Below are 72,089 nucleotides of genomic sequence, written 5' to 3' on the forward strand. Positions count from 1 at the left end.
CCTCTTTTTCTCAAAAGTTGGTCTCTCTCTGGAAATATGATGAAATGGGTTTTTATAGGATTCCATGGGATTTCCAAAACTGTAAACCATTTGTGATTTGTGATTTGAGTGCCAAGGCGCTGCGCTTCTGTGACTGGCCAAATTTCTGAATTAGACACCAAAATAGCCAAAAAACAAAAAATGCTCAGAATTTCTCAAAAACTGGTCAAGAGCTGAAAAATGAGGTATGCTAAGCCCTCATGGATGATTCAACGAGCATCTCTAAGTTAACCTTCTCATTTTGGTCCTTTAGGGTTTCTTTGAGCTTGTTTTACAACTGTTTGACCTTGATGTTACAAATCATATTTTTGGTCTGGTAGTGTTGTGCCATGTGCCTTAGTAGCTGGTTATCTTTATTGGCCTTGTCCAGAAGCTTCTCCAAGTGGTCATTGACCTTATCTAACCAATACTCCCTGGTTTCATTAACCTCTAAGGAAATTCTGTCCTCCAACTCTAGCTCTTCATCCAGCAAGATGTGTCTTTTCTCCTCTTTCAATGCTTTCTTGAGCCTTTTGGTTCTTGGCCTCTTTTTCTTGCCTTTCCCTTTAGTTTCTTTAGGTTCTTTGATCTCCAATATTGCTTTTCCCTTTCGTGCTTGTTGCAACATTTTAGTTTTCTCTTTTTCCATGATAAGTTTTTTAGCCTTTAGCTGACTGTTTTCTTGTTCTAGGAATGAGATGACAAACCTTGCCCTTGCCATGTTGTCCATGAGTTCTCTGATCTGAGAGTGTTTTTCTTTGATAATCTGTTGCATGCTTGAGGGCTCATTTTTTGTTTCCAAGTCTACCAACTCAAACTCATGCTCAATCAAATCTTTATCCTATACTGGTCACCAATATTTTGCCGATGTAGAAGGCTTGGCCCCTTTCTCGCCATGAGAAACAAACACAAGCCTTTTTCCTCTTTGTTACATCCTAGTCACCTCAGGTTTAGGTGCTTTAGGAACCTCCACTAATCTGCTTGAGGATCCAACCTCCATTTGTTGTGTTGGCATGTTTGGATACTGAACTAAAACATTAGTCTCATGCCATTTCAAAGTTGTCTCCAAGAAAGAATCCCATGTCATGTTTTTCTCTGCAAGTTGATGGAGAACTACAGTTTTGATCAAACTATGATGAAAGATACTAGGACAATGTTCTTTGTTTTTCACTTGTACCTTCTCGGACATCTTGACAGGGCTTTTACGTAGATAGTTGCACATGTTGAGAGGTTTCTGAGCTGTAAAGCGCATTAGAAGCCGGATGTGATAGGCATATAATATAGAAAACTTTCCCTCACATGTGAAAACTTTCATGACAACTTTCATCAATGGAGCATACTTCTCCAATAGGTACCTAAAAGGTATGATATGTGTATGGGTTTCCCTGTATGGTGTTTTCAAGAAAGACCTGTAATGTTCAAGATCTAAGCTCATGCCCTTAAACAAGTATTCTCCATGATTTGGTATCCCTATAGCGAGTGAAATAACATCCACTGAAAATGTGAACTCAACTCCAGCAATGATAGCACTTTCCCCTTTCAAATGAGTGGCGATCCAATCTGTTAATTGCTCATGAAAACCAACTTCACACACCCTTTTGCAAAACTCTAGACAACTCACATCTTCAAAACACTACTTGATGAAGGGTGATGTATTGATTTAATTGCAGTTGGTACGTTCATATCTGAGAATTTTTCCTCCTTTATGGTGTTTTTTCCTCTCTGGTGAAGAATCTCCTTCCATGATGACAGAAACCATAGAAGCTGGAAAATGAGAAAAAACAATGAGGGATGAGTGAAAAAATGAAATTATAGATAGGTGGGGTGGAAAAAATGGTAAGAGAAATTCTAGGAGATGGATAGGGACTATGAGAAACTCATGAAACTCAAATGAGGTGAAATGAAGGAAAGTAGTGCTTGTGAGAAATGGAAAATAGAGTTTCTATGAAACTATCCAAATTGCTTAGGAATGAGCTAGGGTTTAGTTTTTTGGTGAAGTAATTTGATTATTTGTAGTTGTTTCAGTGGTTAAAAATGTATTTTAAACATGTGTAGAGGTGTAGGATGAAATATTTACATGTTTAGCATATGAAAACTAGACTAGCCATCATCAACCCTAGCACATTTCATGATAATTTCACTAAAAACCCTAGATGTAGAAATATTGTGCTTGAATCCATCTTGATAAATGAAAAAGGTAAGTGAAGTGATGTAATTACTTGTAGACAAGTCTAGATTAGTAAGAAGTTAAATTGAAAGCTTCAAATTTGAGTTTGGGAGATTTCTGGAAGGTTTCGGGCTGCTCTGGCACAAGCGCAGTGTAGTGCCTTCAATTTTGCCTAACAACTCGTGTTTTTCTTGCCAATGGAGGAAAAAGATAGATGAAAAAAGGGAAATAAAAGGAAAATCAAGTGAGTTTGGGGATTTTTGGGTTTATATAGGCAAGTATGTTTCCCTTTTGAAAAGAAATGGGACCCACATACCTTTTAAAAAATGATTTTTTCACCTTTACGACTGAGTCACTTTAGAGAGCTCAAAGCTGAGCTAAATTTTTACCTTTTGAACATTGAAACTTATTCTCTTGGAACCTTTGAGACTAAAATCATGAAGAACTTGTGAAAATTCGTCAAGCTAATGTCAAAGAGTTTGCTTGTGATGATTCATTTAATGTTGGATTTACATATGATGATGATGGACCTTGAAACCCTAATGACTTAATGAAGACATGACACTGAGTGGAATGGTGATGATGATGACTGATATAATGAAAATATTATTTTTATTATGACACCTTCATCTAGGTGAAGTAGGCGACTAGCATGTGTGATTTTCCCAAAAGAATAAAAACATTCCTACACAAACTAGCCAGTGACCAAATTTTACTCTGTAAACTTAGTGACATGATAAAATTTGACCTTGAGACTTCTGACAGACTTTGTAAAAGCATATTTGATCACTGTTGGAAGGAAGACAAGACTAACACTAACACCTCAGAAGCCTTTTTATGAATGAGGCCTCTAGTTTCATCATTTTCCATTATTTCCCTTCATTTTCCTCCTCACGTGCAACATGTGTCCTTTCACCTCCCTTTTCTGCTAATTTCCATTATTTTCATAAATAAATGTGCCAAAAATTCCTTTTTGACTTTTAATTCCTTAGCCATTGCCTTTGTTAATTTTCTTAGCCATAAACAACCAAATGAACACCCCCTAGGATGTCTTGCCCAAAATTTAGCTTGGACTAAGTGTCCCATTCATCTGTGGTTATTGTTTTTAACTTTATTACATGAAATTTTCACCAAGGCTGTTACAGAATCGTCCCCCTTGGGGAACACCATCCTCGGTGTTCAATCACACATATACCTCAGCAACCTGCTGAAAGAATACATACTTCTCATGGAGCTTTATAATACAACTCAATGCAGTATTTACAATGAAATATATGCCCAAGAGAAAAAACATCATGACAACATGACAACATACTGCATAATGGATCTTTATAACACAACTCATTACGGTATTTACAATGATCATCCTGCTAAGTTCCAACTCATATAACATCACAACATCATGATAACATAACCACATGATAGTATAATAACATGGCACCCATACAGCATAGTGGAGCTTTATAACATAGCTCATTATGGTATTTACATCCATACACGTGCGTAGATATAGCAACATCATCAAAATATAGATACCAAATCATATACCAAACCATTTATCAAAACATATATTAAACACCATGTCTAGCATATATCAAAATATCATATATCATATATCAAACCACAATAAAGCATACACCAAACCACCATAAAGCAAATACCAAACCACCATAAGCAAATACCAAACCACCATAAGAAAATACCAAACCACCATGTCATGTCGATTTTTCTCAACTCGCAAACAATGTAGGGTACATAGCCCGCATCTGATCTGCCATCTCCCATGTTGCTTCATCGGGCCCAAAGTGCTTCCATTGCACTTTAACTTTCTCTATTGCTCGATTTTGGAGCATGAGCACCTTTTTCTACGATATACACTAAGGCTCCAGCTGGAATTCTCCATCTGGTTCCACATGCAATACAAACCATTCAATCACATGGTCAACATCCTTTACCTCTTAAGCAAAGATACATAGAAAACATCATGGACTTTCACTGTCGAAGGCAGTGCAAGTCGATAGGCTACTGGTCCTATCTGCTCAATAATATTGAAGGGTCCACAAACCGTGGTGCCATCTTGGCACATGAGCCAATCTGCAAGGAGCTCTTCTTTGGTTTTATGCACAAGTACACGTGTTCCCCAACATGGAACTCCTTCAACAACCTATTCATGTATGCACAACTCTTCTGCCTATCCTGTGGTGCCTTGAGATTCTTCTTGATCATATGCCTCTCATGTTCCATGTCTACCAACATATTTGGTCCAATCAATACCCTACTAACTAGATCACTTCAACTGATAGGAGTGTTACATCTTCGCCCATATAATGCCTCAAAAGGACTCATCCTCAATAACTCCTAATAACCATTGTTGTATGAAAAACTGACCAAAGGGAGATACTCCTCCCACTTGCCTTGTTGATGCATCACATATATCCTCAACATGTCCTCTAATATCCTGTTGACCCTCTCTGTCTATCCATCCTTCTGTGGATGATAAGTTGTGTTGAAGGCCAACTTTGTGCCCAAACCTACAAATAACTCCTTCCAAAACTTGGAAGTGAACTTCCCATTCTTGTCTGACACAATCTTCTTTGGAACGCCATGTAGCCTAACCTCGTCTCGGATGAATACTTGTGCCACATCACTAGCTGAGAATGTATACTTTACCAGAACAAAGTGTGCAACCTTTGTTAACTTGTCCACAATGACCATGATGGAATCATGTTGCTTCACTATCTTTAGCAACCTTGTGATGAAATCCATGGAAGTGACATCCCATTTCCATTTTGGAATCACAATCGACTGTAGCAGTCCACATGGATGTTTACACTCTGCCTTCACTCGCTGGCAATCAAAACATCTAACCACAAACCCTGCTTCATCCCTCTTCAGATTCGGCTAATAGTAAGATCTCTTTATTATTGTCATTGTCTTCTAATAACCTGGATGACCTGAATATGGTTTCACATGAAACTCCCTCAAGATCACCATGGTCAATGCTAGGGGCGAATTTTAGCCCAAGGGCGAAATTTAAGGGGTTTTTCATTTTAGAGGGGGAAATTTTTTTATAAAACACCCATTTCAATATTTAACCCAACTTTTATTTAAAAAATAATTATTCTTTTCATTTTAGCCCAAAATAGAGGGGCAATAAACTATTAAAAGACTCATTTGACCAAATTCACTTGGTTTGGGAGGTTATATTCCATTACATCGCCTGATTTTCTGCTTTGCAATGTTAAATTCGTTTGCAATCGCCCATTTTCTGGTTTGAGAGGTGGTTTGAGAGGTTGTATTTGGTCCCAATAAATAAAAATATAAATAAAGTGGAGGTATGGTAAATAAATAAAACCTCTTTTTATATTTAGTCCATAACCCTCTTTCTATTTAAGAAGGCTCAAAAAAGAGGCTTTATTTAAGTGAATCCTATAGGCCAAATACCACATTTATAAAAGAGGTATGGTAAATTAATGAAAATATAAATAAACGAGAGGTATGGTAAATAAATAAAACATTTTTTTATATTTACTCCATAAGTCACCTTATATTTAAGAACACGCAAGGGTGTAAATAAATAAAAATAAAACCTATTTTTATACTTACTCCAAATAAATAAAACCTATTTTTATACTTACTCCAAATGTATGGTAAATAAACAAAAACCTCTTTTTATATTTAGTCCATAACCCTCTTTTTATTTAAGGCTCAAAAAAGAGGTTTTATTTAAGTGAATCATAGGTAAATTAATAAAAATATAAATAAACAAGATGTATGGTAAATAAATAAAAGAAGTATGGTAAATTAATAAAAATATAAATAAACGAGAGGTATGGTAAATAGATAAAATATTTTTTTTATTTACTCCATAAGTCACCTTATATTTACGAACACTCAAAAAATGTGTTATATTTAGGTGAAGCCTATGGGCCAAATACCATGGGACAAATTATTATTAATACCATGCAAAAAAAATTATTAACCCTAATATTAGTATTAATAAAAATAAAGATGGCACATCGTATTCACGTGGAATGTAGCCTATTTAACGGGGGAAATTAAACCAGCATAGATCCATCTTTACTCTGGATCTACTAAACCACGAGAGGGATCAAATATAGTGATATGCAAACTAGCATAGAGTGGAAAAATATTTGATCCCTCTTGGTGCTTGGTAGATCAAGAGTAAAAATGGATTTTGTAATTTAATGTCACTTAAACATTTTAACTTGGTTAAAATAAAAAAATAAAATAAAAATCAATTATTAATTTTATTAAATTTTATAAATTACTAATAGTAGGTTTTAAGCTCATGATAACCCATGGTAATACCATGGTATTCATGTGAGCATAGACTATTTAAAGGGGAAATTCTATCATCTTAGATCCATCTTAATTCCGAGTATACCAAGTGCTGAGCGGGATAAATAGATTTCATCCCTCTAAGAGTGGTAGATGTGGAGTTAAGATGGATATATGTTGGTTTTTATGATAATGAAGATATTAAATGGATTTAGGAAATTATATTGTAAAAAGCATCTTAAGGTGAATGGTTAAAGCTACATTTAGTCACTTCACAAAATTTAGCAAAAAATACCAATATCTCCATTAATATTGGTCTTTCTGATTTAACAACAACAAAAAATTCTTTCCGCATCACGCTCGCAGAAGAGAGATAGTCACTACCCAGATTTCCCACCATTTTTCAAATGTTCTCAATATGATATCTTCATGAAAAAGTTAAGGTATTGATGTTGGATTAGTTGTTTGAAAAATATGATGGGTTGTACAACCTTTCATCTTCTGTGTTATTCTTAGTTTGTTGTAATGATCTGTAGGAGTTGGGCCACTGCACCATATTTTCCTAAAAGGCGGAGATTGTGCACCAAAAAGGAAATTAATCCACATGTTAAAACATTGTTAAAAAATGGAAGACGTATGACGGTAGTGAATTATGCTAATAAGCAATTTAGATTGGGAGAGATGTAATTAAATTTTATTATTTAATTGAAGATTTCCAATTAAAATAATAGCAAATCTACATTTATATATTTATATATTGATTGGAAGGCTTCTGACAACGGTCACTTCTTTCCATTAGATCCCCTTCAGGGCTTTGGGATACCTACTACTTTATTATATTATATAGTTGGGGCTTGCTACTTGTTGGCGTGTTGGGGTAAAAAAACTTGATGTGCTTTTTTTTTAATCTCGCAGTTGGAGTCTATGGAATAAGAAAGAAATTTTATAGCTTGACAAAAGTGGTAGAAAAAATATTAATCTCTCCTACCTTGACAGAACTGGTGGTCAAGATCAACACCTACAAGAACTTTGTTGTGGAATATTATCAAAACTAATAGAAGGATATGAAAGAGTGTACAGTAAGAACCTTGACAAACACGGCCACTGAAACTTGCAACATTTTTTGTAGGAAGAGAAAATTATGTTTCTTTTTTCCAAACATGTATGTTAGTATATTACGGATATGTTTTCCTATTATCATATATGGTTTCATACTTTAACAAAACATTCACCAAGACTTCACAATGTTTTATTATTCAATGAAAGATTTGCCAAGATCTTACAAGATTTTATAATTCAGCGAAATATTCGCCATGACTTTACAAGATAATATAATCTGGTGAGATATTCACCAAAAAAATTATATATACATGTTATATTATTGATAAAATCTCCTCCCATTGTTCCTATGTGTCATGAGGATTCGCCCATTTATTATACATATAAATTTAGGGTGGTTCTTAAAATTTTCCCTGAAGATCACCTTCTTGAGCTCACTGTTATCCGGTACATATATCCTCTCTTGGAACCTGACCAATCCATCTGCTGCAAAACAATACTCCATGCCATGTGAAAAATATCCATATACCTCACACCCTATTGTAGACCAAATTTTAAAAATATTTTCAATGTTCCTATGAATGTATATATTATAGAAATAATGAGAATAAAAACACTCTTTTGTAGGTTAATAGACGGAGATATGCAAAAATACATAGACACGAAAGTCTCAAGGCAAGAGCTGAAATTCCAGCCTTCTTCAAAAAGGAAAACCACTGAGGGCTTGATGGATGAACAATGGAGTTTTTTGTTGATTTCCGTGATATGTTGGACAGAGATATGTTAACAATAGTTGAAGAATCTAGAAAAAATCATGGTAGATTCTAAGAGCTTTAAATTCCATGTTTATTACTCTTGTCCCAAAAAGACAAGATCCCACAATATTTGAAGAATTTAGGCTTATTTTGTTATCTAATCTTGTTTATAAACTCGTTTCAAAAATAATTGCTAACAAGAATAAAGACATTATGTCTAGTGTTATTACATATGAATAATTTGGTTTTGTATTCTAAGAGAAAATTGATCATGTTGTTGGAATAACACATGAAGGAATGTATAAAGTAAAGGTTTAAACATCAGTGATCTTGAAGATTGATATAATTGAAGCTTATAATGTATTGAATTAGTTACATCTTAAGTTGTTTTTTTTCTCGATAAAACTGAGCTAATTATATTACAAAAAAGTCAAAATTACAACAAAATTTACATCTGGGCCGAAGCCCTGTTTCTTCAAAGAAGATGTCAGTCATTGCTAACCTTGCAGAGAGATTCGACACGGAGTATACAGTAATCGACACGATGGATTCAGGACTTGACACGGTGAATACCGCAATCGACACGATGGATACATTACTGGACAAGGTGAACATAATTCGACACGATGTGAATAGAAAACGACACGGTGAACATGTAGACTGACGCGTGGACTGAGACTATGGTGATTTGGACCGACACTGCGAACATAAACCTTATGACAGATATACAAAATCATGCAAATGAGAAGGTCAGAAAGATTCATTCCTTGCTGCCCAGACTTGGTGTCTTCTGAGTTAATCTTCATCCGTGGTGTGAGGCTCATCTTTTGCAGGACCCTTGAGCTTTTCCGATTCTTCCTTACCCTGACACGAGCTCCTCTGAACAGGCTCACTGGGGCCGGCCTCATCCTTCTGAACCGGACGCCTGAAGTCGACAGTGGGAGTCTCCATATCCACCCGCGGAACAGTCACAGTTTCCAAGCGCCCCCGAACACTGCTGCAGTGCTCCACGGTAACCGAAACTATCAGAGTGTTGTTAGCAAAAGCACAAGGGATTCTGTAGCGAATGGCTGGGTGTTCCGTGTGACCACACTCCGGGATGCCCCAGCTTCCTCTAACATTGCGGCCCGGAGGCCTGTTTTGCTCAGAGGTAAATTCAACTGAGGACGATGGTGAGATTTCAGGCCTCTGAGAGGCAGAACGACCCCGTGACCCTCCTCTGCGACTGCTCATTCTGAGCCTCTCCCTTGGCATTTGACAATGGCTTCCCACACCAGCGATTCCCTCAGAAACCTTACTCCAAGCAATCACCCACTCAAACGGCTTGAGATGCGGCAGAGTGGTTAGGGTGGCAACCTTAATAGCTTCCATGCTCCTCGGATGTTGCAGCGCATTGAATGGCGCCTGCAAACGTCTGTACATTCCCACAGCGTTCCCCTGCAATCGACTAGACAGACTAACGACATTCCCCTCCGCATAAACCATTTCCAACTTGCTCATTGCTTCGCCTTCCGGCGAATTTATGGAGCCTTCTCCTTGGAGTGGCGTGGCTTGTCCGGGCTGACAGAGGCCCATGTGACAAGCCACATGCCTCTTAACTCCCTTAACACGCGGCATTGAAACTATTAGCACCCGCATCCGGGATACATCTTAAGTTGTTATTACTCTAGATAAGTATGAATTTGAAAATCGTGGGATGTCTGCCATTTGCCTCTTTTGATATCCTCATAAATGGATCTCCTTTGAGGCTTTTCAATGCCTCAAGGTGACTTAGACAATGATGGCATTCATCCCCTTTTTATTTTTATTAGAAACTAATGTCTTAAGCTTGTTAATAAAATATGCAATGAGAAGTACAGAAATGAAAGGGATTAAAATCTTATATTAAATGTTTCTTTCACATTCTCATTTCACATATGAAATTATGATATTCAGTCGAGGCTTAAACAAGGAATGAAAAAAACAAAGGAGGTCTTAGATATACACGATAAAACCACAAGTATGGAAGTTAACATGTCAAAGTCATCACAATGTTTAATGAACTAGAAGAGGAGGTGAAAATGCAAATATTAAACTCAATTCCTCTTCTTTTTTTTAAATCAATGAAGGTGTAAAGTATATAGATTTTAAATTAAAACCAGATGACATAAGTATGTCGATTGGTTATGGTTGTATAACAAAATGGAAGTTAGAGTCCTAGTATGGTGTAACAGATGGTTCCCCAAAGGTTGTAGATTAGATTTTTGTTAAGGTTGTTTTAGAGACTATTCCTATGTATTTGATGTCCATAACCCATATTTTAAAAAGAAATTTAGACAAAGTTAGAAAAAATTGTTTCAACTTCTTATGGATAGGGAAATAATACAAGGAAGGAATGCCTTTGGTTAATGGACAAGAGTGGAAAATCTAAAGGAAGCAAGTGATGAGGGTTTGAATAATATTATGTTATTAGTTTGTCACTAATGGCAAAAGCTATTTGGAGGTTAACTATAATGAAGGGCTTTTTGGAAAACTAATGAAGATTGTGTTTTTAAGAGGTAGGTCCATGGAAGAATTGTTTAGAGTAAAAAGGAAAAGTTTTCTATGAATTTTAAACACATTGAGAGCCTTGGTTAAGGTATTCCCATTAATTGGTAATTAGGTAGCCTAGAAAGTAGGAAAGGGGAACAAAGTGAGGAGTAGGAAGCCCCTAGATTAGATCCGAATTATATTTTAGACTATCAAAATCTTTTATAAATTATATGCATTAAATGAGGATTTACTCATTGAAAGAGTTAACAAATCCCAATGGAGTAAATGTATGATCCCAAGACTTAAAATCAACAAATGTTTTGAATCTCCATGGAGATAAAGCAAAGGAATGGACTTATTGTGTAAATTTGCTTAAGAAAAATGCCATCAAGCTTTTTGATTAAGAGAATTTAATTAAATGGTCTAGAAATAAAAGCTTGGGGAGTACATTGCTAAACATGGTTATTCAACAAGGATGGGGGATTTTTAGATGGGAGAAGAGATTGATAATGTAAGATTCTTTATTTAACTTTCTAGCTCCTCACTTTTTAACTTTTTAATTTGTTTAAGAAACATTTAATTAAAGTTTTTTAGATGAAAATTCTTCATTTTTTTTCATAAGCTCATTTTGATTTTGGGCAACGAGGATTTTTAAGGCAACATTCATCCATTTTATGGTCGTGAGGGTTTATGAGACAACATGAATCCATTATGTGGCAACATATTATCTTCTTTGCGGCCATTATGTGGAAACAGATTATCTTCTTTGCGGCTAAGAGAGTTCCTCTAGGATTACAAAAATATATATTTGTGGTAGCAGAGCTAAAAGAAAGGAAATGACTCAGTGGTTTGTGGTAGCGACGAACAAAAGTTGGACTAAGGACGTAGAAGAGCAGCATTAGGTAAAGTTTTGGGCAGAGGTTGGTCTATGTGGATAACGTTTAAGGTTTCACAAGTACGACTGACTGTGGTTGAGGCAACAAAGTCAATTAAAGGTATAGAAGTGATGAATTAATCACACAACATGGCCTAACAACAAACTTGAGTGGTATTGATGACCTAAATTTTGTGTGATCAGTTGTTGAGTAAGAAAATAATAGATAGTTTATTGTAATCATAGAAACTAAATGGTGTTAACGATCTCATAACTTTGTGTTGCCTTCTTAATATCCATCTCTCTTCAATATTATGAGCCCAAAAGTGTTGTAGATACTCAAGCAAAGTCCCTCCAAAATTGTTGATTGATTGATTGATTTTAATGACATACATGAGGTTGAAAAACCTAAGGGACCAATATAATAACAACCCTAGCTCATCTCCATACTCCTTTCAATGTCAAATCTTATGCTATGGATATTGACTAGAAGGCTAGCAATGTAACATACCCCCTTAACATCCCAAGCCCCTACTTAAGAATAAAGAGGGAAGTTACTATACTGACCCAACCCCTAAGATCCCAGTTAAGGAGATGGGGTTTGATTTTTTGATATTTTTCAACCTTTTTAAAACTTCAAATGGATTACATCGTTGTGTCCGTCTCAGACGATTTTGATGATATAAATTATGTCCCAATCCGACCTCTGGATCGAAATTATGGCCATATAAAGTTAGCTAATCAATTAGTGCCATTTCATCATCCTACCACATGATTCCCTCATGGAATCCACATGGCTATCTGAGTTAGCCTTCGAATTCCACTTCACAGTGTGGTATTAGTTTGTTGACACGTTCATGTCCCGAGGTTATAACATGTTACCACCAATAAGTTTTCGGCTTGTTCGTGGTTTGCATGGCCCACATTATCGTATATGCTAGGCATGAGGGCTAGCAGGTGCGGGCCCCTTGTAGGCTACGTCACCTCAGACATTATGACCTCAGGAGAAACCCATGACCACGTTATCCATTTCCTCCAAGGAGTTTCTTCCAAGGAGTTTCCTTCGAGGACCCATTTCTCGTCGAGAATCCCTTCCCCTCCTAAGTTTTTTTCCCCTAAGGGCTAATTCTTGTTTGAAATCCCTTTATCGTCATCATATTATTTCTTCCAAGGGATTTCTTCTACAAATTTTCCTTCGAGAAGAGTTCTCTCCGAGAATCCATAATATCTCAAGTAATTTCCTCCAAGGGGTTTCCTATAGGGTCCATTTTTTTCTAGAAGAGTTCTCGCCGAGAACCATTTCCTCTGTGTGTTGATAATTCAATCACAATGATAGACTCCGTAGCATGATAAATGATGAAAACTACTTTTTTTTTCTTAGAACGAACTCTCAGTCAAAACAATCTCAGAGGTTTATGAGGAACAAAGCTGCAAGAAATTTGAAGAGAAGTATTCTGAGGGACTATCATCTAAGACCATTTAATGGTAGGGTAAAATCATTTGAGATTCATCCAACAACCATGATTCCTCCTGGGCTTAGGTTTTCTATTCTTGCACTTTTGAAAATTTTCAAGACTTTTATATGTGTTTATTTATAAAGGCTCATGCTCAACCCCCAGGTCAATAGTAGATACGAAGGTATGGGCAGGTGTTATCTAGGCAATCCCTTCTATGGATAGAAGCGGTCCCTCTAGCCCAATGTGTGGGTCTAGTAACAATCATGACAAAACAAGAAAAGTACCCTAACCTAGATCAAAATGACAAATGAGAAAGGGATATGGTCTACCTCTCTCCTATGCACTCGATCTTTGATTATGATCCCAATCCCTTAGCTCCCATGCTTTCTCCTCACTATTCCTTGTGTTTGAATACCTACAAGAGAGATCAAAAGACAACAACAATAGACATCATAGCATATGTAGTCCAATGTAAGTTATACAACAGATCAAGGAGTATTGTACTAAGCAAAGTATAATAGACAAGCTTATGGGAAGTAAAACATGATTTTTATTAATTATTAAATCAAGAGGGAAGCATACAACTCGTGCCTTGATTTTGAAGGACTCCTTCAGGATGGTTCCAAGTCCAAGCCAACCTTAACAATATCTCCTTTCCTCTCTCACTAAAATGGCAGCATCTAAGTACAATCGAGCAGAAGAATGGCAACCAGCAATGACCAACCCATTGAGGAAAGTGAAGAACGGATTTATAGTGAGGGAGAGGGAGTTATAGATCCACCAAACGGAGAAGAAGGTCCTTATACCAAAGGTAAGATCCCTAAAGGTAGGATCAAAGGCTTTAAATGGAGTACTCAACCATATCATCCAACTACTACCAGCTCGACGTTCTTGAGGCTTCTAGTAAGAGAAGCTTATGCTCCATTTTTGGAGAAATTTCCTGAAGAGGATCAGCGTGGATTTTCCTATCAAAATTCGTGCTGCCAGCACTAGTCACTAGTTAGACAAAAGGTTACCAGCATGGATTTTCCTACTAAAATTAGCGTTGGTCTCGCAAATTAGGGTTTTTCACATTTTTTTCAGAATTACTTCAAGACATTAGTTTTCCATCTTTTCAGGGATGTGTTGAGCATATAATTCATGGTGAATGAGTTTACACAACTTTTGTCGCTTTACAACATTTGTGATGGCAGTGGCACAAAGGACGACACTTTGGGTACATAGTTAGGAAATTGACAAAATATTGTGTAACAATAGCCTAGTCTGCTATCCCTCCTAAGCTTATTACAATCAATGGCCTATAAAATATGATATTGAATCTATATATACATATAATGGGGTAGGACCTATCCCTACATAGCAAAATGAGGCTAACCCTCCCGAGCTTTCAAATTTTGTAACATAAGGCCTAATGGCCAATTTACAGATCTATAGGTTTGGAAAACAATTTTCTTAATCATAGATTTATATGTCTCCTTCATGCCTAGGTCATCCAAACCATTTGCATGCGCAGAGAGAACATAAAAGCCTCCCAATCATGGGAAGGTTTACCCAAAGATTCATCCTCTCACTTTCACACAAGAAAGAAGGCATCCATTGGAGAAAATCAATCCATTTATCAACACAACAGATACAAATTGCTTTCCATAGAAAATACAATGAAATTCTCAGGTATTTAACTTATATTTGCATGAGAGAGGCTCATGTACAGAGCCATAAAATAGTTAAGAATTTCAGTCAACAAGATTCATGCACCAATATCATGCTACCATGCAACATTTTTCACAAAGAATTTTTTTAAATTCACAGCTCTCAACTCAGAGCATTTCATTATAATTCAGAAAGGAAAGGTGATTGAAGGTGAGACTTAGATTTTACACCCAACCATAGACCTACTGTAGCCAGAATTACTTACATTAATCACCCCCGAGCTAGATCCACTATCTATGGGAAATTATTTCTTAGTGGCCTTTGTAGAAAGCATTCTTCAAGACATAGAGGATAGGAAATACATATGATAGTGGGTGGTTTTCCAGCTAGTCAAGCATAGCAGAATTCATGCTAAGTTTGGTTTATCAGCCAGGTCAAGTAATCTAAGAGTGGTTTATCAACCCCTTGCAAGCACCTAGGGTGGTTTATCAGTTGTCTCAAGAACTCAATGAGTGGTTTATCAACCCACAACAAGCACCCTTCTGCATGTGGTTTATCAACCCTAACAAGCACCTTGAGTGGTTTATCAATTGTGTAAAACACTCCATGAGTGGTTTATCAACCCACAACAAGCACTCATTCCCCTTTTCCTCTTGCTCTGCTGGTCACAATTCTTTCTTTCAAAGGAATCCCATTCCCTCAACTCATAGCTCTTTCTAGATTTACTCATGAGCTCCACTAAGAAGAGGTCTAACCCTCATACTATTGTGAAATTACCTTTTTATTATTTCCCTAAGGGTCTCTGCATGTTCCTCTTGGACTCTTCCTCTTCTTTTCTTTTTCATTATTTACACCATAAAATTAATTCAAAGTTCCAAATAATCCCACTTGGGTTCATCTTTCCTCTTCCCTATTAGATCATGGATCTGTGGTCCCACACTTCAGGCCATTACATTATTACATTAAAAAAATTAGGGGAACAAGTACCAGGGGTATCACAAACCCCACCTCCTTAAAGAAAACATCTTCCTTGATGTTCTTATTAGCATAAACAAAACAAAACTAAGTTTGATACATAGCTCTTACATCTCTTTATTCAACAAATAAAAAATGGGTATTGTGCCTTTATTTGCCTAGCCATATCCCAAGTGGTTTCATTAGGTTCAAAGTGCTTCCATTGCACCTTGACCTACTCTATTTTTCTATTCTGAAGTGTGAGTTGCCTCTAGGCCAAGTTGCATAGTGGTTCTAGTTGGAAATCTCCCTCTAGTTCAACCTGTATCACAGACTATTCAATCACATGATTAGTGTCATGAACATATTTCTTAAGAAAGGAAATATAGAAAACATTTTGAGCGTTTATTATGGGTGGTAAGGCCAATCTATAGGCAAATGGCCCCACTCTTTCCAAAATTTGAAATGGTTTGTTATATTTGGGTGTCTGCTAATTTTTCTATAGATTCAACAACTCATGTAATGTTCTAAAACATAAGACAAGAATATACTCTACTCTTCAATGGAAGCCAAACTAGATTGATGAAAACAATAATCAGAAAGAGAAATAATAGCAATGGCACATAACACAATATTTCTCTCGAGAAAGCCACTGCTCAAAACCCTGACTATCTATATTGCATTAATCATAAATCTGAGTGAAAATACAATGTTTGTTCTCACTAGAACAATCCTTGCACAAGTATAATCAACTCTCTGCTCACAAGCTAGCTCAAGCCAAAACTTAGCCTATGTTTCTTCTCTTCAAGCCCCTATTTACTTGTGCCCTTAGTCAAAGAATATTGATGAATACAATATGCTCTATTGAACCTTGAGCTCAGCTTGCATAAGCATTTTCTATCCTTTGCCTGGTTGACTTACTTTGGCCAATACTTAGCCAAATCTCCAAGCCTCCAATATTTTGAATCCTTGCGCAATTCCTAAGAGAATTAGCCTATATTTAAAGGGAAGTCCTCACTCTATAATTGTGCAATCCAAACATAGGCCCTCAACTTATTGCATGCACTATCTGTAAAATTTGGAAAATTATACAATTGATAGTACATTGTCCCTGCACTCTAGTCTCAACTGTGTCTTCATCTTAAATGACATGCATGAGTTATTATTGAGTGAATCTTCAGTTACCTGGTGTGGCACTGAGGATGCACTGGTGCACCAACTCACTACTAGACCTCTACTAGTTCCTCCAATAGTTAGAACTAGTTTAATTGTCTATAACTCAGTCAAACTGAGTTATCTAATTACAACTCAAATAAAATCAATCTAGAGCCCTAAAAATTAGGGATCACATTTACATGAGTTCAGATAGACTTCCAACTCGAAATTCCTAAGTTAACTAAGTCAACTTAACTTAGTTAACTATTACAAGTTGCTATGAGAAAAGAATTACAATATAATTCAAGGCAAATTAAATTAGAATTTATGGATGTTATTTTTAACATTTCTTGTTGCTATTTTCAACACTCCCTCTCAACAAGAAAGGAATTCAACTCTATCCCGATCCTGAACCTTTGGAATGTTCTGCATGCAACACTTCTCTCTAGTGTTATTGCTACATCAACTCCTAAAACCAAAAAAACATCCAACTTGAATCAGTATGATGCATCTATCACCAAAGTCTCTCACTGCTATTGCCTTTGTCGACTGAAAACATTGAGCTTCTGTTGACTCTACCTTTCTTCACTACTGTCAACTCGTCTCTACACTCTTCAGTATCTGACTGCTCTAGTCTTTGTCACTTTGATCTCTAACTGCATCAACCGTTGTTGATTCCTCCTGGTACTATGTACTTTGGGCTCCTGTATCAAGGTATGATCCATGAGATAAAACCTCTCAATGGGCACTGCCCAATTTCAGCCCTCTTGGGACTATCACTTCACGTCGCCCCACCTCTCACTTGGAGGTATGGTTGCATGTGTTCCCTCTGCCCACATGGCTCCAAATTTCCCCTTACTAGAGCTCTCTGCATGAGTGGATGCTCCACTCGATCTCCTCTCTGCTTCTCCAATTGTGGCTACTCCACAATTGTTTGAGGTTACTTCTTCTCTGCTTGAGCAGATTTCTCCACTTGGTCTCCTCATTGCTTCTCCAATTGTGGCTTATCCACAATTTTCTTAGACTGCTTCTGAGGCTTCTTCAGGGGCTACATATTGAGAGGTAATTTAATCTCCCTCTCAACCACCAAGTCTCTAACCTTTGCTTTTCTCCTCAAGTATTTGCATGCATATTGAACATCAAGAGCATATAGGTTCTTGACTAGTTCATCAATCTGTTTCACATGTCCCATGGAGATGTAACTAAGGAAATCCTTTCCCTGACTAAAAATCACATCATGGCCACGATCTTCCAATACCAATACTGAAACAATATTCTTCTTTAGTCCTAGAGCATACATCACATATGTGATTCTGAGAGGGGAGCCAGGCACCCTCTGAAAGGTAAGTGTATTGATCCTGGTAGCTCTATACCTCCCGTCATCTCCAAACTCTATGCTTTGCTTGAGGTCTTTCTCCTCATAATCACTAAAGAGATCTATGTTCATCATCATATGGAACGAGGCACCATTGTTAAGATACCACATGCCTCCCATGACAGTGATGGCCATGCATGCAATGAGAGTGAAATAAAATTCAAATTGTGAAGCTAGAGCTGTACCTACTGTAGCTACTACAGGTTCCTTTTTTTCTTGCTTTCTTATGTGCACAATTCGTGGCATAGTTCATGTGCTCATGACAATGAAAACACTTGAATTTTGACAAGTCCATCTTCTTACCACCTATCTAGCCTTGGGACTTCTTTCCCTTGGCCTTATTTTCCTTACTCGCTAAGGCATAGACCTCTTCCACTTCTTTGGAAGAGGTCCCATCTCTAGTTTTCCATAGAAACTCCTCTTGTACCAAATCTAACCACAGTCGTTCCCAATCTGGCAGCTTCTCCCTCCCATTTATAGAGTCCTAATAACTATGCCAACTCTTGGGACGCCCTAGAAGATCTATGCTCACCATATCATCCTCGGCAACGATTATTCCAACACTTCCAAGCTCATCATGACAGTGAGTGAACTTGGTCAAGTATTTTAGAATGGTATCACCTTTCTCCATCTTGATTTTTTGAAGTTTGTCTTTCAGTGCCAACTTCCTATGGTCAATGTTGTTCTGAAACAACTTTGTCAATGCTTTCCACATAGTATACAGAGTTTCCTTGCCATGGAGACTCGAGACAATGTGGTCTTGAACTCCCTTAAGGACAATTCGCTTCTCCCTTGCCACACACTTCTTCCATTCATCCAGATCTTTGGCATCAGATGTTGGAGGCTTAGGAATGTATTGATCAATGAATTGCTTGAGGCCATTATCTTCGAGCACTACCTCCATCATGTCCTTCCAGGCTATGTAATTCGAGCTGCCATCAAAGGCATACTCAAGTCTCAAACCATAGAAATTCATTTGTCGATCTTGAAGTATGTATTACAAATTTGAATTTCACCTATAACCCAAAACTCAAAAATTTGAAATATCCTCTAGTATATTATCTTCAGCTTCGATACCATGTAGATTTTTACTATGAATCTAGCTCTAATACCATGTATATTTTTCTGTAGATTCAATAGCTTATGTAATGTACTAAAACATGAGACAAGAATCTACTCTACTCTTCAACGGAAGCCAAACTAGATCGATGAAAAAAATAATTAGAAAGAGAAATAATATCAATGGCACATAACACAATATTTCTCTGGGGAAAGCCACCCCCGACTATCTATATTGCATTAATCAAAAATTTGAGTGAAACTACATTGTTTGTTCTCACTAGAAAAATCCTCGCACAATTATAATCAATTCTCTGTTCACAAGCTATCTCAAGCCAAACATTAGCCTATTATGTTGCTCTCCAAGCCCCTATTTCCTTACCCCTTAGTCAAAGAATCTCAATGAATACAATATGCTCTGCTCAACCTTGAGCTCAACTTGCACAAGTATTTTCTATCCTCTGCCTGACTGACTTTGTTTGGCCAATACTTAGCCAAATCTCCAAGCCTCCAAGATTTTGATTCCTTGCACAATTCCTGAGAGAATTAGCCTATATTTTAAGGGAAATCCTCACTCTATAACTGTGCAATCCAAACATAGGCCCTCAACTGATTGCATGTACTATCTATAAAATTCAGAAAACTATACAACTAATAGTACACTTTCCCTGTACTCTAGTCTCAAATGGGTCTTCCTCTGAACTTACAGGCATGAGTTATTCTTGATTGAATCTTCAGTTAGCTGGTGTGGCACTGAGGATGCACGGTTGCACCAACTCACTACTAGACCTCTACTAGTTCCTCCAACAGTTAAAACTAGTTTAACTATCTATAACTCAATCAAACTGAGTTATCTAATTATAACTCAAATATAATCAATATGGACCCCTAAAACTTATGGATCACACTTACATGACTTTAGATAGACTTCCAACTCAAAATCCCTAAATTAACTAAGTCAACTTAACTTAGTTAACTATTAAAATTTTCTATGAGAAAGGAATTACAATTTAATTCAAGGAAAAATTAAATTGGAATCTCCAGATGTTATGTTTAACATTTCTTGTTGCTATTTTCAACACTCCCTCTCAACAAGAAAGGGATTCAACTCTATCCCAATCCTGAACCTTTGGAATGTTCTGCTTGCAACAATTCTCTCTAGTGTTATTGCTACAACAACTCCTGAAACCAAAAAAAACATCCAACTTGAATCAATATTATGCATTTGTCACCAAAGCCTCTGACTTCTACTACCTCCGTCCACCAAAAAATATGCACTTCTGCTGACTCTGCTTTTCTGCACTATTGTCAACTCTTCTTTGCGCTCTTCAATATCTAATTGCTCTAGCCTTTGTCACTTTGATCTCTGACTGCATCAACTGCTAGTGATTCCTCTTGCTACTATGTACTTTGGGCTCCCGTAGAAAGGAATGATATATAAGATAAAACATCTCAATGGACCCTATTTCAGCCCTCTTAGGACAATCACTTCACATCGCCCCACCTCTCACCTAGAGGTATGGTTGCATGTGTTCCCTTTGCCCACCTAGCTCGTAATTTCCCCCTACTGGAGGTCTATGCATGAGTGGATACCTCCAATCGGTCTCCTCTCTACTTCTCCAATTGTGGTTGCTCCATAATTGTTTGAGGTTGCTTGTGAGGCTTCTTCTTCTTTGATTGAGTGGATTTCTCCACTTGGTATCCTCTTTGCTTCTCCAATTGTGGCTGCTCCATAATCGTTTGAGACTACTTCTGAGGCTTCTTCTAGGATTGCATGTTGAGAGTTAATTCACTCTCCCTCTCAACCACCAAGTCTCTAACCTTTGCCTTGCTCCTCAAGGCTTTGCATGCATCTTGAACCTCAATAACATATAGGTTCTTGACTCATGCATCGATCTGTTTCACCTGTCTCGTGGCGATGTGTATAAGGAAAACATTTCCCTTACTAAAAATCACATCATAGCCATGGTCTTCCAATATTGCAATTGAAGCAAGATTATTCTTTAGTCCTAGAACATACATCACATCTATGATTCTGAGAGGGGAACCAGACTCCCTCTGAAAGATAAGTGTACTGATCCCGGTAGCTCTATACCTCTCATCATCTCCAAACTCGATGCTCTGCTTGAGGTCTTTCTCCTCAAAATCACTAAAGAGATTTATGTTCCTCATCATATGGAATGAGGCACCAATGTCAATATACCACACGCCTCCCATGACAGTGTTGGCCATGCATGCAATGAGAGTGAAATAAAGTTCGAATTGTGAAGCTATAGCTTCACCTGCTGCGGGCTCCTTCTTGCTTGCTTTCTTCTGTGGATAATTCGTGGCATAGTGCCCGTGCTCGTGACAGTGAAAACACTTGACATTTGACAAGTCCATCTTCTTGTTTCCCATCTCGCCTTGGGACTTCTTTCCCTTGGCCTTCTTTTCCTTACTCGCTAAGGCAAAGTCCTCTTCCACTTCTTTAGAAGAGGTCCCATCTCTGGTTTTTCATTGAAACTCCTCTTGCACCAAATTTGACCACAGTCCTTCCTAATTTTGTAGCTTCTCCCTCCCATTGACAGAGTCCTGATAACTATGCCAACTCTTCGAAAGTCATAGAAGAGATAGGCTCACAATATCATCCTCGACAACAGTTATTCCAACACTTCCAAGCTCATCATGATAGTGAGTGAACTTGGTCAAGTATTTTGGAATGGTCTCGCCTTTCTCCATCTTGATTTTTCGAAGTTTGTCTTTCAGTGCCAACTTCCTATGGTCACTGTTGTTCTGAAATAGCTCTGTCAATGCTTTCCCCGTAGCATACAAAATTTCTTTTCCATGGAGACTCGAGACAATGTGGTATCAAACTCCCTCAAGGATAATTCGCCTCGCCCTTGCCACACACTTCTTCCATTCATCTAGGTCTTTGGCATTTGATGTTGGAGGCTTAGGAATGTATTGATCAATAAATTCCTTGAGGCCATTATCTTTCAGCACTACCTCCATCCTGTCCTTCCAATCTATGTAATCTGAGCTACCATCCAAGGCATACTCAAGTCTCAAACCTTAGAAAGTCATTTTCTGATCCTAAAGTATGTATTGCAAATTCAAATTTCATTTGTAACCCAAAAATCAAAACTTGGAAATATCCTCTAGTATATTATCTTCAACTTCGATACCATGTAGATTTTTACTGTGAATCTAGCTCTAATACCATGTAGATTTTTCTGTAGATTCAACAGCTCATGTAATGTACTAAAACATAATACAAGAATCTACTCTACTCTTCAGTGGAATCCAAACTAAATTGATGAAAACAATAATCAGAAAGATAAATAATATCAATGGCACATAACACAATATTTCTCTAGGGAAAGCCACCCCCGACTATCTATATTGCATTAATCAGAAATCTGAGTGAAAATACAATGTTTGTTCTCACTAGAACAATCCCCGCACAAGTATAATCAACTCTCTTTTCACAAGCTAGCTCAAGCCAAACCTTAGCCTATTATGCTGCTTTCCAAGCCCCTATTTCCTTGCACCCTTAGTCAAAGAATCTCGATGAATACAATACGTTATGCTCAACCTTGAGCTCAACCTACACAAGTATTTTATATCCTCTACCTGACTGAATTCATTTGGCCAATACTTAGACAAATCTCCAAGCCTCCAAGATTTGTATTCCTTGTGAAATTCGTGAGAGAATTAGTCTATATTTAAAGGGAAATCCTCACTCTAGAACTCCGCAATCCAAATATAGGCCCTCAACTGATTGCATGCACTATCTGTAAAATTCGAAAAAATTATACAACTAATAGTACAGTGTCCATGCACTCTAGTCTCAGCTGTGTCTTCCTCTGAACTGACATGCATGAGGTATTCTTGAGTGAATCTTCAGTTAGCTGGTGTGGCACTGAGGATGCACAGGTGCACCAACTCACTACTAGACCTCTACTAGTTCCTCCTATAGTTAGAACTATTTTAATTGTCTATAACTCAATCAAACTAAGTTATCTAATTACAACTCAAATAAAATCAATCTGGACCCCTAAAACTTAGGGATCACACTTACATTACTTCATATAGACTTCCAACTCGAAATTCCTAAGTTAACTAAGTCAAACTAACTTAGTTAACTATTACAAGTTGCTATGAAAAAAGAATTACAAATTAATTCGAGGAAAAATGAAATTAGAATTTCTAGATGTTATTTTTAACATTTCTTGTTTCTATTTTCAATAGTGCCAACTTGGCACATGAGCCCATTTTTAATGAGCTTCTCTTTCGCTTAATATGGAGATAAACATGTTCCGCCACTTGAAATTCTTTGTGTAGTCTTTGTTGTTCTGCATAACTTATTTTCCTATCTTGGGCAACCTTTAAATTTTGCCTGATCTTAAGCATTTCCTGCTCCATTTATTTTAGAAAATATGGCCCAACATGTACTCTATTCACTAGATTATCTTAGTTGATAGGGGTGTTGCACTTCCTTCTATAAATTGCCTCAAAATGGATCATTCCCAATGACTCTTGGTAGCCATTGTTGTATGAAAATTCTACCAGTGGAAGGTAATATTCCCACTTTCTTGGTTGATGTATCAATTACATCCTTATCATGTTCTCTAATATTTTTTTACCCTTTCTGTTTGACCATCGATGTGAGGATGGTAAGCAATGTTGAAAGTTAACTGAGTTCCTAAACCATCAAATAATGTCTTCTAAAATTTGGAAGTAAACTTGGCATCTATGTTTGATATTGTATTTTTGGGTACTCCATGTAACCTTATTATCTCCTTTATGAAGATCTAAGCTATATCTATTACTTTATGAGTATATTTGATAGTTAAAAAGTAAAACACCTTTCTCAACTTATCCACTATCAACATGATAACATCATGTTGTCTAGTTTTCATGAGTAATCCTATATTGAATTCCATTGATATAACCTCCCATTTCCATTGTAGAATTGGAATTGGTTGTAGCAGTTTGGTTGGGTGCTTACACTCTACCTTTACTTGTTGGCATTCCAAAAATTCGGCAAGGTATTATGCAATATCCTTCTTCATTCCTGACCAAAAGTATGTCTTTTGTATGGCTTTCATCATCTTTTGATATCCAGGGTGACCTGAGTAAGGTCTTTTATGTAATTCATCCATGATGAGCTTCCTTAATTCCTTGGCATTACGCACATTCTTTTTGCTCTTGAATATTAAGATCCCTTCATCATTAAGTTGGTATCTTGTGATCACTCATTTGTATGATTATTCCTACCAACACTTCGATACACAGAGGAAATGATCCATCCTTTTTCTTAACAAATAGTTAAGGGGATCCCCACTGTGATACGTTGGGTCGAATATACCATTTTTCCATCAATTCTTTCAGATGTAATTTTAGTTCAATGAGCTTAGTGTAGAAATTTAACATGTAGATTCAAAACCGCTCATGAAATTTACTAGATCACAAGACTTGAAGCTACTCTACTCATCTGCAGAAAGCAAATCATGATCGAGAACATAAATCATTAGCATGCATTAAAATTCAACACACACACAAATATTTAACTAGGGTGAAGAAACTTCTCAAAATCCCTTACTATATGTATTGTATTAATCAAATAATAGAGAAGAAATGCAATGCTTTCTCAAGCTTGAGAAACCCCTGCACTAGTATAATCTATCTCATTGCCTCACAGACTGACTCAAGCCAATACATAGCCAGTTTCTCAGCTTGCCAAACTCCAATTTCCTTTCTTGTTTGATGAGTAATTATCTCCCTATTAATTAGGGAAATTACTCATTGAGAATTGTGTAGTTCCTTTAGGCCCTTCTTTGACTGCATGCACCACCTATACAACTTGGAAAATTCTACAACTAATAGTACACTACCCTTGAACTCCAATCTCAACTGGGTAACTCGAATTATCTGCATGATTAAGTTAATTTAGTTTGATTGATTAGTTAACTGGATGATCACTCGGTGTGAAAAGAGTTACACACCCTTGACTGAACCTCCACTAGTTTTACTAACAGTGAGAACTAGTTACACTGACAATAACTAAAATTAATTGAAATGGATTAGTACAAATTAGAAATCAATCATGTAGAATTGAACTCAAGTGTCTTAAACTTGAATTAACTGAGTGACAAGAGTTATGTCACCTAAGTTAACTACCTCTAAGTATTCTGTTGAAATTGAAATTCGAATTTCTCCTAATTTAATCAAGGCAAAATTAAATTAGGATTTTCTTGCTGCATTTTCAACACTCCCTCTTAGCAATAAAGGGAATATCAGACACCCCAATCCTACTTTTATGGAACTCTAATTTTCCTCTTTACAGATCCTTTATTAAAATATCTACATCTTATTCCTCTGTCAGAATGTACTACAACAACATAATTTTCCTCTGCACACAATCTTGTAGATGGTGATACTGGATGTCAATATGTTTGGATCAATCATAAAATATTGGGTTCTCTTTTATGAAACCAACTCACAAAATAGAAGAAGATATAGATCAACGACTTCAAAATAAGCCTCTTCGAGGGGGAAACCTCCTTTACATTACACAAATGAACAATTCTTGGATGATACAAATGTCAAGACCTCCTTTCTATATATAGGAGTCTAACGGGTCCCAATATAATCAAAGCCTACATAACAATAATATTGTAGGGGCACAACAATAACAATAGTGGGCTTATATGGGGTGCAACCATAACAACATGGGGACTACATGGGCACAACAATATAATAAGAGGGTTGCACTAATAACAATAAGGGGTTACAGTAGCAGTATAGGGACCTAACATGCTCCTCTCCTCCAAAAAAGAGTTGTCTTCAGCGCTTGAGTAGTTATGGATGCTTCCGTATAAAATTATCATCCTCCCATGTGCAGTCTTCATCGGGTAATTTCTTCCACTTGATGAGATACTCTGAAACTGATCGATTTTGTCACTGTTGGGTTCTTGATTTCGTGACTGGTTCAGGTTCCAATATGATTTTTCCTTCCTTGTCAAGTTCTGATAATATTGTTTGAACTGGGAGCTTGTCACCTATAACCTTTTTTAAGCATGAAACATGGAGAACTGGGTGCACTTGGGAAGATGTGGGAAGCTCTAATTTGTATGCCATAGTATCAATCTTTTGCAACACCTTGTAAGGAGCATAGTATTTTGGTGATAATTTATTACCCTTCTTAGCTTGCTTAAGGGACATTTGTTTGTATGGTTGTAGCCGTAAAATACCCAGTCACCTACATCAAAATTTATTTTTCTCCGATGTTGACTTGCCTGTTGTTTCATTCGATTTTGCGCCAAAGTGAGGTTAACCTTTAAGAGTTGGAGAACTTGTTGTTGATGCTCAATTTGATATTCCACTGCTTGAACCTTAGAATGATTATCCAATACTTTTTGGATATCTAAAAAAATAGATGATTTCACTGTTTAAACCTGTAGTGAACATATTACGCCCCATTGTTCTTTCTTTAGAAGCCTTGTCATGCCATTAGAGCTTATTATCTTTCCTGGTTTCCCTGTGATACCCCTTAATTCAACTTCCTTTCCTTCCCAAAAAAAATTCAAGAAAAGTTCTTGAAAATTGAAATCTATCGTCCCCAAAGATTGTAACCATTGGAAAACTAGTACAACATTAGCACCACCCATTGGAATGGAAAGCATTGGACTATTCAAGGCATATTCTCCCATGGATAGCTTGATGTTATGGTACTTTCCAAAGAAATTTATGGTTCCTCCATTTCCAACCATTACTTGACACTCTAGTGTTGGATATAGGAAGCAATTCAATTCCTCAGCTATCTTACAATGAATAAAATTATGGGTACTACCCGAATCAATCAACACTATTATCTTTTTCTTCTTGATATGTCTTACCTTGAGAGTTTGAAGAGTGGTAATTCCTATCAATGAATTACAAGATATGGTCAGATTCATTTCTTCTTTCTATGGGGTTGGTTCCTAGTCGATATCCTCTTCTTTTGATGTTTCTTGTTCCTTTTCTTCCTCCTCTTCCCCATCGATGTAAATTAATTTTTTCTTAGCACACTTATGACCTTTAGTGTATTTTCTATCACAACTGTTACAAAACCCTTTTGCTATTTTTTCTTCCAATTGTTGTGGTGGCAACCTTGTAGATTGTGGAAGGCTAGGAGCAACAACACTTACATCTTTATAGTTATGAGTGGTAGGCTTCCTTTTTGCCATAATTTTGCTTTCAAATTTTCTTGCCAACATGTATGCCTTCTCCAATGAATCAGGTTCCCAAAGGCAAACCTCATGTTGGATGTTATCCTTTAAAGTCCCTATGAAGACATCAATCCTCTGCTTCCCTGGAATATCATTTACCCTTATATTCAATTTTTGGAATTCCTTAATGAGCTCCACCATTGAACCCTTTTGTTTGAGATTTATCAATTGGCTGAAGGAGGTGTTTCTCTTTGTATCCTCATAATGTGCTATCATTTCCTCCATAAAAATTGACCAAGTGACAATTTGTTTACGGGAGCAAATCCATCGATACCATACAAACTTATTGGGTTCCAAATATAAAGTTGCAATGTGTACCTTTTGTGTGTTTTTCACATTATGGAGATATAAATAGTGTTTCATCTGTAGTATCCATGTTATGGGATCCTTGCCATCAAAATTCATCATATCGATCTTTGGAATGTGATGGGTCTTCATTTCAACGTTAGAGTCTATGAAATCTTGATTAACATTTCTTTTGTTCTCATTATGAGTTTCCTCTACTACCTTTTCGCCATTAGGAAGTCTTTCTTGTAGCAACTTTTTCAAACCTTCCTTCAAACCTTCCACGTCTTTATTCAAATCTTCAATGTTGTCATTCTTCAAATCATGATTAACATTTCTTTTGTTCTCATCATGACTTTCCTCTACTACCTTTTTGCCATTAGGAAGTCTTTCTTGTAGCAACTTTGTCAAACCTTCCTTCCAACCTTCCGTGTCTTTCTTCAAATCTTCAATGTTGTCTTTCATACCATTGATTCCATTCTTCAAACCATCCATCTTAGCTTTTGTTACTTATTGTGAGAGTGAAATTTTTTGCACTTGATCTCATAATTTTGATATATCATGATGCATTTCTTCCTCTTCTTCATGTGTCATAGTAGAGCTTTCGGGTTGCTTAGTAGGTGTTGCCATTTTCTTTCTTTGGCGCATCAACTAATGATAGTTTTATTCACTATGCCCCTTTAATCACTTCAGACTAACTTTTCAAACAAAACTTATGCAAATTTTTAAAAAGACTACAATTTTTTTTTTGCTTTGTAGGATCTCAATATTGAATCTATTGTATCTTTGTAATTTCCAAGGTCTAAAATTTCGTCCTATGGAATCCCTTTGAGTCCTATTTCCAACACAACAAGTTTGATCAATATTGGATTTTCCAAGAAAGAGTTATGCCCAATCTCCCACAATGACCTGATTATAGATTGGTTTGGTAGAGAAAACTTGTACAAAGTGCCACGTGTCACTGTTTCGACCTTAGACCCTAAAAACGATACCTAAAAACCTACAGTCTGTCCTCTTTCTGTCAATTCTTACAAAATTTGAATATGATGCTCAGAGAGAAATTTATGACAATTTTCCCAAGGCCACCTATTTGAGATGGAATTCGAGATTCTAAAAAAACTCTAACATCCTCGGTTCATATCTCTGAAAATATAGCGATAAACAATCTAAAATTTGGCCATGACGTTCATCACGCTTTCGTCTCAAATGGGTATTTTTTTTTTATCTTCTGAAGCTTCGTAGAAAAAAATTTATAGTGAAAATTCCACAATGCCCTGTTTGAGGCAACGAAACCATAGAATCCAAAGCTCTGATATCAAATGTTATCAAACCAGCTCACAAAATAGAAGAAGAGATAGATCAACAACTTCAAAATAAGCCTCTCTGAGGGGGAAACCTCCTTTACATTACACAAATCAACAATTCTTGGATGATACAAATGACAAGACCTCCTTTCTATATATAGAAGTCTAAGAGGTCCCAATATAATCTGAGCCTACATAACAATAATATTGTAGTGACACAACAATAACAATAGTGGACTTCTATGGGGCACAATAATAACAACATGGGGACTACATGGGAACAACAATATAATAAGGGGGTTGCACTAATAACAATAAGGGGGTACACTAGCAATATAAGGACCTAACATTCTTAGAGAGTTTGATATAAATATGATTGTCACAGTAAATCACTGTAGGATCCATATTCTAACCAAATAACCCAGCAACAATCTTTCTCATTCAAATAGCCTCACATGTTATGATCCAAATGGAAATTGGCATCCATCTGTGGTGTTCATCCACCCATGGAATTTACCCATGGTATTGTAAATGGAATCCAACCATGGTATTTATTCATGGTATTGTAAGTGATATCCACCCATGGTATTCAATCAGCCATGGAATTCATCTGTGGTATTATAACTAAAAAAAGACAATAAGTAAAAAGTCTCATTTTGTAAAAGGACATATCGTCCACCGCAATGTAGCTTTTACAGTTATTCTCTATTTTAATCAAAAAAAATCTTTGTGGTTTTGTTTACTATGTCCTCTCTTATTTTCTTTTGGCATTTCAATTTTTCAGATCTTGGGGGCCTCCCCCCCAAGATCCATTTCAATTTTTTAAATCTTGGGGGCCTCCCCCAAGATCTGAATCAGTGGTATCATATTTACGTTATGACTCCATGGGAATGAGGGTTTGACTCATATTTCAATTTCAAAGTTTTGCAACAATATTCAACAAACTTCATGCATATGTTACGACCTCCATAGAGCACTTCCTTGGGCAAAGCGGGAAGAATTTTTTTTTCATTTTTTTGCAAGAATTTTTTGGGCGACAAGTTTGAAAATCAAATTTGAAACTTTTGGTGCAAAATTTACAAAAAAAAATAATATACCTGGATTCCTTACGAAAAAAAAAAAAAAATAAAAAAAAATATATATATATATATATATATATATATATATATATATATATAAAAGCATCTGAATCGGAGTCTAGATGAGGGATATATCGCTGATGTAAAATCAGTTGTGCTGCAAAAACAAATATGATGGAAATTCATCGACGACGGCTCTCCTATCCTTTTTTTTACTTTTTGTTCAGAATTTTAGAAAAAATATTACATATTTGATTTCCTCTTGAAAAATAAGCCAATTTCAAAAAAAAAATATTGGTCGAATCAAAGTTCGGATGAGGGAGATATCGGTGATTTAAAATCAGTTATTTTTTCATAACTTTTGTGACGGTGGGACAGTTGTAGTATGAATTTGAGTTTAATTACATGGGAAGATGCAAAATGGTCATTTTATTTCCAAAAATAGGTTATAATAAAGATTTTGAGTTATATTGACCAAGTTATTTCCATTTTAAATTAGTTTTTATATATGGAGCAACATTCGGAGCAGGTTCCCTTTGAAGACATGCCCTCCCACCCCACTTTAGTATGCACCTGCTTCACATTCGTCAGTTTTAGAATAGCAGCATCCAGTTTGGGTTCTTTAGAGACGTTCCCTCCCACCCCAGGTTATGTAGGCACCTACTACTTCATCAACAATCAACATCATAGTTATGGGTCAACCGCACAAAATCTTTGTTATCGAAGTCTATTTGCTATGTCTCACACTATTAGTATCACAGTTAGTCACAAGCATTACAAGGTATTTCTATAATTGGATCTTCATTTTTCATGGTTATGTGTCATCCACAAGATCACACTTCATCAAAGTCTATTTGCTAGGCCACACACTTTCAGTATCATAGTTGGTCACAAGAATTACATAGAATCTCTATCATCGGATCTTCGTTCATCACGGTTATGGGTTAACCACACAAAACCCTTCTCTTAAATGACTCTTCATATTCAACAAAGGCTTCTTAGGAGGGAACTTCACGCAATGCGGACCATTTCTTCTTAAGGAGGGAGGAATGATCTGAATGGAAATTGGCATCTACCCATGGTATTCATCGACCCATGGTATTTATCCACTCATGGAATATACCCATGGTCTTGTAAGCGGCATCCACCCATGGGATTCATCCACCCAAGGTATTTATCCACTCATGGAATTTACCCATGGTATTGTAAATGGAATCTACCCATGTATTGTAAGTGAAATCCACACATGGTATCTACCCACCCATGGAATTTCACTATGGTATTATAACTAAAAAAAGACTATAAGTAACAAGTCACATTTTGTAAAAGGACATATTGTTGACCACAATGTAGCTTTTACAGTTATTATTTAATTTAATAAAAAGTTTCTTTGTGGTTTTGTTTATTGTGTGCTCTCCTATTTTCTTCTAGCATTTCAATTTTTCGGATCTTGGGGGCGTATTAATTTTTTAGATGTACAACTCCATGGGAATGAGGGTTTGACGTAAATTTCAATTTCAAATTTTTGCAACAATATTCAACAAACTTGATGGACGTGCTAGACCTCCACAGAGCAGTTTCTTGGGCAAAGAGGGAATAATTTTTTTTATTATTATTTTATTTTATTTTTATTTTTATTTTTTTTCCAATTTTTTGCAGAAATTTTTTGGGTAGTGAATTTGCAGATCAAATCTGAAAATTTGGGTGCAAAATTTACAAAAACAAAAAACATATTTGAATTATTTTCAAGAAAATACACAAATTCAAAACAAATATATCGTCTGAATCGAAGTCCGAATGAGGGAGATATCACTAATTTAAAATGAGTTATGTTGGAGAAATTTTTCAAACGCTAATTCGTGGACAAAAGATCTCCTATCATTTTTTGAAACTTTTGTTCATAATTTTAGATAAATGATTGCACATCTGCACTCCTCTTGAAAAATAAGCCAATTTCAAAAAAAAATTGATTGAATCAGAGTTCGGATGAGGCAGATATCGCTGATTTAAAATCATTTATTTTTTCAGAACGTTTGTGATGGTGGGACAGTTGCAACGTGAATCTGAGTTTCCAGAATGTCCAGATAGGGATTTCAATCACATGGGAAGATGCAAAATTGTCATTCTATTTCCAAAAATAGGATATAATAAATATTTTGAGTTATATAGATCGAGCTATGTCCATTTTAAATTAGTTTTTATTTCTGGAGAAGCATTCAGAGCAGGTTCCCTTTGGAAATGTGCCCTCCCACCCTACTTTATTGGGCACGTGATTCACATTCATTAGTTTCATAATAGCAGTATCCGGCTTGGGTTCTTTGGAGATGTTCCCTCCCCCCTAGGCTATGTAGGCACCTGCTACTTCATTAATAGTCAGTATCACAATTATGGGTCAACCACGCAAAATCCTTATCATCAAAATCCATTTGTTAGGCCACATGCTATTAGTATCATAGTTGGTCACAAGCATTACAGGTTATATCTATCATCAGATCTTTGTTTTTTATGGTTATGGGTCATCCACAAACCCACACTTCATCGAAGTCTGTTTTCTAGGCCGCACAATGTCAGTATCACAGTTGGTCACAAGCATTACAAGGTATCTCTATCCTCAGATCTTCGTTCATCATGGTTATGGGTTAACCACACAAAACTCTTCTCTTCAGTGACTCTTCATATTCAACAAAGGCTTCTTAGGAGGGAACTTTACGCAATGGGGACCATTGCTTCTTAAGGAGGGAGGAATGATCCGAATGGAAATTGGCATTCACCCATGGTATTCATCGACCCATGGTATTTATCCACTAATGGAATACACCCATGGTATTATCAGTGGCATTCACCCATGGTATTCATCCACCTAAGGTATTTATCCACTCATGGAATTTACCCATGGTATTGTAAGTGGTATCAACCCATGGTATTTACCCATGCTATTGTAAGTGAAATCCACCCATGGTATTTACCCACCCATGGAATTTACCTGTGGTATTAACACTAAAAAAAGACTATAAGTAACAAGTAGCATTTTGTAAAAGGACATATTGTCCACCACAATGTATTTTTTGCAGTTATTCTCTATTTTAATAAAAAAAAAAACCTTTGTCTTTTTGTTTACTGTGTGCTCTCCTATTTTCTTTTGACATTTCAATTTTCAGATCTTGAGGGACTCCCCCCTAAGATCCATTTCAATATTTTAGATCTTGGCGGCCTCCCACCAAGATCTGGATCAATGGTATCAGATTTAGGTTACAAATCCATGGGAATGAGGGTTTGACACATATTTCAGTTTCAAATCTTTGCAACAAACTTCATGCACGTGCTACGACCTCCACAGGGCACTTTCCTGGGAAAAGCGGGAAGATTTTTTTTTCATTTTTTTGCATGAATATTTTGGCCAACAAGTTTGCATATCATATTTGAAACTTTTGGTGCAAAATTTACAAAAAGAAATAACATATCTAGATTCCTTGTGAAAAAAATACACATATTAAAAAAAAAAATCATTTGAATCAAAGTCTGGATGATGTAGATATCGTTGATTTAAAATCAGATATGTTGCAGAAATTTTTCTGACAACAATTTGTGGATGGTGGCTCTCCTATCATTTTTTGCAGTTTTTATTCCAAATTTCAAGAAAAATTATTGCAGATCTGATCTCCTCTTGAAAAGTCAATTTCAAAAAAAAAATGGTCGAATTAGAGTTCAAATGAGGGAGATAACACTAATTTAAAATCAACTATTTTTTCAAAACTTTTGTGATGGCGGGACAATTGCAGTGCAAATATGAGTTTTCAGAGTGTCCGGATAAGGATTTGAATCAAATTGAGAGATGCAAAATGGTTATTCTATTTCCAAAAACAAGTTATAATAAATATTCTGAGTTATGTTGACCAAGTTATCTTCATTTTAAATTAGTTTTTATATCTGGAGCTACATTCAGATCAGGTTCCCTTTGGAGACGTGCCCTCCCACCCCGTTTTAGTAGGCGCCTACTTAACATTCATCAATTTTAGTATAGCAGCATACAGCTTGGGTTATTTGGAGATGTTCTCTCCCACCCAGGCTATGTAGGCACCCGCTACTTCATCAACAGTCAGCATCAAAGTTATGGGTCAACTTCACAAAATCCTTATCATCAAAGTCCATTTGCTAGGCCGCACATTATTAGTATCACAGTTGATCACAAACATTACGGGGTATATATATCCTCAGATCTTCATTTTTCATGGTTATGGGTAATCCACAAACCCACACTTCAACAAAGTCCATTTGCTAGGTCACAGACTATGAGTATCACATTTTGTCACAAGCATTACAGGGTATCTCTATCCTCGGATCTCCATTCATCACAGTTATGGGTTAACCACACAAAACCCTTCTCTTCAATGAATTTTCAGATTCAACAAAGGCTTCTTAGGAGGGAACTTCATGCAATAGGGACCATTGCTTCTTAAGAAGGGAGGAATGATCTAAATGGACATTGGCATCCACCCATGATATTCATCGACCCATGATATTTATCCACTCATGGAATATACCCATGGTATTGTAAGAGGCATCGACCCATGGTATTCATCCACCCAAGGTATTTATCCACCCATGGAATTGTAAGTGGCATCCAACCATGGTATTCATTCACCCATGGTATTGTAAGTGAGATCCACCCATGGAATTTACCCATGGCATTATAACTAAAAAAGACTATAAGTAACAAGTCACATTCTGTAAAAGGACATATTGTCCACCATAATGTAGTTTTTACAGTTATTCTCTATTTTAATAATAATAATAATAAATTATGGTTTTGTTTACTGTGTTCTCTCCTATTTTCTTTTGGCATTTCAATTTTTAGGATCTTTCCCCCCCACCCAAAGATCCATTTCAATTTTTTAGATCTTGGGGGCCTCCCCGCAAGATCTGGATCATGCTGCTTGAATTGCAGCCATGTATTTTGCTTCCACTGAGTTGAGTGCCACAGATCTTTGCTTCTTGTTGTACCAAGAAACTACTGTTGAACCAACACTGAAAATTCCTCCTGAATTTCTCTTCCTATCTGATGGACTCTGCGCCCAATCTGAATCTGTGAAGCCTTGTAGCTTCACTCCCTCTGTTTGTTTGTACAAAATACCAAACTGTGTAGTGCCTCTGAGGTATCTCAACACATGATTTGTTGCCTTCCTATACAGTTTGGCTACCTTAACCATGGCTTGACTAAGTTGGTTAATTGCGTAACACATGTTCGGTCATGTGTTCACCAAATACATGAGTGAACCCACAAGCTGCCTATTATGCTCATATACCAATAGGTGTCATATTTCATGATTGACTTGATTAGCTCTGCAATATGTACATACCTTTTCTTGCTACAAAGGTTTTCCATATTCTTAAAGAATCAAAAAAATTTAAAAATGAAAAGAGGGTATAGCCTAAAAGAAAACCAAAGGATAAAAAGAAAGAGATGGTCAGAAAAAAGAAAAGAAATGAACCCCAAATAAGAAGGACCAAGAAAGTGTGCAAGTCCAAATGCCACTACCACTTCACTTTTTGTAAATAAAGTATCATGTGCAGTTTGTTCAAAATTTATGTTGTAGATGATGAATGGCAAAAACAGCTCAATCTTGGCTAGTTCATGTCTAAATTTACCTGTTTTAGTGATAGAGAATAAAATCTGTCCAAACTGTTTAAACTTGGTAGATAAGTAGATAAGTAGAGAAGCAAAGGAGCTCAACAATTTAATCTAAGCCCTTGGAAGAAATAAGTGCATATCTAGATAGGCTTATCATGTAAACAAAAGAAAATTGATCAGGGTTTGCTTGCCCAAGTGCACCCAAAGAAGGAGAAGAAAAAATGTTAGGTACAGTAGGCTGGGTAGGCAGTTTTGGTGTTGCTGAAAGAAACTTATGATAGGTTTTGTTTCTCAAAATTATTCATCTTATTACTATCACAAGTATCATGGCAGGTGTCTGCATCCAGGTCAAGCAAAGCATGAATAACTCCCCTCCATCCTTTCCCTAAATCACTTACTAATCTCCCCCTAGAGATATTGAGATCTGCTCAATATCCCCTACTCATTCTGTCACATTATTGCCTTAGTAAACTCCCATTTTGCTTATGAAAATGGTTATCTTCTGTGTATTGACCCCTTCTCTTCCCTTTGGGCCTAAGTTTTTTGTGTAAAAATTCTAAAAAACATTTAAACTTAGTGCTTTCTTTCATTTGTCATATTAACACTAATTTGTATAATATAATTCCCCTGAAAAGATACCCTATCTCGTACTATATATAATATAATCCCCCCACTACTGTATTACTCCCACCCTGGCTAAACTATAGCCATATATCATTGTTTTAATGGAATTATAGGTTTATTTGAAACCTTATAAGAACCATTCCCCGCGCACAAGAAGGATTAATTAACACCTGGTTAATTAATAACTAAACCCACCCCGCAACCAATGAACGTCGCCCCGATATGATTTATTAGTATTTATTGCGTCGGGCCCCCGCGCCGTAACCCTCTGTCACTTCCGCTGAGCGTCAACCGTCAGATCAATGGCCCCAGATCCGACGGTCAAGATCTATATCGCAACCCCCTCTGTTGCTGCACTTTAACATCTGGGGAACTGGTGGTATCGCGCTGGTACCGTGGACGCGTGTCGATCGCCCGTGCTGCTCGCGGCCCCCCCATCAGAAACCACTTGAGCCGATGAGCGGTGCGGGCCAAAACTACTTACCACCCTCCGCTTCATGACAAAATGTCACATCGTTGTGACGTCAGCTGCACAATAAATGCCAAAAAGTCTCGCCAAAGCCAAAATTTTGTTAAAACCACAATAAAATGTCATTTTCGTCCATTTTTTGTGCATTGTTTTCATGCAAGATACGTCCGGTTGATTGAAAATCGCATCCAGTCTGCCACCCGCCCAAAAACTCCAGCATCTTGCTCTGTAGCTCATCCAGCAACTTGTGAATTACACGGTTTGCCTTTAAAAATAGGTATTTACCCCAATTCACTTCCCGAATCGGTAATTTCATTTTTTCTCTATGAATTCTACCCAAAAGAGCCAAATTCAAGTAAAGTCAGTCCGTAGCTGTCATACCAGGACACCCAAAACAATTGTTTTGCCCATTTTTCCACAGAAGCCCGAAATTCCGGTTTGAAAACACAAGAACCAAACATGGAAGCTCCCGCAGCCCTGAACGTCATGCCCCTCAATGCACCCCATAAGGACCTAAATTATTTGTCTTTAGCTGATAGAGATTTCCAAATAAAAGACCCATCTGGTGACGGGAATCATCTTCAGACCTTCTGCCAGATAAGGGATAGCTATTTAAGCAACTCTGACATTTTTGGACTGTGGGAATCAAACCTTCCCATGTATTTCCTACCCTCAGTCCATGTCTTCCCAGACATCATTCACCAGTGCTATGCCAATTATGACCCTGTTCATAGAGCTGTTATGTCTCCTTCCAACACTGTCCTTTTTTACATAACTGCTGAATCCATCAATGAGATGATACATTTCCATTCCACTGAACCCCTCGCTCGTCTTTCCATGGGATTTTTGCTTGAAAAGGCCTCTCAATTGCCCAGCTCAGAAATAACTCGTATTGGCCAGATGTTCATGAAACCAAACAGTCAACCCCAAGGCCCACCTCCCTATTTTCATGTCTGGTTCACTGACACTAGAAAACTCATTCTTGACATGATATCCTTGATCTTGGGATTTAGGTCCAGTGAATATGTGGATGATATCGCCCTGGTTTTGTTATCTATCTTTACTCCAGGACAGCCCCCTGCTGTCAAGTATGACTATGCGACTTCCATTGCTGACAAAATCCATACTCAATTCATGAATTTGGAAAGGGAAGGAGTGTTTAAATATACATCTTTCATATACCATATGCTGTTATATTATCACCCAAACAGTTTCCCATTTCTCGTCAGGAAGTTAGACTCAAAAAGGAATCAGAGGTCTGTGATTTTTTGGAGTTCAGTCTTCCATAACTATGACTCCCCTTATACCTATAGTGAATTCATTGATTTGTTTGTACATCCAGCCTCCACTCTGTTGATAGGAGCTCCTACTCCTAGAATTTCTGGTGATATGAGGAAAATTTTACAGTTGTCCAAACAGTACAAGATAGGTGACTGGTACCTCTACCAGAATCACACTGAAATCAGAATATATGGATGTGAATTATGCCCATTCAAGTTGCCTGGGTATGTGCCTATGAGGCTATTTGCATTAGAATATTTCAGGCAGCTCATCTATTCAGACTTAACCCACTTTTGTAATGTAAAGAAGAAGGCGCAGCTGAGGATCAAAAACCAGTTGGGCCCTTATGTCATCCATTCTAGGGATGCATGGAAAGATGCTAAGAACATATTAGAAAACCACCTTAAATTCAAGAAGAGTTTTGAGTGGGTACCATATGACCCAAACAGTTTTATAAGTGACAGAAGAGTAAGAAACAGGCTGTCAGTTTATGTTCATCATAGCATCCCAGAAATAGAACAGTATGCAAATCAGGATGAATGGATAGAAGGGACCTTAATTGAAGAAATTAGTGAGCAAGAAAAGATGGAAAAAGCTATGAAAAATCTTGAAAAAACCCTTGACCTAGACTCTTTTGGACAGGGATCTTTCAAGTGGCCTCAACAACCAGGAGTTGGGACATCCTCTGTTGGAACTTCTCAGCAGCTTGTACCAAGAACCAGTGCATCAGTCATAGGGACCTCAAAGGGTAAAGAGGTGGAAACAACAGAACAGCCAATCATGACTGATCAGCCAGGGGGGTCCAAAGAACAGGAACAAGTACAAATTCCTCCTGCCCAATCTAAAGCACCAGAAATTCCAGCACTACAAACTCCTCTAAATGAGGAAAGAAGCAAGAAGAGAGACAGGGAAGACCCCACACCTATCAATGGACCTACAAAACAATCGGGTGCAAAGAGGCAAAGATTGAATCCTCTATTAGAGGATGAAATTATTGAGGAAACCACTGACAGTCTAAGAGGTGAGAGGGTAACCAGCCGTTAGACTTCCCCAGTCATAGAGACATCAACTAGCTCACACAAACAGGAGCTAGAAATGCAGCAGAGTGTGGAAGTTTCATCCACTAGGCCACAAAGCAAACAGGCCTCGGACATCAAAAGGACATTCACTGAGATAAAGGCCAAGAACGATCCACTAAGGCTTCAAATTTACAACCAGTATCTTAAGATGGCCCCCACAAAACAGCAAAGATTAATGTCAGCATATGACATAAAAGAAGGAAAGATGATAATGAGTTACTTTAAGCCCAAGGTGCAACAACCACAATCAGCAGCTGACTACATCAGGACAAATCTGGAGGTCTTAGCCAAGGATATTCATCCCTTGGACCAGATTGAGCTTCATAAACAGACTGGAGAAATGGTATACTCCACATTGGCTGATAAAGCTATGTTATCTCATAAATTGCAAGACTCCTTGAATAATACCTCTGCTTAGTTACATCTAGAGAAAGCTTCATCTCTAGCAAAGGAAAACAGGATCAAATCCTTGGAGGAAATTATCATTGAACTGGGACATGATCCCAAAGATGCCAAAGGCATAAAGGCACTGATGAAGAAAAAGGAAGAGGACATTGCTGCCCTAAGAAAACAGTTGAAACTGCCTCCTTACATGCACCCACAGACTACAGAAGTTGTCCAGCAGAAATCCGAGGAGGATATGATGTACCTGCTTATGAAACTCAATGAAATATTAATCGATACTGAGCAGGCACTAGAAAATGTGCTAAAGGAAAAGCAGGGAGAGTCGACCTCCCAGCCACCTAAAGAAATCCCTGCAGTCACTACTGCCCCCTCCACACTTATAACAACATTGCCTCCCATTGTCCTGGCATCAACAGCAGAGGTCATCACAGGTACATCAGCAACAGCAGTAGCACCAGGCAGCAGTACCAATATGAGTACAGAGGAACTGATAAGAGCTATGGAAGAATTAAAACTACAGGTGTCAGAATTGAAACTGGTGAAGGAGCAATTGGCAAAGGTGGAAAAGAATTATGATAAATCCAAGATAAATGTGGCAGGGAAAACAAGGGAGGTCAAAGCATTAGAGAACAAAGTGAGAGCATTAGAAAAGGATCTCTCTCTGGATAAACCTCTAGCAGAAATCAGAGGAATTTTGTGGACCAACATCAATCAATCCCTTAGTAATGTGTGGAGGTCTATCCAAGTCATTTATGAGCAGATTGACTTGATAAGAGCGGCCCAAGTGGATATTCAAAAGACAAGAGCTTTATTGGGACATATGCCTGAACAAGCTAACCAATTGATACATTTTTTGAACAACAAGACCAACGAAGAACTGGAAGCACTAGAAATCAGAGACAAAACAGGCACCATTCTAGAAATCAAGAGAGTTCTAACCATGAGAACTCTAATGCAAAATTTGGAAGGTAGATGCCAGGACATGCAGGTAGAGATTAATTCTTTCACATAAAAGTTTACAGTCTTGCATAAAAAAGGCTTGCCAAGTCCTTTGGGAAGTAATGATCGTCTGATGAAACACAAAGACTATATACATAAATTGAATAAATATACTTCTAATCAAATCACCTCATCAACGAGTTCTTTAGGAGTAAAAGCACTTCCATCTGGCCAAGCCCTCTACGACAGCCTAGAAAATTTATTCTACATTGAGCACGAGGTGAAGCATCTGTTCACCATCCCACCTAACTTATTCAGATACACAGAGACTGACGAAACTTTAAGGAAGCTTCAGAGACATAAATTACCAGGACCGAAGTGGTGGCAAAGTATGTTAGAAATTCTATAAACTTATCTTTGGTGCCTTGGTGAATTGAAAAATTTAGGCCATTTATCATAATGCGGAAGACAGAAATAAATGAGAGTAATACCGGTCAAGGTATATCAGATCAGGGCTAAGGAATATCCAGGCAACGACGGAGCAGCTAGCGTGGAATATCAATGGAGGACAGCTGCAAATCGACTTACAGAACCTACCTCTGGTACATTCAATAAAGAGGGAGCGGCCAACACAACGTCAATTTATTGCTTCCCTGTTTCCGAGACTGTTTGTCTCTATCTTTTGTAAAAGAAGCATTAATCACCACTAGATATTATTTCTACCAGATATTTTGTAAGATATTTTGACATTTTTGTATAAATACCCCCCCAAACAAAGTATTTGGGGTTGGTGGATGTTCATAGTTTTGATTGTAATACTGAAATTTTTTTGAATAAAAGGCCATTGGAACCAGTTGTTGTCGAGCTCACTGGATGAGGAATTGACGCTAAGTACCTGTTACATAATTCTTGAATCATTTTATGGATCAATAAGTCCATTCTAACTTGCGTTTTACTGTTTCTACATTTATTATTTCACCTATGTTTCATGATCTCAATAGTAGAGAAAGGGAATAATTCAGAATTTGCTTAACTGCACTCTATCTTCAATCTTTATTATTGTCTATGTTTTCTTCATAATTAGTATAAACAGTGAATTCTTAATTGCTCATGTTTCCCCTGATTCTTTCATCTTGACTATTGCTAAGGAATTCTTAATTGCAACTTGGCAGTATTCAGCCATTTTCCCTCTGTCAACCTAATGAAGGATTCTTAATTTCCCTTCACCCATTGACTCCATTCCATCTGATTCCAGCCTATGAATTGTTCCATGTTTGATTACCTTGCTCTGTGACACCATCCGCTGTTTAGAAACCGAATCCAGGAAGTTGTCCTTCTTTGACTCCATCATGCCCAATGGACTAAAACTTTTCAGGTCTACCTCACTATTCTATTGAATCCTTCCAACCAAACTCAAAACAAAACCCCTGTACTTCATAACTAGCCTAACACACTTCAAAACAATGCTAAATCATAAAGAGAGAGCCCTCTCTGGATGCAGATGGGCTAGAATCTGCATCTAAAAGATTGGTCTATGGTTACCTCGGTCGTATTCCCTTTCTTACAACTTTCGGTAACAACCTGAGTGATAACACTGCCTGTAAATGGTAGCCTCCACTTCCTCACCTGAAGTGGCGTCCTCTTTCCTCGAGTTTCCTGCTAGAGGAGTGTCCATGGGTTTGTTGCTCTCCACACAGAACTTCTTCAATATCTCATAGGCATACTTTCTATGAGAGACAAACATTTCCCCATCTCCTTTCCATACTTCCAAACCGAGGAAATAATGCATGAGTCTCATTTCCTTCATCTCGAACTCTTTTTCAAGGTCCTCCTTGCGAGATCTGATCAGCATCTCATCACCAATAAGGATCAAGTCATCGACATATAAAACAATAATCAATAGTTTACCTTCTAACATAATGTGATAAAGGTTTGCATCTTCTTCACTTTTGGTGAAGCCCAAACCAGTGAGATAGATACCGATCATAGTATACCAAGCACAAGGTTCCTACTTGAGTCCATACAATGCTCCCTTGAGTCTACACACATGCGGCTCTCTGTCAAAGGTCTCAAACCCCTTTGGATGCTCAATATACATATCCTCCTCAATAACTCCATTGAGGAATGTTGTCTTAACATCCACCTAGTGGATCTTCCACCCCATCTGCGTTGACAGTGCTACAATTGAATTAATGGATGAGTACCTTGCTACTGGAGCAAAGGTATCCTCATAGTCAATTCCCTCTACCTAAGACAAACTTTTGGCCACAAATATTTCCTTGTGTTTTTCTATGTTCTTGTATGTTGCATGTTTTACCTTGTAAAGCCATGTTGAGCCAACCACTGATTTGTAAAGTGGCCTTGGGACCACTTCCCAAACACTGTTTTTGACAATGGAATCATATTCATCTACCATAGCATCAACCCATATCGGTTGTTGCACTGCTTCCTCGAATTAGGGTGATTATGTCTCAACTAGATCACTCATCATAGCCATGTACCCAGTGTACCGATCTGGTGACCTCCTCATCCTATGTTGTGATGTGGGTGCTCCCACATTCTATCTAGCATCCTGCAATAATATGTCAGCTTCCCTGGTCTGCTCCTTCCTTCTCTGGATGTCTCTACTTGAGAGGATGTATCCACTCTCTCCTCCTCTACTTGTGGATGCTCCACATCTTCTTAAGGTTCTTCCTTTGGAGCAAAGCTCTTGATCAAGTTGCAAATGACACTCCCTCTCAATATAACACCTCATTGCCTTATCCTCATCAAACTTCACATCCCGTCTGCATGTTTTCGTCCCAAGGGATGGAAAGTACACCCGATAGTTGTGAGGTGTATCCTTGTACCCCACAAACATGCCCAACTCTACTATTGACTCTAACTTTTTCCTTGCTTCCTTGGAAACATGATAGTAAATTGATGATCCAAAGATCCTGAAGTGTGACACATCTGATTTCTTCCCTGAAAAAACTTCCACTAGGGTACTCATGCCAAGAATCCAATGAGGACTCTTGTTTTGCAAATAGACCGTTGTGTTGCATGCTTCAACCCACAAGTGTAGAGATAGGATTTGGTCATGCAACTCCCACAATACTTATGTTCTTCCTCTCAGCCATCCCATTCTGTTATGGGTTATGAGGTGTCGTTAACTCCCATTGAATGTCTTCCTTTTGTAGAAATTTCACCTATAGAACAAACCGATATATGCAATGTCCTAAAGCATAATACTTGTTCTACTTCTACAAAACATTAAGCGGAAGCATAATCGAATTCATGAGCAACATCAAGTAGAAACATGCATAACTGATCAAGGGAAATAATCACACATAACACAAGATATATCCAGGGGAAAGCACCAACATAAAACCCCAACCATGTATTATCAATCAAGTGGAAATCCTCTTCACAATACAAAAAGAATTAGCTCTCAAGCTATTCAGTTCTCAATGAACTATGAAGATATGAAGATATGTCTCATGAACCAACCAACCCCTGTTTATATAGGCTTTACCTATGGTCCTTGCATATTTTGCTTAGGAAATAATAGAAAAAGCATATGCTATTAATTCCAAACATACCAAATTAACCAATGATCCAACTATGCAATCCTTGAGGACACTAGTTCCTCAACCATGCAAAAACTACTTACTAGAAATAGTCAAGCATCTGATAGTACACTGTCCCACATCTGATCTCAACTAGGTCTCTGATAGAACTGACATGCAACAATTATCCATGAGAGAATCCTCAGTTATCTAAAATAATAGTTGTCACATGCATGCAAGCATTAACAAACTATATTTTATTATTTTAACAACTTGTTAAAATAATCTAACTGGACTTGACTAGTTAGAACTAAGTCAATTGATTCTCTCATTGTAGAACTCATACTTATTCCCTCAATCAGTGGAGGAAATTAAGGATAAATTCCTCAATCAGTGGGACAACTCATGTGCATGCTCACAAAGACTTCAAATTCGAATTTCCTTAACTAATTAACTCAACTGAATTTTGTTAGGACCAAAATTAATTTTACTTCCTATAGATAGACTAGGGGCTGCTATAAATAGGAAGGGACCCAGAAATGCTATTTTTAGCAGTTTCACCTCTCACCCAATGTGGCCAATGAACTCACTGGCCAAACTGCTATTTTTAGACATGCTATTTTTAGCAGGTCTATTTTTAGCACATTCTAAATTTAACATTTCTTGTTGAACATTTTTCAACACTCCCTCTCAACAAGAAAGGCTTTCTCTCTAACCCGATCCTGTAACTTTAGAATGTTCTGCATGCAACACATCTACCGGGTCCACTTGCTCCAACAACACTTGGAACAAAAACACTCCCAACTGACCACTCTGTTGGGCTAGGAACATACTCTAATGCTGAAGCTCTACCTGCTACTGACAAGTGCTCCCTTTCTGACATCTGCGCTACTGCAACATCTCCATGCATCTCGCACCATTGCACACCTCTCTGTGCCACCTAGCACTGTGCAAAACACTTGTGCCTCTCGCATTGCTGCAGCCTGCTAGCTATGCGCTATCCTGGGATTCCCTACATTGTCGCTCTCTCTGCTGCTCTCTCTGTCACTCCATCTGCATATGTCTCTACCCAATCAATCAGTTCCTGCTACTCCACATTAGGGCTCCCATAGCAAGGTCTCATCCAAGAGGTTGGGCACCTCAAGGATCCTGCCCCTCCTCCTTGGGATGATCACTCTATATCGCCCCACCTCCTACCTGGAGGTATGGCTGCATGTGATCCCCTAGCCCACCTGGCTCAAAATTTCCCCCTACTAGAGGTCTCTGCATGAGTAGATTTCTCTACCCGATCTCCTATTAGCTTCCCCTGTTGTGGTTGCTCCACAACCTCCTAAAGTTGCTGCACCAATCGTGGCTCCTCCACAATTGTCTGAGACTTCTTCTAGCTCTGCATGTTGAGAGGTAATATACCCTCCCTCTCAACCACCAAGTCTCCATCAGTTGCCTTGCTGCTCAAGGCTTTGCATGCATCTTGAACCTCAAGAGCATACAGGTTCTTGACCCGTGAACCAATCTGCTTCACCTGTATAGTGATGATGTGTCTAAGGAAAACCTTTCCCTTACTGAAGACTACATCATAGCCTCTGTCTTCCAGCATCGCGATCGACACCAAGTTTCTCTTCAATCCTGGTACATACTTGACATCGGTCAAGGTAAGGCGAGATCTGTGCTCCCTCTGAAAAATAATTGTGCCTACACCTGAGACACTATACTTCTCATCATTACCCATCGCTATGAGTATCTAGAGATCTTTCTCCTCCAAAGTACTGAACAAACTCTTGTCGCCAGTCATGTGGAAAGAAGCTCCACTATCAAGAAACCAACCACTTCCCACCATGGATGAAACCATGCATGCGAAGTGTGTGAAATCCAACTCAAATTGTGAAGCAAGTGCCTCACCTTCAGATCCTTCCCCAGATCCCTTCTTGGATTTCCTCCGTGGACAATTTGCAGCATAATGGCCCACCTCATGACAACAAAAGCATCGCACTTTCTATTTTTCAACCTTCTTCCCATTATCGGAAGGACTGGATTCAGAAAGAGAAAACTTCTCCTTCCACTTCTTTGCCTTACTCGCTAAGGCATAGTTCTCCTCATCATGCATGGATGAAGAACTATCTCTGGTGCTCTGTCTGATCTCCTCCTGCATCAAATCCGACCATAGTCGTTCCCAATCTGGCAGTTTCTCCCTTCCATTCATCGAGTCCTGGTAGCTATGCCAACTCTTAGGAAGGCCAAGGATTGTTAGACTCTCCATATCGTCATCCGATGTCACGACCCCTACACTTGCAAGCTCATCCCTGCATGTGATGAGCTTGGTCAGATACATAGAGATCGTCTCATCCCTTTCACACTTGATCTTTTGAAGTTTTTCCTTCAGTGCCAGCTTCCTTTGATCACTGTTATTCTGATATAAATCTTTCAATGTTTTCCACATTGCATGCAGAGTCTCCTTCCCATGGAGGCTCGAGACAATGTGATCTCGCATTCCCTCCAAGAGAATTCTCCTAGCTCTAGCCACACACTTCCTCCATTCCACTTGCTCAGTCTTGTCAGTAGGCTTAGGGATTTCTTGATCAATGAAATCCTTAAGGCCATTATCTTCCAAAACTGCCTCCATGCGATCCTTTCAAGCTATATAGTTTGATCTGCCATCAAGAGCATACTTAAGCCTCAAACCATTGAACGCCATCAATGAAATAGATGTGATAAGAACTTGAGATCTATATCAAGAATAAGAAACTTCTAATTCCTCCTGCTAGTATATTGTTCTTGCTTGATCACCTGTGCTCTGATACCTTGTAGAAATTTTACCTGTAGAACAAACCGATATATGCAATGTCCTAAAGCATAATACTTGTTCTACTTCTACAAAACATTAAATGAAAGCATAATCAAATTAATGAGCAACATCAAGTAGAAACATGCATGACTGATCAAGAGAAATAATCACACATAACATAAGATATATCCAGGGGAAAGCACCAGCATAAAACCCCAACCATTTATTATCAATCAAGTGGAAATCCTCTTCACAATACAAAAAGAATTGGCTCTCAAGCTATTCAATTCTCAATGAACTACAAAGATATGAAGATATGTCTCATGAACCAACCAAACCTTGTTAATATAGGCTTTACCTATGGTCCTTGCGTAGTTTGCTTAGGAAATAATAGCAAAAGCATATGCTATTAATTCCAAACATACCAAATTAACCAATGGTCCAACTACGCAATCCTTGAGGAAACTAGTTCCTCAACCATGCAAAAAACTACTTACTAGAAATAGTCAATCATCTGATAGTACATTGTCCCACATCTGATCTCAACTGGGTCTCTGAAAAAACTGACATGCAACAATTATCCATGAGTGAATCCTCAGTTATCTAAAATAATAGTTGTCACATGCATGCAAGCATTAACAAACTATATTTTATTATTTTAACAACTTGTTAAAATAATCTAACTGGACTTGACTAGTTAGAATTAAGTCAACTAATTCTCTCATTATAGAACTCATACTTATTCCCTCAATCAGTGGAGGAAATTAAGGATAAATTCCTCAATCAGTGCGACAACTCATGTGCATGCTCACAAAGACTTCAAATTCGAATTTCCTTAACTAATTAACTCAACTGAATTAATTAATTAATATTTCCAACTGTTGTTAAGACCAAAATTAATTTTACTTCCTATAGATAGACTAGGGACTGCTATAAATAGGAAGAGGCCCAGAAATGCTATTTTTAGAACTTTCTATTTTTAGCAATTTCACCTCTCACCCAATGTGGCCAATGACCTCACTGGCCAAACTGCTATTTTTAGACATGCTATTTTTAGCAGGTCTATTTTTAGCACATTCTAAATTTAACATTTCTTGTTGCACATTTTTCAACACCTTTGCACAGAAATTTTTAAACTCATTCGACATGTACTCACCACCGTTATCACACTTGAGAGCCTTCACTTTCCTGCCAGTCTCTTTCTCAAGTGATTTAAACTCAACAAATTTGGAGAATGTCTGCTCTTTCTTCTACATGAAGTAGATCCAACACTTCCGTGATCATCTACAAATATAACATAATACATGTGCTTGGCAGTGGAGGTTTTCAAGAAAGGTCCACATACATCAAAGTGGATCCTTTCAAGCATTGTATGCGCCTTGTTGTCCCGATCATTGAATGTGGATTTTGTGTACTTCCCTAGCATACACCCTTTGCATGTATTTCACTGCTCTGGTGCTCCATTGGGGAGGCTTCTAGAAATATATTGCATGATCTTCAAAACACCATGATGCAAATGGCCAAGTCTTCTATTCCATAATTCGTCGACATCTTGGCTCTACACCTTCTCTTCTTTTGTACTTAATTTTTCACATTCTTCCACATCTAATTTGTAGAGGTTCTTCACTCAAACCTCGATCTACTTCACTTGTCCCATGGCGATGTGTCTCAAGAAAGCCTTTCTTTTGTTGAATATCACATCGTAGACACGGTCTTCCAACACCACGACAGAAACTAGATTCTTCTTCAGACCTGGTACATACATCACATCCTTAAGCTTGAGAGGGGATCTAGACTCCCTCTGAAAAGTAGCAATACCAATGTCAGTCACGTTATACCTTCCATCGTCTCCCATATAAATGTGCATATCAAGATCCTTCTCCTCCAAGTCACTGAAAATTCTTTATTTCCTGTCATGTGGAATGAGGCACCATTGTCGATATACCACACACTACCCATCACTGTGCTTGCCATGCATGCAATGAGGGTAAAATCAAGTTTGAATTGTGAAGCTAAGGCTTGACCATTGCTCCTCCTGTGGTCTTCTTGCTTGCCTTCTTGTGTGGACATTTCGGGGCATAGTGTCCCAGTTCATGGCAGTGAAAGCACATGATTTTGGACAAGTCATTCTTCTTGCCCCCTTGACTCGAATCTATTTTGGATTGGGATTTCTTCCCTTTCCCTTTATTTGCTTTTCCATCCAAGGCACATTTCTCTTCATTATCACCCTTGGATGAGGTCCCATCTCTCGTGCTCTGCCTTATCTTCTCTTGCACCAAATCGGACCAGAATCGTTCCCAATTTGGTAGCTTCTCCCTCCCATTTACTAAATCTTGGTAGTTGTTCCAACTCTTGGTAAGTCCTAGAAGTGTTAGGCTTACCAGATCATCTTATGCTACAGTAACACCAACTTGACCAAGTTCATCACGACATTGTGTGAACCTGCTTAGGTATTGTGGTATTGTGTCACCCTTCTGCATCTTGATATTATGAAGCTTGTCCTTTAGTGCCATCTTACTATGGTCACTATTGATCTGGAGCAAATATGTCAAGGCCTGCCACTTAACATATGGAGTCTCTTCCTCATGGCGATTTGAGACAATATAATCTGGAAATCCCTATAATATGGTCCTCCTTGCCTTTGCTACACACTTCTTCCATTCTGCCAGATCTTGAGCATCATATGTTGGAGGCTTCAGGATATCATTATCTACCAATTCCTTCAACCCATTATCTTCCAACACTTCCTCCATCCTAACCTTCCAAGCAAAATAATTTGAGCTATCTTCAAGGGCATACTCGAGTCTCAGTCCATAAAAAGCCATCCTGATAGCTCTTAAGAATTGATCCTACAAATTCAATCCACCTATAAAGACAACTTCAAATTCTCTTCTCTACTGTGTTTCTTGCTCTCATACCATGTAGAAATTTAATGTGTAGATTCAAAATTGCTTATGAAATTTACTAGATCATAATACTTGAAGCTACTCTACTCATCTGTAGAAATCAAATCACGATTGAGAACAAAAATCATTAACATGCATCAAGTTTCAACACACATACAGAGAGATTTATATAGGAGAAAGAAACTACTCAAAACCTCTTACTATTTTTGTTGCATTAATCAAAGAATAGATAAGAAATACAATGCTTGCTCAAACCTAAGCAACCCATGCACTAGTATAATCTATCTCACTACCTCACATACTAACTCAAGCCAATACTTAGTCAATTTCTCAGGCTGCTAAGCTCTTATTTCCTTGCTTGTTTTATGAGGAATTAGCCCCCTATTAATTAGGGAATTTACTCATTGAGAATTGGGCAATTTCCTTAGGCCCTTCTTTGATTGCATGCACAACCTGTACAACTTGGAAAATTCTACAACTGATAGTACACTGCCCTTGAACTCCAATCTCAACTGGGTAACTCAAATTCTTTGCATGGATGAGTTAATTAGGCTAATTGATCACTTAACTAGATGATCACTCAGTGTGAAAAAAGTTACACACCCTTGACCGAACCTCCACTAGTTCTACTAACATTGATAACTAGTTACACTGACAATAATTCAAATTAACTGAAATAGATTGCTACAAATTAGCAATCAATTATGTGGAACTGAACTCAAGTGTCTCCAACTCGAATTAACTGAGTTAACTAAGTGACAAGAGCTATGTCACGTCAATTAACTACCTCAAAGTATTCGCAAGAAATTGAAATTTGAATTTCTCCTAATTTAATCAAGGCAAAATTACATTAGGATTTTCTTGTTTCATTTTCAACACTTAAGCGTGCTCATGCGACATAGAGCTTTCGTTGTGGCTTTGTTCCCGAAATCAATTTGATTGTGAAGTCAATGTCTAAGCTAGGCAAAAGTCCTGGAAATTATTCTGGAAATACATGATTTAAGTGGAAATTGGTGGCCACCCAACTCTTCCAATTGGACCCCAACAATGTTCCATTTCAGTTTCCCTAATTCTAGCACAACTTTCTTTTTTCGGCAATTTTTCAGGTCCTAAACTTTCAGAGTTGTTTTGAGGTCCTAAAAGACATTTTATGGGAAAAACAGAGAAACCAGAAAAGTGAAAAAAATCATTTACCAAAACCTTATTTTACCTATTCGTGGAGATCTTTGAAACGAGGTATTATGATAGCCAAACAAAGATCATATGCCAAAGTTACGAACCTGGGAAGTTAGTAGTCCAACTTACCCCAACGGTGCCCAAAACCATTGGTGCTTCATCTCCTAGGGCTAGGGTTTCACACATATTATTTATGATAAAAAGGCATACAAACCTCATTCTAACACAGTTTAGAAGGCATGTAGTCGTCACATCTCTTCTCAGAGATAAGCTAGCATCATTCAAGCTAGTTTGTTCCATTTTTCATGTAAACAATTTTTAATACTTGTTATTAATTTATTAAAGTTTTGTTATTTCATTGTAACTTTGTGTTTTGTTTAAATTTGTAGTTCATTTTGTTCCTTCATAAATTCATATCAATACATCATTGTATTGGCTCAAATTCGGAAAATATGCAAAGGGATTTGAGTTGGTCCATTTTTTATGTGACTTGAATGGTGTAAAGAGCACAACCCTTCCTACTACAATGCTTCACTTGTAATTTTGAGATCGTTTTGAGCGTTATCAACATTTTAATAGCCTACAGTGTGATTCAGTCACCTTCATGGCTGAGACATTCTAGCAATTTGTCATAACAATCTACCTTTATCTTGTGGGTTGCCAGCAAATCCATACCTATCATGACATTATACGATCCCAAACGCAGCAAATTCAATTTACTTGTTGTAGTGATGATCCCGAGTTGTATAGGGCAGGACTCAACCATAAATGTTATTCTTCCCTTTTTTCTAGTGGCCAACTGAACAAGCCATGACTCCCCATGGATTTTATTTGGAAATTCACATTTTCCCACAATCTTAGGACTAATATAACTAAAATTGGATCTTGGGTCACTTAAAACAAAGAATTGAGAGTTTTTTACCATGTTGCTTGCTATTCTACCAAAATATTATCCAATGTTGTATATATATTGGGGATGTTCTGGGCCAAATCATTCACGGTTGATGCCTCAAGTATGTTGTGTAGCTTTGCACCAGACTTGTGCAACTTGGGGAAATTTCTATTTAGGTGGCTTTCTTTGCGCTCCCAGTACTGATAGCCTCCTTTCATCTTTTCATTCACTAATTTCTGGGGCTCATTTCTACTAATACTGGAGTTTTGTTGATCCTCACTTTTGGTGAAGTTATTAAACCTTCCACCCTTTCCTCCTTTTCCTTTCTTCCTCTAGTCAACCTAGACTTCAATGTTATGCTTAGATAATAGTGCTTAGTCTTCTGGATGACCTCCTCCAGAGCCTTAGGATTATCGAATTCTATTTTGTCTTGGTGTGTTTTTGGTAATTTGCCAACATACCTCTGGATCTTGGTCTTATCATCCTTGATGTATAGTACATACCTTAGTAGCTCCAAGAATTTGTTGGTATATTCTTTAGGTGCCATCTACCCTAGCGTCCTCCTCTTTCATCTTCCCAACTGATTCTTCTTCAAGTCCTTGTTGGGTTATCTGCATACCATGTCATTCAACTCTGTTGTCCATCCTTTCTTTTTCCTTATGGTACCTGGATACTTATCAATCTTCTTTTACATAGATACCAAAGTTAGCAATCAATAAAAAAACAAGTATTTTGTTGAGAAAAGTAACTAGTTTTGGTCTTCATAATTATTGTACTCATTTCAATACGTATCCTATGTAACAAATAATAAAAGAAAAGAAAACTTACTATTATTAAAACATGGGTTTAATGCTCATTATTGATATTCTTCTAGGTAAAAGCATGTTCTTTGTGCTTCTAGGGTTTGTTAGGTCTTAGGATTTATTGTCTTGAGTCAAAGGAGTCAACATCATATTTATAAGACCCTTGCGGGAAAAAATATATTTTTAAAAGGAATTATTTTTTAGTTTAGAAAGTCCTGGAAGCTCCAAATTACAAGTTGGCCCTTGGAACATCAAGTCGGCCTAAAGGAGGGAATTTTACCCCTTGAGAATGTTATATAAAGGAGAAGTTCAACCTCATTTAGGACGCAGTCACTTCACATGTTCATTCTATCAAAAAAGAGTTTGATTTTCAGCTAGGAAGAAAGAAGAAGAAGAGAGAAGGTCTAGGAGAGGGAAGAAGGATGAAAAATATATGTTTTAGGCTCTATCTCTCTCGCACGTGCGAAGTTCTAAGGTTTATGGTGCTACAAAAGGAGGTCGAAGTTGTAGTTACAAGTTGAAGTAGGATGAATTGCATAATCTTGTAGCTGGAAGGGAGAAAACACTATGATCTTGGGATATTTTTCTTGCTCTAGAAAGGTCTCTGGGGAAGGTTGGATTAAGGTTTCTAAAGAAATTGCAAGACTGAAATTGTTGGTTCAAAGTTGCAGGATGAGTTGCAGTAGTGAAGCTGGCAGGTCGTAGTTGCAGTATTGAAGTTGGCTAATGTAAAATCAAGGAAGGACATGAAGAAGGGTTGACTTGGTACTTAAAGAAGGACTAATCTAGGGCTTGGGTCTTTGTATCTCGTTTGAAGCTGATTCTAAGAAGAGAAGAGTTTCTAGGTTTTCCCCTTGGATGGGTTTTTCCTTGGCTGGGAGCCTAATATATATGTCCTCTATTATTGTAGTTTATGTTCTTGATGTTTTTTTGATAAAAGATCTAACTAAAGAACATAATTAAGATTCACAAGAAAATATCAAGGTTAAAGGAAAATAAGTTTAGTAGTTGCCACTATCCATTTTCCAACATGGTATCAGAGCTAAGGTGAACAAGGAAGGAAATGGGAAGGACACTAGAAGGAGTTACTTGTCAAGGGAAAGGGAAAAAGGAAACTCTCAAGAAAATACTAAAGAAGAAGACTTTGAGAAGGATTGAAGACTCACCTAGAAGTAGGGTGTCTACATTGAAGGAGATCATGTCTACATTAAGCCCTCATCTAAGGAAAAATCTAAAGGGAATAATTCAAGAAGATTGTTTATCTCTCTCTCTCTAGAAGAAGATCTATTTGGAAGCAATCAAGGATCTTGGAATTTGTTGTTGGAAGAATCCTAGGAAACATATTTCAAAGACATTGTTGAAGACACTTCAATAATCTTGAAGGCATCAAAGAAGGTAGAAGACATCATCAAGGAGAATATATATCTCAAGTAAGTAACATATTATTAAATCATGCTTGAACTTCAATTCATATGGGTTCTTTCTACAAGGAAAGTAATAAGTTTGTTGGGGCATAAAACTGTCTAGCATGGAAGAAAAGAATTGACTTGATACTCATAGAACAAGAAGTAACGGAATATGTTACTAGGGAAATTATTGAACCTGAGAAAGATAAGACACAAGAACTAGAAATGTACAAGAAAAGGGAATTAACGGCTCAAAGGATCATAGATGAATCAATTAATGATTCTCTTGTTCCATTTGTTACAAATTTGAAGACTTCCAGAGCCATGTATGACAAGCTAGAGAATTTGTACTCGGTAAGTACAACAAGACAAAAGATGTCGTTGAGAAAAAAAAAAAAAACTATATAGAATGAAGAACTCAAAGGATGAGGATGTGGCATCCTTCACATGAGAGTCTCTCAACTAAGAGACCATCTGTAAGGAGTTGGGGAACCTTTTAATGACTTTGAATTAACCATTTGTGTACTAAATGCATTGCCATTAGATTCGAGCAAGTTTGCAACAAGCATCCTCCCCAAGAAGGATTCGACTCCCTTTGATGATTTATGGGCACATTTCATATTGGAGGAATCAAGGATCAAGGTTAAGGATGATATTGGATTTTATGAGCAATCTCGAGCCTTTCTAACCTAAGTTAAGAAGCTGGAGAAGGGAAAGTTTGGTAAGTCCAAGAAAAAAGGCATGTCCAAGGTTCAATGTTTCAAGTGCAATTAATTTGGACACTACATGAGAGATTGTCCAAGCCTACAGAACAACAAGATAAAGGAAAGGAGTGAATCTCATGTAGCCAAGGTAGTGGGAGAACCTGACAATAAGGCAAAGAAGGAACAAGTGAACGATATTTACTAATAAAGAAGGTTCACTGATGGTCAAGTTCTCTCTGAAGTTTAATATTTATTTTAGAATAGTATGTTTTACATAGCAATATAAACAGAAGCATATGATAGTAGCATGTCTAGAATTTTACATGATTAAGTTGTTGTGTAGAGATCATCAAGATAGATGGATCGATAGACCATTTTTTATATTGATCATCCAGGCATTATCTAACAATATGTTAAAGGAAGTCATCTTGCTTAAATTGATCATCATGATCCTGGAAGAACCATAATTATGAGTCCTGGTACAAATAGTACATCATGGACCCACATCACTCGTCATAACTCCATCCTGAATGGCACAAATCCTGATCCTTAGATCTCCTTCTAACACTTGTCGCCTAACACCATGAGCAACTTCGAGTCCCACTCAGCTAGAGTCTCGAATACCTCTTGTGACCCTATGATATGTTTCGATGCACCACTTTCCACGTACCATCCATTCGCATCGATGGTACGCTACGAGAAATGAAAGATCATAGCAAAGTCCTCCTCCTCCAACCTCTTGGTGAGAGAATCTATCTTAGCAGAAGTGGCAACATTGGAAACCTTCTTCCCTTTCTTCTTCTCATCAACTCATGTCTTCTTTTTCATTGGACATGTCGACAAAAAATGACCCATCTTGCCACAGTTGAAAGACTTGATCTTACTAAAGTCCTTCTTTTTCTTACCCTTCATTCGTGCTGCAAGTGCCATGTAATCATTTGAAGCCCTCTTATTCAAATGAATATCCTCGCCTTGCAACTCTTCCTAAATGAAGTCATTTCATAGCCTATTCTAGTCTAGAAACTTATCTCTGGCAATGATCCTCTTGATGAAGGGCTTCCATTCCTTGGTGAGCCCTTTCAAAGCAATCCTCACCATATTAGAATCTGAAATAGTCATGCCAATAGAAGCAAGCTCATATTTGACTTGAGATAACCTCGTCAAATGTTAATTCACTCCTTCACCCTGCAACATCTTGGTGGAATTCAAATTATCCTCCAACACTAGTGCCCTATTTTCGTTCTTATTCTTAAACAAATTATGAAGAGCCATCCACATCTCAAGTGCAGTGTCCTTCCTATACAAATGAGGGATTAGGGGATCCTTCAAACCATCTAGGATGATCAATCTTGCCTTTGTATCCAATTCCTCGTACACTTCAAGCTCCTTAGGGTCGGTTGGCTTCTTGATCTCTTTCTCGGTGAACTCCTAGATCTGTTGACCTGCAATACCAACTTGATCCTTTCCTTCCAAGGATTATAGTTGGACAGCCCTTTCAGCCTGTCCTCATACCAGAGACCAACCTACAACTTCAACATTGTAGTGAACACTTCACCCACAATGTGACCAACTCCCACTTAAGTTCTACTTTGTTGTGCACTTCTTTGATTCACTGTCTCTCAAAGTAGCTCAGATTTGCTCTAATCCCATGTTGAATTTCCACGACCCGGGTGTCTAGGATAGAATCTTAAATCTCTGACGCTACCAAACTAAAAATCTCAACAAAGATACTTTGCACAATGGAGCAATGTAATGCAATAAATCAAACACGTGCACAATAAGAACAATAAAATAGTATATGTTACCCTACTTCATTATATTATCAACATATAATACAATAGTCTTGGGCTCTCGTACAAGGGATAATTACCCTCCAATATCCACAAGTACAAGAATACAAGATACAATGGAAATCTCATTGATTTAGTGCACAATCACAACCTTTATGGTGTATCTTGTCTTGTTGTTCCTTCGCTTCTGATCTTCTCTCTAGCTTCCCCTTAGTCCATCAAGAAACAACACATAAAGACTCGAGGAGGGTTGTCACCTATCACTGTCGCAAGTCCCTTCTGCTACAATGAACACGGGTTGATCCAATCTACTCCTTTAGGATGGCTAATACCTGAGCATCAATCTTCCTTCTTATTAGCTTCCTACATCCATCAAAGAGTTACACATAGGCTCAAATATTCACCCAACACATAGTCATCAACGTCCTTCTTTTCCACATGTTCTAGGGCTACTTTGGACATCTACAAGATTCCCTCCATCAGTCCAAAGATGTCCAATATTTCATTGTAGAATATGCTCCTAGGAAAGGGCTTATAACCACCCTAGTTATCCCTCTTCCACTTGGCTTCCACGGGCTACAAATTGTACACACTTGGACACCATCCACCTAGCAACAAAATAACTGTGAAACCATCAATAATCACACACCTCTAGGATGTGCATATTGTTGCAGCTAACTTTACTAGTTAGGGCACCCAATAGATGTTTTACAACCCTTCAAAACTACTGCAACAGTCCACCAATAACTGCGGCCTTCTCTCCTTAATTTCCTGCTCCCACTCACTGGTCCTGAGGATTATTTCCAGCCCTAAAATAAGTCTTGTGACACCTCTTTTATGGCTCTGAACAGGTTTGCATCCCTCCTGCAATTTCCTTTAAGTCTTGGCCTACCAAAACAAAGAGAAAGGTCCCTCCAAAACTATACACAAGTGCCCAAATCTTTCCTTAAGGCATGCAGTTGTCCTCTGCTGCACTTTAGACCCAAAACATACCTCTAAAAACTCCTTTATAACCCCGGCCTTGTCTTCCTAGTGTTGTGATTGCCTCATATGGTTATCTCTTGTGATTAGTTACACATTGGATGATCCAATAACCTCACACATTTGTCTAATATATACCCTCACATGTGGCTCCAACGAATTCCTTGAATACGAATGACTTTTCGACATATCTATCTCAAGCCTACATGACTTGTATGTCCAAAAACCCACCATTACCATCAAAAACTCATATATTCACTTAGACATCTTGGAATTCAATGATTCTTAATGCATTGGATTCTCCTCATCACCTTCTATCATCTCCATCCATCATATGCCTAGTGGACCTCATGGTTTTGGCCCAACTCCTTTGGGTAAAAAATGCCAACATTGGGTTCCAAGCCCATAATGACCTATTATGGTGGTCTAACCTCCAAACCCCTAACCCTAGGGCTTGAAGTACCTCCTAATCTATCAAAAAATCAACACTCCCACTTAGCGAGGAAGGTACGTCCAAGACTAGGAAGTATCTCATCATCATCATCATCATTACTCGCAAATTTCGCCCAACTCTTGGACTCACAACTGTAGCAATCCTTGTAGCATGAACTACGCCTCTCTCAGAAGTGTCAATGTCACTGGAAGCATCCTGCTTCTTCTTCTTCTCTTGAAATTCCTTCCACTCTCTCTATGATTCCTTCTTGACAGCTATAGGAGCACCCTTTCTCCCTAATGACCACGTGCTCTTCATGTGTTGCAAAGTCTCCCTATGAACCTACAAACTCCCTTTAGAACTTGAAACCCTCTAAGCCTCTGGAACCTGTACCTGCCCCTCTAAAGCCTGCACCTGCACCCACTTCTTTGGAACCTACACCTAGTCCTCCTTATTCTTTTTTTCATGATTCATAAGGTTGCCCGTCAGCCTGTATAGACCATGCTCTCTAACTCCAATCACAATACCTGTGGAGTTAGAGCCTCTGGGCCTAAGTATTTATTTCCCATCTTAGAATAAGACCTCAAACCCCTTTTTCTCCATCACCGAGACAGATATCATGCTATATCTGAGTCTTGGTATAAAAAATACATCCTGGACCCACATCACTTGTCCTAACTCCATCCTAAATGGCACAACTTTGGATCCTTGGATCTCCTTCTGACTCTTGTCGCCCAACACCATGTGAAAATTTTGAATCCCACTAATCTAGAGTCTTGAATACCTCTTGTGACCCTTTCATATGTTTTGACACACCACTATCCACGTACCATGCATCCTCATCGATGCTACCTTGCAAGAAATGAGATATCATAGCAATTTACTGCTCCTCCAAACTCCTGGTGAGAGCATCTATCTCAACAGAAGTGGCAACGCCGGTGACCTGCTTCCCTTTATTCTTCTCATCATCTCCCATCATCTTCTTCATCATACGTCTCGACGAAAAATGACCCATCTCGCCACAGTTGAAACACTTGATCTTACTCAAGTCCTTTTGCTTACTGTTAGCTCTGCTACATGTCTTGACATTTGGAGGACCAAATACCAGCTTGGTCGTATGTTTATGCTCAAAGGGAGCCCGCAGCAGTCTGTTTCTTTCTTCTCCTTCATTTTCCCAACATTCTTATAACCCCCGCCATCTCTGTTTTTCCTCCAAAACTCGGCATAAGCCCCTGTTCCTTCAAGCCCCCAAGCGCTACGTCTAAAGCTCCATAGCACCGTCACCACATGACCCTGCACCTCCGTAACCCATAGTCGCCTTTTAATCGTAGCCGTCGATCGCCGCGTCCCGATCCAACGGTTCCCCATCGCATTCAATGGATAACTTTCCCGTTTGTTTTCCCGCCGTCCAATCATCTCCGCCGCAGTCGGACGGTATTCGCTCCTCCCGTGCCCGCAAACCAACTACGTGTTAACTCCCGATCAAAGTGGTTTTCGTCATGTCCCATCCGCCACGCGTCACAGTTCTAATGGAATCGCGCATCTTTGTACGATTACCACCCAAGCCCCAACGGCAGTGCGATAAATACCGCTTACCGCCTGTCCCCCGTCCCCGCTCGTTATCTCCCATGCATCTCCTCTGCCCGATGATCGTCGGATCTGTCCGCCCGAGATCCAACGGCTCGCGTTTGTCTGCTCCCGCTTCTGCCCGATTCCTACTGCCGAGAGATCTCCGTTGTCCATTCATTTGATCCAATGGCTGATATATGTTCCCGTCATGCTCATGCGTCCACCATGCATTCCTCTCGTCCATAACCTATCCCATGCATTTGAAGGACAAAGGTGGCCAGCATCCAGTACTCGGCGTAATAGATCCTCAACAACCGCATTCAACAGGGAGGATGGCCAAGAAGAAAAGGACATGCCTCGAGCAGTTAAAATACATTCAGCAGTTATGGAACTTCATCCATACGACACTTCACCTGCTCGAGAAGTACAACAGAGCATCCAAGAAGATCAATTTTGTTCACTAAAGCAGGCAGATTGCATCAGAAACTCCATCAGATAGTTAAAGCGGTTGGTGGTCAATTATGACCCCTCCACACCTAGAATAGCAAAACGTTTTTGTAATGAAACTCTATATATACCCAAAAAATAGATGTAATCAGGGTTGATGGTTGTTGTTTTGATGTAAGGTTCAACTTCTGGAGACTGTAACTGCTTTGATACTTGCAGCGTCTCGTCTTCATTTTCAGCTAATACAAGCTTCTTTTGCTATTAATTGCTCACTTTCCATCTCTTTTCTATTCTAGGTTGTGCTTGATATGCATTTTTTCCTGAACTCTTGATGTATAGCATTAGAGGAGCTGTCATCCTACCTCTGTGTTTGAATCTTGTATGTATCAGTGAATTTGTTAATCAGGTTTCTTTTCACTTAGTGACAGAGAGCTGTCATCCTGTCTGTGCACTAGGGAATTAGATTTGCAGACCTTTTTACTGGTTGCAGCCGGCCATCACAGGGTCCTGTGCATCTGCTGGTGTGGTCAGTATTCTCCATATTCACCCAATCCTTAAGCTATGAGTAATTGGTGGTCTAAAGCCTTGTATTCTAGGGGTGTTCACGCATGTCTGGGGTCAAGCAAAGTAGGAGTGGTTATCTGGCTTGAACATGCATCATTCCTTCCATTCATCCATTTCCAACATTAAGTTGAGTTTGTAATGTTCCCGAGCATCTCCGAGCTACAACCTAAGAGATTTTCTTGGGGTGATAACATTGATTGGCGCCGTCGTTGGGGAGAGGAGATTGAAGCTCAGCTTCCCTAGGAAAACAACACAGTTCCAGCTTTGATGATAGACAAAGTCTGGACAGATTTCCGGTTGTAATCATCTATCTGGCGACTCTACTGGAGAACCTACCTGGTGGTGACTCCACATTTCAATTCTGGCTCAGTTTGTGAGGCATACCCGGAGAAATCCTTAGAAATCACCAGCTAACCCAATGCCCGACCTTGAGAAGATTGCTAAGCAAAGGAAAACATCACATAAAGGAGCATGAGGATCAGGTAAGCCTAAGTATGCATCTCTGAAAGATAAGGTTATAGCTGAGGATATACAGTTTGAAGATTTAGAGCCTAGCACTGTTAGTAAAGAAATACCTTCAGAGATTCATACAGCTCCTTGTTCAGTCAGTTCCCCTTTGGATCTCAGTCCAAAGAAAGCCTCCCATACAGTCCATCAATTTCCTTCATTTCTGTCATCTATTTCATTACTTCCTACCATTCAATCTGCCAGTAGCCTTCCACCTATCCCAGTCATGGCAGGCCAGCAAGCTCCCACGAAGATGGAAAGAATTATAGTTGCTAGGTATGGACCCCTGGTCTTGCCTGTTCCTTTGAATGCCATGCCTGCAGGAGAATATCAGAAATATATGCCCAAATTCACTAGTACAGAGGGAGTAATAGCTGAAGAACACCTTGAGTCTTTTTATAGTTATGCTGATAACCTCGATATCAGTGAGGATGATGTGTGGATGAGAGTGTTTGTCCAGAGCCTTGATGGAGAGGGCAGAAAGTGGTTCAGAGAATTGCCCCATAGGTCTATTATTGACATTGAAGCCTTGGATGATGCATTCTTGAAGCAATGGGGAGATAGAAAAGACCTACTCTACTACCATACAGAGTTTGGAAACCTAAAGAGGGAGAATGGGGAATCTTTGCCTGATTTTAATAAAAGATTTAATCGTATGTATAGTAAGATACCAGCTGAAGTAAAGCCTACCCCCACCTCTACCAAACTCACTTATGCCAATGCTTTTGACTCAGATTTCTGCCTGCTTTTGAGAGAAAGAAGATGTGCCACTCTAGCTGATATGCAAGATGCAGCACTAGAGGTGGAATCAAATATTATGGCTGCAGAAAAGCTTAAAAGTCATGCTGATAGAAGGAGGCAAAGAGGTGAGGCTTCTTCTTCCTCTGCTTCATCTTCAGAACCCAAATTAGATAAAATGACTAAAATGATAGAGTCATTGGCTGCTGAGATATGTAAGCTGAAAGTTGAGCAAGGTTCTGGGAAAGCAAGGTTTCAAAACACATTTGCTCCAAGAGATCCAAATCCATTTAGAAGAGCAAATGAGTAGTTGCAAATCATTCAAAGGGGTAAAGAAGCAAATGAAGAACAGAAAGTTAAGGCTCCTTTTCAAAATGTAGTCATGGAGGAAGAACAGTTTGAAGAAGAGGATGAAATTCATTGCATGGAAGATAAAGGTAGTGCTACCTTTTTGACATTGGCTACATATGTAGAATCATTACTACTAGACCAAACCAGTCAAGAGTGGGACAGAGAAGTTGTTCTGTAGACTGGTGAACAGAAAAGATATAATCTTATGTCAAAAGCAAACAATGTCAAGGAGAGTCCTGCCCAAAAAGTTGTTGTCCAAACAGAGTCACAGAATATCAAACAGAAAAGACCAGCAGCTGATCCAGTCATCCTCAAAGCACCAGCTCAAGAGGTAAGAGGCCTTGATAAGTCCCCTTCCCCTTTCAGTTTTGAGTCAGAAGTCCAGAAGTTAAAAATATTTGTACCTCTGTTAGAACTTGTGAAGAGTGAAGTTTTTAGAAAGCCTATCCTTGAGGCTCTTAAGCTGAAAGCCACACAAACCTCCATCGACTATGTCAATTTGCAAGATGATAAACCTACAGTTGTGCTTAGCCCAATGATCGAACCTGTTGATAATAATTCTTCATCATTTTATGTCTCCTTGACCATTCATGACAAAATCCTCCACATTTTCTTGCTAGACACAGGGGCCAGCCACAATTTGATGCCTAAAGTTGTCATGGAAGAGTTAGGCCTTGACATCACCAGATCATATCATGATTTATTCTCATTTGATTCAAGAAAGGTGAAATGTCTGGGGTTGATTAAAGATCTAGCCATTACCCTAACTTAGCTACCCATGAAGAGCATGATGATGGATATTGTGGTAGCAGATGTCCCTCCCAAGTTTGGCATGCTGTTGTCTAGAGTATGGATTAAGAGACTAGGTGGGACATTACAGAATGACTTATCTTATGCCATTGTCTCAGTTTTTGGAGGAGAAAGTAGGAGATTGTACAGGGAAGCACAGCTGGCCTACATCATCAGTCATGAGAAGAACACTTCCAATCATCCCATTTACGTTGTGGACACCGATTTTGGAGCTTGTATCCTCCAAATTGAAGAATCCCATAAGGCCTCAATGCAAATCAAGAAACCAGTCAATCAGGCTAAGGGAGAGCAAGGAAGTCAGGTTTGGGAGATGTTCTTTGATGGAGCATGTTCTAGGGAGACCGCAGGAGCAGGGGTGGTGCTGATATCTCCAGAACAAGAAAGTACACATCTGTCCTTTAAGCTAGATTTTCAAGTCACCAACAATATAGCAGAATATGAAGCTTTGCTATTGGGCCTTAATGCAGCTAAAGATAGAGGAATCAAGAACATAAAGGTGTTTGGAGATGCTGATCTCATCATTCAGCAAGTGAATAAAACATTTCAAGCAAAGCATCCAAGGCCGAAAGCATACAGAGATGAGGTATGGAGACTTAGAGATTCTTTTGTTAATTTTTGTATCTCATATATCCCTAGAGCCAAAAACTAGCTTGTTGATTCCCTTGTTGTGTTTGCTAGCATGTTTATCCCTCCCATGCCTCCCAGATTGGTTTATGAAGTCCAAATGAAATATAGACCATCCTTTCCTGATAATGTCCAGCATTGGAAAGTCTTCGAAGATGACGATGAATTGAATAGCTTTCTGCAAGTCATTGATAAATTTTCCGAAATGCAAATTGACCAAGAGAATGAAGTCTTGGAAGAAAGTCCCCAACCCCAGATTAGAAATAAAATTGGTAAAGATAGCATCGTCCAACTGCCCAGCAATCATATACCTAAGGGTCTGGTTCCATTAGAAAATTTGTTTGACCAAAATGATGTGCCTTATAAGGTTGCCCAAAAGGAAGACCAATTTGCAGTCTTTAAGCATAATATAGGGAGTCAAGATCAGCCCAGATACATAAATCTGTCCACTCATCTGTCTGCTGCCCAAAGTTCTCAGTACTGCAAGTTAATGAAGCAATTTGCTGATGTCTTTGCCTAGGAATATAGTGACCTGAAAACATATGACAAAAATATCATCTATCATAAAATCCCTTTAGAGAAAGACACCATCCCTTTTAAGCAGAAGATGAGACCAATAAATCCTTTGCTCCTCCCTTTGATTGAAAAAGAAATAAAAAAGTTACTAGCTGCCAAAATCATAGTCCCTCTCAGATACTCAAAATGGGTAGCCAACTTAGTGGTAGTGAGGAAGAAAAGTGGAGAAATCAGACTCTGTGTTGATTTCAGAAACTTAAAAAAATGTTCTAAGAAAGACAATTACCCTCTACCCAAGATGGAGCATTTGTTGCAGAAGGTCTCAAGGGCCAAAGTAATGTCTTTCCTGGATGGATTTTCAGGCTATAACTAGGTTGTTGTACATCCAGATGACCAAGAGAAGACTGCATTCACCACTCCTTGGGGCACTTTTATGTATTCCAAGATGCCTTTTGGATTGATGAATGTTGGAGCCACCTTTCAGAGAGCTATGGATATAACATTTGTGGGAGAGAAGGATAAGTTTGTCCTTGTCTACCTTGATGATATAACAATATACTCCAGCAACCATCATGACCATTTGCAGCATTTAAAGAAAGTGTTCCTGAAGTGCAGAAGGTTTGGGATTTCAGTCAATCCTAAAAAGTCACAGTTTGCTTTAGAGGAGGGCAAGCTGTTAGGACATGTTGTTTCTGCTGTAGGTGTCAAAATTGACCCAGAAAGAGTAAGAGCAATACAGACCTTGTCTGTCCCGAGATCAAAGAAAGACATCTAGTCCTTTCTGGGCAAAATAAATTTTGTGAGGAGGTTTATCCCAAATTTTGCAGAACTCGTAAAGCACATTACCTCCATGTTGAGAAAGGGGTGAGAGATCAAATGGAATGATATAGCGAGAAGATATTTTGAGTCCATTAAGAAAACTATTATGGAGGCTCCCACTTTAAGAAGTCCAGATTACAGCAAGGAGTTCCATATATTTTCATTTGCCTCTGAAGACACCCTTGCAGCAGTTTTATTGCAAGCAGATGAAGAAGGCTCAGAGCAACCAGTGGCTTTTTTCAACAAAAAATTGAGGGACGTTGAGCTGAAGTGTGATATCATTGAAAAACAAGCATATGCTCTTATCAAGTCTTTGAAAGCTTTCAGAGTTTATATTCTGCATTCCAAGATAATTTCATATGTGCCCTCTGCTTCAATAAAGGATGTCCTAACACAGCTTGATGCCGATGGAAGAAGGGCTAAATGGATTGCAAAGTTAATCGAATTTAATATAGAATTGAAGCCCACCAAGCTCGTCAAAGGTCAGGGCCTTGCTAGACTATTGGCTGAAGAAAATTGCAAAACGCTGGACATAAATCTCATAAGAACAGATGCAGAAAATGGTCAAACAGAAGAAGAAACAGCTGAACCAGGAAAAGATCAGTCATTGGTAGAAAATCTAGCTTCTTGTGATTGGTACTCTACAATAGTCAAATTCTTATTAAGGCTAGAAATCCCTTCAGACTTTAGTGCAAGCCAAGCCAGAACTGTTAAGCTAAGAGCAGCTAAGTATTGCATTCATGAAAATCTGCTCTACTGGAGGGACCCATCTGGAATGATTTTGAGGTGTCTGGATAAAGGACAATCCATTGCAGTCATGCAGCAATTTCATTCCAGCAGATGTGGAGGACATCATTATTGGAAAACCACAGCCCACAAAATTCTTAGAGCTAGGTACTATTGACCCACCTTATTTTCTAATGTCTTTTCGTTTGTTAGATCTTGTGACAGGTGCCAAAGATTTGAAGGAAAGCAGCAATTGAAGTCCCTGCCCTTGAAACCAATACATGCTAATGGACCTTTTCAGCAGTGGGGCTTGGATTTCATTGGAGAGATCAATCCACATTCCAGTGGCCAACACATATGGATCTTAGTTGCCACTGATTACTTCACTAAATGGATTGAGGCCATCCCTACCAGAAATGTTGATCATAATGTGGTCATGAGGTTTTTGACAGAGCATATCTTCACCAGATTTGGTTGTCCACATAAATTAGTCACAGACAATGCAGCAGCCTTCAGAGAAAAAGAGTTGGTGGATATGTGTGACTCAATGGGCATTAAGCTAGTTCATTCCACCTCATACTACCCTCAAGGCAATGGCTTAGCAGAATCTTCCAACAAAAGCCTGATAAGGATAATTAAAAAGCTGTTGGAAGACAATAAAAAGAGTTGGGATTCTAAGCTCAAATATGCACTGTGGGCTGACAGAGTAACCACCAAGAAATCCACAGGGAATTCTCCATTTAGGCTGGTATATGGCACTGAGGTTGTGTTTCCAATTCAGTTAGCTCTCCCTGTGGCAAAGTTCCTACAAGAAGAACAGAATGAGGAAGAAGACATGGCAAATAGGATCACTGATTTAGTAGAGTTACACCAAATCAGAGAACAGCTGGTTGAAAATTCTGCAACACATCACAAGAAGATCAAGGAAGTATTTGACAGAAGGAAAAAAATGGATACTTTTCAGGTTGGAGACTTGGTTCTGAAATGGGATGCACTGAAAGAAAAGGAAGGCAACCATGGGAAGTTTGATGCTTTCTGGACAGGGCCTTTTATCATTTCTCAGATTCAAGGGAACAATACCTTCATGCTAAAAAACATGGAAGGGGAGATAGTTTTTGATGGCCCAGTTAATGGGCAGTTTCTGAAAATTTATGTTGTTTAAGGTCTTTTGGCCTTAAAATTGTAAATATGTTGTTTTATCTACTTTAGTATAGGCTCAATTAGACTCCATGCCCAATGGAACACCAGGAAATTTTGCAAATTTGTTTTCACAGGAAAGGCATTGATCTGCAGTTCTTGAGACCTCACAGGGAGGATCTCATCCCCAGAAGGAGCCAGTGTTAGCTCTGCTACATGTCTTGACATTTGGAGGACCAAATACCAGCTTGGCCATGTGTTTATGCTCAAAGGGAGCTCGCAGCAATCTGTTTCTTTCTTCTCCTTCATTCTCCTTACACTCTCATAACCCCTGCCATCTCTGTTTTTCCTCCAAAACTCGGCATAAGCCCTTGTTCCTTCAAGCCCCCAAGCACTAAGTCTAAAGCTCCATAGCACCGTCACCACATGACCCTGTGCCTCCATAACCCATAGTCGCCTTTTAATCGTAGACGTCGATTGTCGTGTCCCGATCCAACGGTTCCCCGCCGCATTCAATGGATAACCTACCCATTTGTTTTCCCGCTGTCTAATCATCTCTGCCGCGATTGGACGACTTTCGCTCCTCCCACGCTCGTAAGCCAACCACGTGTTAACTTGCGATAAAAGTGGTTTCCGTCATGTCCCATCTGCCACGTGTCATAGTTCTAATGGAATCAAGAATCTTTGTACGATTACCACCCAAGCCCCAAAGGCGGTACGATAAATACCACTTACTACCTATCCCCCATCCCCACTCGTTATCTCCTATGCATCTCCTTCGCTCGATGATCGTTGGATCTGTCTGCCCGAGATCCAACGGCTCGCGTTGTCTTCTCCCGCTTCCGCCCGATTCCTGCCGCCAAGAGATCTCCATCGTTCATTCATTTGATCCAACGATTGATATCTTTTCCCGTCATGCTCAAGCGTCCACCAGGCAGTCCTCTCGTCCATAGCCTGTCCCATGCATCCGAAGGACAAAGGTGGCCAGCATCCAGTACTCGGCGTAATAGATCCTCAACAACCGCATTCAATAGGGAGGATGGCCAAGAAGAAAAGGACATGCCTTGAGCAGTTAAAATACATTCAACAGTTTTGGAACTTCATCCATACGACACTTCACCTACTCGAGAAGTACAACAAAGCATTCAAGAAGATAAATTTTGTTCACTAAAGCAGGGAGATTACATCAGAAACTCCATCAGACAGTTAAAGCGGTTGGTGGTCAATTATGACCCCTCCGCACCTAGAATAGCAAAACGTTTTTGTAATGAAACCCTATATATACCCAAAAAACAGATGTAATCAGGGTGGATGGTTGTTGTTTTGATGTAAGGTTCAACTTCTGGAGACTGTAACTGCTTTGATACTTGCAGCGTCTCGTCTTCATTTTCAGCTAATACAAGCTTCTTTTGCTGTTAATTGCTCACTTTCCATCTCTTTTCTATTCTAGGATGTTCTTGATATGCATTTTTTCCTAAAATCTTGATGTATAGCATTAGAGGAGTTGTCATCCTACCTATGTGTTTGAATCTTGTATGTATCAATGAATCTGTTAATGAGGTTTCTTTTCATTTAGTGATAGAGAGCTGTCATCCTGTCTGTGCACTAGGGAATTAGATTTGCATACCTTTTTATTGGTTGCAGCCGGTCATCACAGGGTCCTGTGCATCTGCTGGTGTGTTCAGTATTCTCCATATTCACCCAATCCTTAAGCTATGAGTAATTGGTGGTCTAAAGCCTTATAGTTTGGGGGTGTTCATGCATGTCTAGGGTCAAGCAAAGTAGGAGTGGTTATTTGGCTTGAATATGCATCATTCCTTCCATTCATCCATTTCCAACATTAAGTTGAGTTTGTAATGTTCCCGAGCATCTCCCAGCTACAACCTAGGAGAGTTTCTTGGGGTGATGACACTTACCCTTCATTCATGCTACAAGTGCCACAATATCATTTTAATCCCTCTTCTTCAGATGAAGTTCCTCATCTCGCTACTCCTTCGGAATGAAGTTGTCCCACATCCTATTCCAGTCTGGAAAATTCTCTCTAGCAAAAATCCCCTTGGTGAAGGGCTTCCATTCCTTAGTGAACCCTTTCAAAGCAATCATCACCATATCAGAATCTGAAATAGTCACACTGACGACAACAAGCTCATCTTTGACTTGAGACAACCTCGTCAGATACTAAGTCATTCCATCACCCTGCAACATCTTGTTGGACTTCAACTTATCTTCCAATACCAAAACCCGGTTCTCGTTACTATTTCGGAACAAATTCTGGAGATCCATCCACATCTCATATGGAGTGTTCTTCCTAGACAAATGAGGTATTAGGGGATCCTTCACACCATCTAGGATGATCAATCTTGCCTTTGTATCCAATTCCTCAAACACTTCAAGCTCCTTAGGGTTGTTTAGCTTCTTGATCTCTTTCTCGGTGAACTCCCAGATCCTATTAGCTTGCAATACCAACTTGATCCTCTCCTTCCAAGGACTATAGTTGGACATCCCTTCCAACTTGTCCTCATACTGGAGACAAACCTACCACTTGGACATTGTAGTGATCCTTTCACCTACAATGTGACCAACTCCCTCTTAAGTTCTACTTCGTTGTTCACTCTTTTGATTCACTGTCTTTCAAAGTAGCTTAGACACGCTCTGATCCCATGCTGAATTTCCACGACCTTAGTGTCTAGGATAGAGTCTTAAATCTCTGACGCTGCCAAACTAAAAATCTCAACAGATCTAGTTTTCACAATGGAAAAATATAATGCAATAAATCAAACATGTGCACAATAAAAATAATAACAAGAGTATATGTAACCCAATTGTGTTATATTATCAACATATAATACAATAATCTAGGGCTCTCGTACAAGGGATAATGGCCCTCAAATATATACAAGTACAAGAATACAAGATACAATGACAATCTCACTGCTTTAGTCCATAATCACACTCTATGTCGTCTCTTGTCATGTCGGTCCTTCGCTTCTAATTTTCTCTCTAGATGTCCCTTAATCCATCAAGGAAAAACACATAGAGACTCTAGCAGGGCTGCCACCTATCACTGTTGCAAGTCCTTTCTACTACAGTGAACACAGGTTGATCTAATCTACTCCTCTAGGTTGGCCAATACCAGAGCATCAATCTTCCTTCTTAGTAGCTTCCTTCATCCATCAAAGAGCTACGCATAGGCTAAAATATTGACCTAACACACAGTTGTCATCATCCTTCTTGTCCACCTATTCTAGGCCTACTTTGGACATCTACATGTTGCCATTGATCCAAGTGGATATTGGTGGCCACCTTTCTATTCCACTTAGACCCCCACCATTGTTTCTTTCAATTTTTCAGCTTCCTTACTTATAGCACAAATTACTATTTTTGGCAGTTTTTTGAGACCTGAACTTCCGGAGCTGTTTTGAGGCCCTAAACCACGTTTTTTGGGAAAACTGGGACCAAAATGGGTCATCAGCTAATGTTATTTATTCAAAAGTTGTAGTCCTCAAATAGATATTTCTAACGAGGTATTGTGCGCATCAAGCAGAGATCGTATGCCAAAGTTACAATACCAGGAAGTTGATGTACTAATTTACTCAAACAGGGTCCATAGTTTGGCGCTTCATCTCCTAGGGTTAGGTTTTTGATGTTTAGGGTTTTCCATTGTTTCTCAATAATAAATAGGCCTTTGAACCTCATTGTAACACAGTTTAGAGGCATGTATCCGCCACATCTCTTCTCAGAGATAAGCTACCATTGCCCAAGCTAGTCTTATTTCCATTTTGTTTGTAAGCATATTTCAGTATTTGATATTAATGAAATGAAGTGTTATTTATGCTACATCTTTGTATTTGTGGTTATATCTGTAATTTGTTGCGTTCCTTTTTAAATCTGGATTAGCCCTCCATCAGTTCAAAGATGCCTAATAATTCACTGTATAATCTGCTCCTAGAAAAGTGCTTCTAACCATCCTAGTTACCCCTCTTCCACTTGGCTTCCATAGACTATAAATTGTCCACACTTGAACACCATCCACCTAGCAACAAAATCACCTTGAAACCATCAACAATTACATACCTCTGGGATGTGCCTATTGTTGTAGCCTTCAAAAATTCATATATTCACTTAGACATCTCAGAATTCAATGATTCTTGATGCGTTGGATTCTCCTCACCATATTCTATCATCTCCATCCATCACATGCCTAGTGGACATCATGCTTTTGGCCCAACTCTTTTGGGTACAAAAACCCAACCTTGGGTTCCAAGCCCACAATGACCTTTTGTGGAGCTCCAACCCACAAACCCTAGACCCTAGTGCTTGGAATACCTCCTGAGCTATCAAAAAATCAACACTCCCTATTAGCATGGGAGGTACTTCCAAGACTAGGAAGTAGATCATCATCATCATCACTACTTGCAACACTCGCCCAACTCCTGGCAATCATAACTGCATCAATACTTGTAGCATGAATTATGCCTCTCTCAAAAGTGTCGTTGTCATTGGAAGCATCCTGCTTCTTCTTCTTCTCTTGAAATGTCTTCCACTCTCTCCATGATTCCTTCTTGGCAGTTGTAGGAGCACCCTTGCTCCCTACTGACCACGTGCTCTTCTTGCACTGCAAATTCTCCCTATGAACCTAAAAACTCCCTCTATAACTTGACTCCCTCTGAGCCTCTGGAACCTGGACCTTCTTCTCTAGAACCTATACCTACCCCTTTGAAGCTTGCACTTGGACCTTCTTCTCTGGAACAAGTACCTGTCCCTTTGAATCCTTCACCTGCACCTGCTTCTCTGGAACCTCACCTGGTCCTCCTACTTCTTCTTTTCATGATCCATAGGCTTGCCCATCATCCTATATAGACCATGCTCTCTAACTCCAATCACAATACTTACGTAGTTAAAGACTCTAGGCCTGAGTATTGCTTTCTCGTCTTGGAATAAGACCTCAAACCCCCTTCTTCTCGATGATTGAGACAGATATCACACTATATCTGAGTCCTAGTACAAACAATACATCTTGGACCCACATAACTCATCCTAACTCCATCCCAAATGGCACAAATCTCAATCTCTAGATATCCTTCTGACTCTTGTCGCCCGACACCATGTGCAACTTCAAGTCCCACTCATCTAGAGTCTTAAATACCTCTTGTGGCCCTATCATATGTTTTGATGCAC

Source organism: Pinus tabuliformis, chromosome Q (genome assembly GCF_031772625.1).
Source record: "Pinus tabuliformis cultivar Carrire ecotype Pingquan chromosome Q, CPIR1, whole genome shotgun sequence".
NCBI lineage: Eukaryota > Viridiplantae > Streptophyta > Pinopsida > Pinales > Pinaceae > Pinus > Pinus tabuliformis.